The 53211-nt window shown below is 40.6% G+C and overlaps 1 protein-coding gene across 1 annotated transcript; it reads right to left on the reverse strand.

The window, feature by feature from the left end:
* Positions 1 to 2104: 2104 nt before the first annotated feature.
* sema3d (sema domain, immunoglobulin domain (Ig), short basic domain, secreted, (semaphorin) 3D) lies at positions 2105 to 31554 on the reverse strand. The gene is made up of 18 exons (XM_085914930.1): positions 31334 to 31554; positions 23237 to 23481; positions 18566 to 18726; positions 16828 to 16890; positions 16627 to 16743; positions 16348 to 16441; positions 15556 to 15684; positions 14370 to 14506; positions 12330 to 12444; positions 11156 to 11225; positions 10928 to 11072; positions 10344 to 10566; positions 9917 to 10005; positions 9701 to 9742; positions 8219 to 8376; positions 7582 to 7646; positions 7358 to 7497; positions 2105 to 4444 (listed from the first exon to the last, which is right to left on the reverse strand). The coding sequence occupies exons 1-18, from the start codon at positions 31384 to 31386 to the stop codon at positions 4025 to 4027; spliced, it is 2466 nt and encodes an 821-aa protein (XP_085771056.1). The 5' UTR covers positions 31387 to 31554; the 3' UTR covers positions 2105 to 4024.
* Positions 31555 to 53211: the final 21657 nt, after the last annotated feature.

A 53211-nucleotide genomic window follows, 5' to 3' on the forward strand; every position in this document is an offset into this window, starting at 1 on the left:
ATGTGATGCAACCGAAGCATGTCTCTTAAACTCTAAAATCTCACGTTTCAAGGAACTTAGCACTCAAAAGTAGTGAAGCTCTCCATCCATCTCTGTTATTTACTCTGCCTGTAATGAATCCCAACCATCTGCTGATAAGCATGTTGTTTTTCTTGTGTTTCCTGCGTGGAACACCGAGAAAAAAAGATTTTCCTCCATTTTATCCATGTCATTTACCATGCATACTGCTGCCAAAATCTCTTGCTGCTTTCAATATGAAATCATTCCACTGCCACCTCTCCAATTGATTGTAACACCTTTCTTCGCCGCAATGACAAAACACTGTGAACGAGCCATAATTAAGTCAGCAGATTTTTTTTTATTTTTAATTTTGCAAGGCAAAATGGAGTTGAGCAAACAGGATAGAGGTCATCTACTTAGCCTTCTGCTGCCCCCTCTATTATGGTCTTTAATTACTGCAGTAAGAACATTTGAAACAACTCCTCTTGACCTAAGTGATTTTCTTTTCCCCAGAGCTTCTTAAAAAGGCTTATTATTATTTGTATACCACCCAAAGTCAAAAGCGAAATTGCCCGCAGTCAGACCTTGGACATACCTGGTTTAGGATCTCCTATATATTCTTCCTGTCACAAATGCTGAGAAGAAGGGTGGTCGCATATGTCGGTAAATCAGGAAGAGGTGGTCGTTACTTGTCGGGAAACAACTGTTTGGAGCTCGTTCACACATACCACTAGTGCGCCGCTATCCTCGGGCTACCATCAATACCGGCCAGGCGTGACAGCTACGACGCAATTCTGACTGCCTCCACCCAAGCCAAAAGGTTCACTGTCACCACTTGACAAACACGTACATCGGCACAGCTGTAAATACTCTCTGTTGACGTCTCAATTCCGCTCTCAATCCTGCTGACATGCTGTTTGAGCGTCTGGTTACTGGTATCATTTGCAAGGATATTCAAATTGTATTTGTGCAGATCTGCTCAGCGCAGGGCCTGATCTATTCTTGTGGCCAAGTACCACCCCACAAATCGTAAACTATTTGCATTACCCTTTGAAAAAACTGTGACCAAGTAGTTTTGGTTTGCAAACAATCTTAATCTGGCCAAAGAGGGCTCAGAACTTGGTGCTTTTTATCACTCCACATAAACATCATTGGCGCCATGCTTCAGGTATTTTTGCTTATTGCCTAAAATGGCCGCCACATTCCACAATGAAATGTAAAATCTGCACTGGATTGTGGTAGGCAAGTTAAGGCTACCAGTGACCACATCTCAAGTAAACATATCCGTACCCAAAATCCTGACACTACACAATAATTTGCGAGCAAAATGTTATTTCATTATCATAAATTGTTTTTACATACAGCGTTCCAATATTTCATGACAATTTATTTTTTAACCACACAACAAATATAACAAACATAATGGTGTGATTCTGAAACAGATTTTCCATTTCTTTCAACGTGAAACATTATCTCACTTTGCAAATGTTTTAGTTTGAGAACAGGCCACGGAACAAATTCAATTTGTAACTCAAGCTTGAAACTGACCGAGAGGAATTTCGATATTTGCAACCTGCCTCCATCTTTGTGCAAGTGTTCTGCAAACACACACACACACACACACACACACACGGGCGTCTTTAGCCACTCCAACGCTCTCATTACCGCAATCACATCAAATGACCGCTTTTCATCCTTTCCTGCTGCTTCTGTCTGAGTAGCAGCTCCCTTCAAGGAAACTATAAAATAATCACTGAAGAATGAGGACATTGTTGAGTGGTTTGTGTTTTTGCTAGATGTTTGGTCTTTGCGGGCCCGTCAATAAATAAACAATGACCACAGAGAAAGTGTGTAAAATATTCATAAAGCGACGCCAAGAATCACTGTGGAGGATCGCTGTAATGTTCTTCATAGAGCCCTGGTTTTAAGATACGTTTTAGACACAAAAAGGGCCTCGAGGTGTTAATCTTACAAATAACCCCAACAATGTGACACTATTGAGGTTTGCATAAGACTAAAACACGTGAAGATGTTCATCACTTTATTCTCGGAAGCCTCCGCCTGATCACATGCTTTTACATACACAGCAACTTTTCTTTCATCTTTTTTTTTTGGTCTCGAGTAAATAAAAGAGCAGCTGGTCTTGAATCATCCTGACGTACAGCGTCCGGGGACCTCGATTGCTATATCAGGAGACCTGGATAAAGGCCAACCCACCTATTCTCAAGCCACGCTTGTTCTAGAAACTGCAAGCCTCTTACATTTATTTACAGATGACAAGGACGTTCAGGTTTTATGCACGCGAGACTTATTTATTTAAATAATTTCCACGACAACAACAAAAAAAGTGATCTGACAGTACAAAAATATAATATCGGCTGTCCTTGACATCACAGCCTACATGTTTATCATAAAAGCACTAGTTAGACTACAATGGACATTTGACATAGGTGCATCTCAATGAAGTAGAATAAAGTGTAAGCATAATTTATTCTTAATAAATTGAACAGTTCAATTCAAAACGTGGAAATCATACATAATGTAAATTAACAACACCATTATTTCATGATGATGTTTTTTTTTTTTACACCTTTGTGATTATAGCTGACAACTAAACAAAAACCCCAAATAATTGTCCTAAAAAAAGTTATTTTTAAACATGGGAATTAGGAAGGAATTGACGTTCTGAAAAGTATTTTTAATGCATCTGCATGAATTTTATTTCACTTTTTAAATTACATAACTTTTATAATATTCTAATTTACAGTGAACTCCCATAGTTGTGGTTCTCCATTCATAAATTCACCTACTACCAAATTTTAGGGGGAACCTAGCCGCTGTTATTTGTTGACTCATCTATTTATCGTTTTTGTGCTTAGGTCTTCGCCATGTCTCTTGTAAAAAAATATTGCTATCAAGCCCTTCCTGAGGGAAGGAGCTTCATTTTGTCAGGCTGAAAAGAATGCTTTACCATTTTGTGGCATCTTTTGACAATTCCACACCCTTTTGTGTGTGTGTTTTTTATTATCTCCCTTCGCGGTAAAATGGAGGTTCACTGTTTTGAGATGCGCCTCTATATTCTGTATAAGTTATACAATTATTTACAGTCATTCAACATGAATGCATTGTTATCTCCAAGAGGAAACCGTCTTTTTATGATCCACCAATTTGACAGTCGTTTAAAATCTCTCAGTGGCCAAAGAAGGGATGGGGCATAACAATCAATGGATAACTCGTTGGTTTTGGTGTTCATTTTGTGGCAAAATTGATTTGCATTAAACTCCTGAGACCAGAAGAGTTTTAGTGATTCAGTTAGAACAAGCTGACATCAGCAAATGGAATTGTGTCATTAGATTGTGAAAAGATTCGCTAAAAATATATACGTATAGGTAGGGAGCACACTTTAATTAAGGGGGTCCTCGGTTTCTTAAGGAACGACACACGACATTTCGCGGAGGTCATTTACATTTACAGTCATTCTTACTTTTTTTACTGGATTGTTTTTAAAACAAGAACAGTTATTTTCACGACTGCGTAAGCAAAGGTTAGTGACATGAGGACTAATATATGGATTTCGGTTGTGTTGCCACTCGAGGAATGGAATTTGGTTTTTGAATTTGTCCAACACATTGCGCTACTTTTTTTTTTACCGCATTCAAAGGATGCATCAAAATTCCACATCATTTTCTACAAAGTTGCCTCGCTACTGTCGGAATGTAATTCATTTGTAAACTGAGGACCTCCATTTGCTGGCTCACATGTTTGTCTATCAAATAATGCTATTTTCTACACATTTCAAACCATAAACATGTTTTGTTTTGTTCCAAGATTGCCTTGCGACTAAAAGAATAACTGTTCAAACTTGCGTACCAATTCGGGGACGTTCATATAAATTACATTTAGTCGATTAATCAATCGGTCTGCATTTTGAAACATTTTACGTCAGACCTTTTCCAAAAAAGTACAAAAAACTGCCCACTAAATATACAGTCTGTGAACAGCCCTCTCCATCGTCTACTGTTCACTACAGTTTGTCAGTCCCGCTCTCCTTTTCTCTGTGGTGCCTCCTGTTCCTACTCTTCTTCATTTCTTGCATGTGTTTCCACTTGCCGACTCCCAAGGCTCGGACACGGGTCTTTGCCGGCCTCTTCTCGAGCCAAAGGGAGTCGCAGTACTCCTCTAGGGAGCCCACGGGGGAGCCCAAGAGCCTCAGATAGTCTTTGTAACGGTGGCCATGCTGTAGCTCCATCATCGTGTCCTCAGCGGCCTTGGGCTTTCGTTCCAGTTGGCCGTGTGGGACCAGCTTCAGGGTGATCCGGTGGAGCGTGTGGGCAAAGTGAGTGTGCTCTTGAGCTTCACATTCGTACACGCCGATGTCTGATGCGTGCAAAGAGCGTATCAGGAGGCCTCGCTCTGTTTGTATGATGCGATCATCAGGCCTGACCTGTAAGGAAAAAGACCACGCAAGGGTTAAGCTTAACGATGAATCGGAATGGAAACCGCATCAAACTCTCAATGTTTGTTTACCCAAGAGAACAAAATTGTTAAGGCAGTAGTAAAATCCCAAATGAGAATGCAGCTTTTATGTGCTTGGCCCAAAAAAGACAGTTGTAGCTTAAACTTAATCAGAATTGCAGAAAGTGGGAATGAAGGCTGAAATGAAGTGCACTAAATTGGTCAGGGTGTTCCATGTCACCCATTGTTTTGTTGATGCTTTATTGGCTTCTTTCCTTTTCTGTCCATAACTCTGCCACATTGTATATGTCTCATGCTTTGTTTTGTGGTTTGACCTGAGGTGTTTCACAAGTTTTCTTTTTGTGTGTCTTGCCGCAACTGCTTCTTGATTGTCCACAAAAATCAAAACATGTCTGTTTGCAGAGCTGAAATTGCTCCACACATGGTTCTGTTTACGCCCTGCCATTTTGTCAATGTCTGAAACTGATTGTCATGCCACTGTGCTTAGGCATGACATACTTACTCAAGTGGATAAAATAGATCCCACCCACTTTTTTTCTTCCCACACCGTTTCTTTTCATTATACATTGACTGAATGACTGAAATATCGATCTTTTGATTTTATAATTATTTCTTCTGCATAAAGATCTGGTATTTGAGGCATCAATATTTCAGCTAATTTCACTTATTTATTTACAGATTAAATTGTTTTTCAGGTGCTTTGATAAGAGCTGCATATCTCAGAATAACTTTTCCAGCATTGGTGTGTTGACAATAAAATGTTTATGCATGATAATATTTTATGTCACACTATCCTACTTATCACGGTGACAAGATACTGTGTAGCAGCTCACAGTTGCAGTAATAACCCAATTTGATGGGTTTTTGGATAAGGAAGGTAGTGGATCCATGTGGCCCAACCCCCCTTGGGCCTTGGGGCATCTGCATAACTGTTTTGAAAGTATGTTAACTGGTAAAAAACTGGACTGGTAAAAAAAACATTTATGTCATAATTGTGTGTTTTTCAAGGGCAGTAAAGCAGTTTTATAGGCAGCTATTTCATATAAACTCCGCTCAAACAACCGTTAATAAGCAGATTTACAACCACAAACCAGAAAGTGTGCATTTAACATGAAGCCAACTTGAATGGAATGTCCTGAGCCAGGACACACTGTGTGGCTTCCCATCATCAAAGTCATAAATCTCCTGTTCATGTTCTGTCAGCTTTTGACAATGTTCAGCAAGGTAAAATGACAAACAGTATTTCATCAAAACTCATTAATGTCAAAGTTATGTTTTATTGCTTGTTTAAATGTTTTCCACAATTTAAAACAATTTCCAGGAGTCTTAACAAAAGGTCTCTGACATGCCTTTATCCAAATACACTAAGGTCAAAGATTTACACCTTACCTAATAGCCACATGTCACACTGTGACTCAAATCACACAATATTGGGGAGTTGGTTCTGCACTGTGGGTGGTACAGTGAGTGAGCAGCCATTCAGGTTTGCCACCTAACAACTTCTAGGACATCTCTAGCCATTTAAATAAATTGACTTAAATTAAAATAAATTAAAAATAATTAACTAAATAAATAGACAAACAAAAAAATAATAATAAAGGAACTCTGTGGACTCTTGATATGCTGCCCATTTGTTCCTATTCAAACTGCTTTCCTAGTGTTAATCATTGGATAATTCAAACAAACATTAATTTGGTATTAAGTATTCCTCAGCACATGTTCTCACTCACATTCAGTTTAAAAAAAAAAAAAGAAAAGAAAAGCATGCTCGCTTCAAGTTGTTTGTCCCTTCCATCTTACTGCGCAACTGACACATAGTAAAACAAAATACAATAAAACATTGTGTATTTAAAATGGTGTCACCATTTCCGCAATTCCTATGTTCTGTGTCACAACCACCACTCCCTTCCACATCCTTGTTTTTCTTTAACTCTTCTGACCATCACATGACATTCCTTGGGGAGGATGACCCCATGCATAAGGTCCTGGTCCTTAGTCATGTTTTGTTTGGAGCACATTAGGTAACAAATCCTCACATGGTCCCACACATAAACACTGAAAACACCCGTGTGTCCAGGCTAGCGGCAAACGTGTGTGACTGTGTGGATCACTCTGTTATGAATATGCAAATCTGTGGGTAGCTGAGCATGCATTTGAAGGGGTCCATCCAAAATCCCCCAAAATTCATTGTGTTTACAAAAAAGAGCATTCTAGAGTAGAGGTATTACACCGTAAAAAAATAAACATTCGCATACATTAAATAATGAAAAAATTGTTTTAATCATACATGACACATTTTATATTTAAACAATCCCTCTCGCCCTGAACTTTCTTTGCCTCCCTCGCTCCTCTCGCAAATATCTGAAGTTTCGAATCGATGGATAACTACTTATAGTTTGATACTGAGAAGATAATGGCCACTGAATGACAAAGCAATTCATAGGAGTAAGTTCCTATCACGGTGTGATAAACTGCAGATGTTCATCTGTCCTTGTGACTCGACACCTCCAAGCCCAAGACACTCGTGAAAATCAATGACGACTCAATTTAAGGAACTCGTTTATTCCCGATTGCCCGATTTATTCCCTTTATTACTTTTTACGATGCAGCGGCCTACTGGGAGTTGGCTGTTCGTCTGTTTGAGAAGTGATTGGTGTCCCGAGACTAAGTGCTCCTTTCATCTTCCTGTAGGATCTGCTCTAAAGTGATTTGTGTTGGCATTCACGACTTTGACCTCCAATAAGTCAGATATAAGACTTCAACTAAATTGAGATTTAACGTTTTTGGATGCTTTGAAGCGTTTATTAATTCTGTGAACTTGCGTGCTGTAATTGGAAAGCTCCGTGATAGGCGAGTAAGAAAAGTTGAATTTGAGACTGACCTGCTCTCTGTGTTCCGATCCAGCCCTGCGAACGAACCAGCCGATCTGAGCCTGTTGAGATTTGGGGATGCACTCGAGGAACGTCGAGTTGCTCTGCACACCGAAGAGAACTCGCTCCTCCACACGTCCCACGCCAAAACCTGACAGAAAATGCAATATGAAGGTATGTTGTGTTCTAATACAAAATTGAAGCGAAGAAATGCCACTTTGACTTGTCAACGTACTGTCCTCTGTATCCCAACACTGACTGGCGGGGTCTCCATGTTTGATGTCTTGTCTTCTGGCTCTCCTAGGAGAAAAAATATCTTTCAAAATAACTAATCTAAATAAATCTATAGTGGAATCTCTGAATGAGGAGGATAAACTGAGTAACCAGATATTGAAGCTATTTGTTTGTAATTATTTGTAGAGGCCACAGGACTGCTGAAAAAATATTTTTGGTTAGTCAAAACTCATGCCTGGCTTTAGCCCATGGCAAAAATTATGGAATCACCATTCTCAGCGGGTGTTCATTGAGTTGCTTAGTTTTGTAGTACAAAAGAGGATCATATACATGGCACAAAATACATTTAATTTAAGTGGCACCTTTCTCGGTTGAGGATTAACTTTAGTAGTCTGTTACATTTTTAGACCAAGCAGAGGCAAAAAATAAATAAATCACTCAACACACAAACATTCACACAAACAATCACAAAAAAATCACACTGTAATTACTCAATTCTGTACTTGCCAATTTTGGTTTGTGAAATATAAGGAGATTATTTTTTCATTGGAGTGCCCCTATCCTTTGAATATGCACCATACCATTGACTGGTAACCAGCCCAGTAATGAGGACAAATACCACCATATCAAGTACTCACCTCTTGGCTGCTGGGACATATCTGGAGCAGGTGTGCCCATCCCAGGCACAATGGGGGTCTCGGGCCAGGCAGCACTCAGCGCAGGCTTGGCCATAGAGGTGACATCTGCTTAGCGACAGTTGGGCCAGACCCTCGCTGGAGCCAGCGTACAGCTGTTGCTACAAAGCCGAGCACAACATACAGAAGGCAGAAAATTGACTACCACTGCTTTCCTGTCATACAGTTTAGTAGTTTATGTGTTTTTTTTCCTGCTAGACAGAAACTGTTATTATGAAATGAAATATGATGTTGATGATTCATGGATTCCCCCAGTTTTTAGACTGCAGTCGTTAGTTCTACACTTCTGTGACATTTTAGAGTCTGAACTGAACACTGTGAAGTTATTGAATTGTATAAATTGTATAGTATCTGCTCAAACTTGTCCAAAGGTAAGCAGATTCCTCAAGGAACCCCCACCAAACCCAGACACGTGCAGGTCAAAATGCATTGAGAGATTAATGGCATCTTTGATTAGGGTTGAAGTGTCTCGTGACACCCCTGACCTTTGAGATAATGAGGCGCGAGGCTGCCGAGAGAGCTCAAAACTCACGGAGCGACGGGAGGAAGTAGAATGAGCATGATGAAGAGCGAGGTTTTTACAGTCGAGATTAAACAGAACCAAGTCGGTTGGGGGACATAAAAAAACAAATAAAGCAACTTGTTTTGCACCCGCAGAGCAACTGCTGATGAAAAATGGGAATGCCACAAGTATGCTGACAAGAAACATGAACCACAACAGCCTTTGACCCTCAGCTCCCTATTAAGTTCTTGCTTTGGGTTTTTTTACTGAAAACATTTAAAAACGGTGACTTGACCTTTTATTCACATCCGAGTGAGATGTGAAAGACTCACTGTTTGTGTATGGTTCAATTGTTCCATTTGCAGATATTCTTGAAGAAGTGTTCGTTTTTAACATTGATTTAGGTCCGATTTGAAGGTGTAATCTATTTTAATTGAATCCTTATTGAAGGTTTGTGTAAACACTCTAAACACACAAAACCATCTTTTATCATTTTAACGTTTCCAATTGCATATGAACATAAAAATTGATCAATAGGTTTTTCCCCTTAGCTTGTATGAAAACCAATTCCCGGAAAACCTTAATATATTTATGTTTTGAATGTTGAACAATTTAACATCATATTGTACGGCTTGAGCGTCTCCAAGAGTAACATAAGTGACCTCGGCTAAAATATTTGCGGCTTGGAAGCACAAGTTCCTGATAAATTGCTTTTCCACCATATAAATGAGCCCAATTGTTGAGATGTGTATAGTACTCCACCCCCCCCCCCTTGTCCCTTAACTTGTTGTTGTGTTGTCCATTGAGATGATTGATTAGATGTGTTGTGAAGTTAGCGTAGGAGTGACATGAAGCTCCACCCCTCACGACCTCTCTATTACAATTTCTCCCCGATAACAATAAGACAGTGAATGAGGTCTAACCTGCTTGGAAGAAATCTCCAGACTGAGAATTGGAGTGGGAACCTGCAAAAAAAATAATATAATCAACATTCATTTTTCTAAAGAAAATTATTATTTGTCATAGTTTGTCGCAGCACACCAGGCATTGTAATGTCAAGTGATTTACAAAATCACTTTGTGTGTACGTATGCATGCGTGTGCATGCATGCGTGCGCGTGTGTTTCTCTTGCGTCCAACCTGGAAAACTTGAAGCTCTTCAAGCACCACTTCCTCTGTGGACCACTTGTCTCTGGTGATGCTCACCACCTTCAAAACTGTGCCAACATCTGTGAGAGAAAGACAGACAGACAGACAGACAGACAGACAGACAGACAGACAGACAGACAGACAGACAGACAGACAAAGTCAAACACTAATGTACACTTTGTTTGTGAAAGAAATTTCAATCACTTGAAAGAATTTTGTCCAAAAGTCAAACTCTTACAAATTCCAATGTTTTTTGTAAAAGTTAAGCCCCTTAAAGTAATGTAGCCAAAGTTTTTTTGCACTAAAACATGAAATCCCTTTCTTTCAAGCCCTCTAAAAAAAAACTGCTGATGTTTTCTTGATGTTGCACTCCCTCCTAGTGGGCAGTATTTGTAACAGGCACCGGTACCACACTCACCTGTCCCCAAGAAGAGAACCTCATATGGGCCGTCCTCAGCTAAAACTCTGTCCACCACAATCTGGGTGAGGCTATAGTCCACTCGGACGCGCGTGAACACGGGCCGGCCGCTCAGTGGGTAGACGGAACGGAACATAAGCGGGTGGTAACGGATGAAGCTGAGCACCTCATCAGGGAAATCTTTGGTGGTCTTGATGCGAGGGTCATATGTTTTACTGGGACACTAGAAAATAATATACAATGCAAAGATAGACAAATGGATGCAGTCACACATTGTTAGTAAAAGTACAGCAAGTATGTAAAGAAAAGAAAAAAGGTTTTTGGCGTTTGTCTCTCTCTAGTGGCTATATGAAGATTAGCAAGCTGAAAATGCCAGGTGTATTTATTATATGCAATACAATTTTAGTATTATAATATCTCATTAGAGTTTTCATAATAGAGACTGAGCAATTTCTCAGACAACTTGTAAAATAATGGCGAGGCAACTTTGTGTAGATCTTTTGTTTACAGGGATACATTTCAGGAAAATTATTTTTGTATGTTCTTTAGTACAAGCAACATAACCCCCAAATTGACATACTCACCGTTCCAGGACGTGGATACGGTATCCTTCCCTCGTACTCAACCCAGCGGTGGTCTGGTCCCTCCTTGTGAGCGTATGGCCCGTTGAACGCAGCCCTTATGCCCGCCATGCTGTACACGCACACGGCCGAGCCCCGAAAGATGGAGCTGAGGGTCGGATCACAACAAGAGTTACAAAATTAATAAGAATCAAGGAGATGGCAGGTGCCGTGGATGACGAACAAACAAACCTGGAGGTTGTAAAGACCCCATACACAGTTGGGTTCTTTGGATCCCTCGTAGGAAGCATAAAAATGTCCTCTAAAAGAAGGACACACAGTGTTAATGTACTGTAAATTCACCCAGCAAAGATTAATAGTTACAGTATTCACTTTTTAGTACCGTGGTTCTTATTTGTATTTAAGATCAGCTGCTCCCTGAAATTTACACCTTTCATAACTGTGTGATATTATAGCACCTTTTCCCACTGAGGCACTATATTTGATTTTATTGAATAGTCAGCCTCAATGCAATTTGCACTGCTTTTATTCCTCTCAGAGGAATGCAAATGGGATTTCGATGAATTAAGAGCTGCAAAGGAGTTGCACGTCTGAAATGTTTTCATAACATTTCAAAGAGTCTCTAATGGGGTGAAAAAAGTGATGCGCAACCCTAACAATCAGGATTCCTTTCACATTTTTAGCATAAGAGATGCAGAAATTGACTTCTTTCATGGGAACCTAATGTAGAAAAATAAAATAGGACTCTCTTTGCTTTGATTTGACTTTTTATAAAACTTCAGCATTCCCCAAAACTACCCTGAAATAAATGTTTAAAGTCTAGGTCCTTAAAGCACTTGCCCACTACATAACTTTTTTCTGGAAAGATTGTGAAAGAAAAAAAAAATCAGCCTCAACATTATTTTAAATAATTCACACAAACTTTGGTGGAGATGTCTCTCACAAAAGTATATATAAAAAACAAAAGTTGGCCATTTTGGTTTCAAGCAGACATTTTGGAGAAATCCACTCCAAAGAGTCACAATCAGAAGGAGCTCAACAGATTGCTACAAATAATTTATTTTTTGCTTTTGGTATCTGTACATGAAATCAAGGTTTGTTGGTCGTTTTGAGAATTCACGAGGGAAAAGGGAGTTTGACAGCATATTCATCTTAGCTTACTCCTAAAATTAGATTTCTTTCAGCGGGCTGTGAACATACCAAAAACCCAATTTTAGCAAATGTGCACATCCGAGTCCAGAACACATTCCCTTAAAACTGACCATTTGAAAGTTGAACTTTGATGTACTCTTCTATAGCCAAATTTGAATCGGAAAAGGGCAGTTTTGGTTTGAAGCATCTATTTTGGACAGCTAGATAATCATCACACAAAAAACAAATAATAAGAAGAATTTCAGGGACATACGTAGCTCATCAAAGTGCGTGTCCACGCCATCGGGTCCAGGTATGGAGCACACAAGTCTGGCCTTGAGGAAGGTGGTCCATTTGTTGGTCAGACTCCTTAGGCCACCCACGTCATTCTAAAACACAAGTGCTGTCATCACTACAACAAAAGCACAGTAAGACAGCTGGACAAACTTGGGTGCAGACTTTTTACACGCTAATTAAATGACCCGAATGCTGTGTTTGTTGTGCAGCTACTACCATTACATGCTTGTTCATTTAATAACGTCCAGGAGATAAGGATGGAACAAATAAGTGCTGTGTACATATTAGACGAAAATAAAAAATAACAGGCATATTTGCTGATTGATAATATAACTTAGATTGGCCACGAATGCCCTTCCTCAAAATAAAAGCATGTGTCATGCGTTTGATTTGTGGCTTTCAATTTCAGCGCCAACACCGACTGTAACCCAGACAAACCTCCTTCTCTTCTGCTTTGCAGCTTTATCTCAAGCCATAAATACAACGTAATCTCTCTCCACAAAAATGTAGCGATCGAATCTTGAGCGCCAAGTGCTCGGTGGCTGCTCTCATTTGGCCCAGGTCCAGCACACAACCAAGGTTTTAAATGAATGTTATCAGTTGTGAATCTGTCTGGACTCCCCATCCTAAGTCAACGTTGCTGTAAACCATCTGTTTAATAGGATGTAAAGTTAAACTGTCAAAATGTAATCCCTCTGCAGTAAAGAAATTGATGGTTTACATGGGGATGTCGGACAATTAGCATTCAGTTATCATCAGTTGAAATGTTCCAGAAATCTATAAGGCAATAGTAAGACAGCCTGAGAGTTGTGCTAGTATGGTTATGCATCACTCATCAACCAATCTTCTTCCATTCCCTTACTCAAAAACAGCCTGTGAACCTCACACCAAAAACGTCTCAAGAATCGTTTCCCAAAACTCAACTGAACTTTTAAAACCAAGGCATTTTAAAAACAAAGGAAGAAAACAAATTAGGAATGATAAACTTTTGTTTCTTAACTTGTACTCGTTCTAAATCTCTCTCGTACGTTGGACCCTTTCTTTTGTGGCAATATTGTAAACAGGTGGTGATATGTTTTAAGAAAGATTTCCTTCCTATGAAAACTAATCTAATACAATGACAATTTGATCTAAAAACATACACTAATGATGATGTGAGAAAACACAATTAATTTATTTCTTATGGACTGAACATTTTTCTCCACGCTCTCCTCACTTTAAGCAGACTCTCCATCTTCATCTTGGAAATTATTTTAATGCCCTTGGCTGGCATTAAAGAATTGATTATCTCTTCCTGCTCGAGTAATACATATCATAGAAGTACTACACTCGTACTGCTTCACTGTGTGGACTGCGCACACCTCCATTTTTTTTTCTACGATTACAAGCTTTAATTGAATGATCCGCTTCTTCTTCTCAGCACTCACTTTCTTAGGACCCATGGTTTAAAAAACAACATTTGGCAAAATGCTGGCACTGAGAAATGGAAAATATCAGCACTAAACAACAATGATCTGTATTTTCACAACTGATGTTGAGCCCATGTTTGTGAAGAACCCATTTTGTGTCGCAACACAAAACAAAAAAAATGAACAAAGCAACGCCTCGCCTACAAAAAAAAAACAATAAGTCAAGGCACCAGAGTAACACAACATTCGAAAAACGTCTCAATCAACAATTAACAAAAGTACAGTAGTCAGTTGGAGGATCTCAGTCACTGCTCCCTGTTTGCTTTTGTGAGTGCCTGAATAGTACAAGCGGGGTTAAAACATGATTTACTGCCTCTGACAGCGGCAGCAAGTCTCTCTTTCATAGGACTGCAAAACAAGACTGTCTGGAGAAAAGGCCTCCTTGTATGGGTGATAAAGCCCATCTAAAGTGGATGACACAGAGATTCTTATCCTATCAGATGACACCAGGAGGTATGGCCCCTTCACTCCTTGTGTGAGACAATTTTTCTTTCCTCATCTATGCACCTCTCTGCCCTCCCCCCCCCCCCCCCCAGACACACACACACCTTGCAAATGCGAGCCACGCGGGACAGGACGCTCTTGTCATTGCCCTCCCACGACACCTCCCGGAAGAAAAAGTAGATTTTGTCGTCGTCCGGATTGTAGGTGTCCGCGATGGGGTGTGCCGATATGAACTTGGCCTCTAGAGACACAAAGAGATGAAAACTTCTTATTCGGAATAATATGCAGTAAATAATAGTTTTCACAGAAATAAAACTGGTTAGATGAATAGTAGTGACTGATGGCTCTGCAAGATAAATGAAATAAAAATGAGTCTCCCTTGGATGGACTAGACAGTCCCTTCAACTACGGACCACCATGACGCAATGTTGTGTCCCGCGTTGGGTGAGGCAAGTTCAGTGTCGGAGTGACGTTACGTCAACATTAGCTCAACCGCTGCAAGCTGAGCCAACAATGTCGGAGTGACTCCCCAACTGGAACGACTTAACGTATGGCTGCTAATGCGTTCGACAACAGAAGGTTATTGTTAGTTATGTGATTAAAAGATATTCCGCTGGCACGCGAGGAGAGAAAGTCATCACCAGAAGATGAGCTCTCTCCATTCCTGTCAACACACTTCAATGTATACTGGTCTATTCCAGCCGGACAGAGCAGAAACCAGAGAAGCTTCAACTAATTCAGCGGTTGTAATATGTGGAGGCCATGTGCAAGGATTTTGACAAATGCTGATGCAGAACAAGTCATCAATCTGGAACACACTTGAAAGTGGAAACACAAGACAATTAAGTCATCGCTGTGTGTGGCGACGACTGATGAGAATGTAGGTGCCACTGTCAAGCGGCAAACAACTGATTTTTCCATTTTACAATTTTTCAACTGGTCCAGGTTGTACCCCAAATTCTACTTGGATAGGCTCCAACTCATCCAGGACCCTAATGAGGTATAGAAAATGGTTGGATAGCGTGAGAACAGGTCAGCACATGATTTGTATGCGGTTAACAACGTGAACTTTGTTGCAAACTGTAAATTCCTCACTAGGTGTGGCAGCCATGCTCAGCTATGGCGTTCATGTAAAAAAAAAAAAAAAAAATCACACTACATGAATAAGTGAGCTCTGTCCTCTGCACTGGAATGCCAATAACTGTTCTGCAGGCACAGAGAGGCTCTTTGTGTGAGATATTTTGGGGAGAGAAACGCAATACGTTTGCAATGGAATGTGTGTGTGTGTACCATTGATCCAGTAGTCCTCAGAGATGTCGGTGCGGATGTAGTGCTGGTCAGGTGGGGGGCCGAGTGAGCGTGTGAACGTCGTGTCTTTGCCCAAAAAGTCCGAGGCGGTGCCCGCGTACAGATATTGGTCTAGATCGAAGACAGAAAAAGCTCAAACAGAGATCTTTCAAAAAACATTAACATTCTAGAGCAGGGGTGTCAGACTCATTTTTACCATAGATGATTTTTTTTTTTTACTATTTGTTCAAATTACTGGAAAAATTACTGATACAAATTACTGGGTAACAAAAAAAAAAGCTACATCTTTATTTAACCACTTATTACACATGCAAATTTGAAATTTTGTTACAGATATAGGATCATGGAAGTTGACATGATTTGTTTTCGCAGGCCATTTAAAATGACACGGCGAGCCGGACCTGGCCCGCAAACCTTTAGTTTGAGACTCGTGTTCTAGAGCAAAGGAGGTGATGGACAAATTAGGGTTGCAAAAGTAGGGGAAGAGTCAAAGTTTCAAACTTAACATGGAATTTAACAGTAATTTATGATAACAAAGCAGGAATTTACTAAATTGAAGGTAGGCTTTTAATATGGAATATACGTACATATATTTCAGTATAATACTGACTGAAACAATCAGATTCCATGAAATTGCAGTCTTGATTCCCACTCTGATAATTCCCATGGAAAGTTTCCAATTTGGAAAATCTCTCCACTTCCTTACTTTAAATCCCTGTAGAAATTTAACTAAAGCCTTCTTTTTCACAAATTTGCAACCCCGGCTCATCATACCTGTTAGGACTGAGGTGAATGTTTGCATTGGATCAAAAGGACATTTCAATCTGCCAGACTCCACTGTAGCAGGCAGTAGACGGAACACTCCATCCTGTCAACAAAAATGTTGGAGATATCAGTTTGGTCACTTGTTTGCATGTTTTAATTTGTCTGTAAAGAATATATATTTTTGTGATGGCCAGCTCAACTGAGCAAGATGTGCCAAATTTGAGATGAGATTCTTCAGTCTTTTGAAGGTAGAACTCCATCCTCCAAGATTCCCTGCATTCCTCGTACCTGTCTTGAGCCGGAGATTTCAATGAAAGCACAGATGGGATTGAAGGCTCCTGTCCCACAGGCATAGACATGTGTCAGGTTGTAGTTGTGGAGCACCCTCACAAAGTTGGCACACTCCTGCCGTGACCAGGGAGAAAAAGACGGAATGTTTGGAAATATTCCCGCAGATCAATGCGATATTGCGAAAACTAAGTTACTTACATTCAAATTTTTGCCTGCCAGTTTGCATACTTCTACTCGGTCGCGAGGTGCAGGCCAGTGAATCTAGTGAGAGACAGCAAAGTTATTTTAGCATTTACAGTCAGACTTCAATTCACAAGTGGACCGATTTAGGGGATTTTGAAATTACGAGCAATTGCTTGGTGGTTCAGTTCATATTTCAATCCTATTTCATGCCTTTTATAAAGAAAAACAATGTTTGTAGATCGTAACTGATTTATCACTGTATAAATCTTGACATAATAAAAGAAGACATTCTCCCTCCTGTTGTGGCACAACATTAGTGGAATTTGGCGTTTTTACTGTAGCGTGGTAACTATCACCTTCATGTGCGCTTGCAGTAAATCAGACGTCGCACAACACACGCTTTCCCTTCAGTGCACCTCGCCGTGTTCACACATGTGTTATAACAGGCTTATGTGCTTAGCGTGTTGCCTCCCCCTAAAGCCTACCAAGGGGAGCTATCGCCAAACGTTTTCATCGGGCTCGTATAGGCATGCAAACATACCGCCTTCAATGTTAAAACATCTCATGAGTCAAAATGCCGGCGAGGAATTCATACAGAAAAATGTTGTAAACCCATGAAAGGACTTAATAGGAATGAAGATCGATAAGCTTGTTTTACTACATCACATGAGGACCTTATAATAACTTGAGAACAACATACATACCTTTCAAAAAGAAGGTCAAAACACCTGGAATGTTCTCTAACATCTTTTTGGTAAGTCTCTAATTACAGAAAGACCCTAAATTGTCTCGCAAAGTGGTCCCTAAAGGGTCCGAATATGTTCCGCGCGGTGCTAATCTTCCCAGCATCAGTATCAGTAACCAAAGAGGCAACACTCAGAGAGCAGCACGGAGAGTTAAAACAACCAGATAAGGATCAAATAAACACACGGCCGCTCCACCCGCAGGTCAACCAGGGCGGCATCAACACTCAAACATATGGAGAATGCATGTGTGTGTTTGTGTTGAAGTGTGTGTCAAATGGGTATTTATTGAATGTATGTGATTTTGTGTTTACGTATAATAACCCCAAAGCTGACAGCTGCTTTCAGTCAGCTATTGAAACAATACTGAGTGCATTTCAGTGTAGCCGCGTACTGTATACATTGGAACAGAAAGCAGGAATCAATCAATCCAAATGTAATTGCATGTTCCATTTTAAATGTTAGGACATGATACGTTCACTGGCTGTGCTTAACCATGCATGCTTGTCGAAGCAGATGGTGTGAAGACTCTGACAGTGACCCAAGGGGAGAGTTTGCAGGTCAGAGGATTGGGAAGATTACCGTATCAGGGTTCCAGATGGCCCCTAAATGTTCACATTTTTAAAAACTGAGACAATGCAAGGATAGACGATTCAGGTATTCATCTACTTGTGCATGTGTGGCCAGCAAAGTTGTCTCCAAAAAGCATTGGAGACAGTAAATAGGTGCCCATAGCTGTGACTGTGGAAGGTTGTCTATTTAAGATTTACTGGTGCCCAGATCAGGGTGTTTCACCCAGAGTCAGCTGGGTATATTCCATTTTACCCCTGACCTTAATAAAGACGTGTTATAGAAAATAGCTAAGTGGATGTAGGAGCTCTTACAGCTGCTCTAAACACTTATGCGTCGGCTTAAACAAACTGTCAACCTGCCAAATGGCCTGCATAGTTCTAATGCTCAAATCAAATTTGGCTTCTCATCCATATTCACATTCTCCTGCCATTGTGTACCTTTGTGGGACCTTTGGCTAGGTTGTCAGGGTCAAGCAGGTAGATGTGATCCCTGGCTCCCAGCAGAAGCCGACCCCTCTCCTCATCCAACAGCAGGGAGTGTGACAGGAGGCCATCGGAGGGTCCCAAAAACAGTGAAACACTGTTTGCTTGCAGCAGCTCTGCTCGAGATAAATGGCAAAAACACAGACGAGTGACAGATGCGTTCAAGGTCATGCGGTAAAAATGAAAAATGTGTACACAAAGTCTCAACGCAAATATTTCAGCAGGATATTACTTGGATTCTTTCTGAACGGAGCGAAATCCCTAAAACAAGCACTGGATTTCCTCTTGTCGAGAGAAACGTGTCTTGGCTTGAAGTGAAACGGTCTAATCCTCTGTGGTTCAACACCTTCACTGAGAAACCGGATCGGGAAAAAAAACCTACAAAAAAGATACAATAGCAAAAAGTCTACTACCTCTGTGGGTATGTTTATGGATATTTGCATCAGGGTATTTTCACAGCCTGTTCATTGACCCTGAAGCCATCTCTCAAGTCAAGGATTTACATTCCCACCGTGCAGATCGAGCGAAGAAAAGCAAATGCGTCATCTCAAGTACTGTAAACTGATAAGAGTCTAAAACAACTTAGACTATCTTAGCCATCTTGTGTCTCATATCATTCATTGGCCATCAAAATCTTGCTCTCATGAGCCGTGAAAGGAAGAAGTAACAAATTAGTACGTTGATGCCAAGCGATACAGTTCAGTTCATTTTATAGCGGTATATTTGACTGCATAGAGTAAACCATCTACTGTATCGTGTCAATAACAATGTAAACACTTCTAGCGTGATATTAGCAGATAGGATTGTGACATGTTTAAAAATAAAAACTGAAGGAAACAATGAAGGACCTTCAGCATTTTCCGTTCTTTCTTCTTGGAACGCAGCCATTCATTCTATTACTGACACATCATACCTTTGAGAAAAGGCAAGGTTTTATGCTATTCCGCGTTCCATTCCCATTGTTGCATCTTAGTAACAGTTCTCTGTTGAACAATTAACAGTCTAGGCTCCATCCTGTAGGTAGCACTGAAACCGCTTTGCTTGCATTCTCCTATAACAAGAAATCATTTCTAGTTTTCACAATTGGAAATAATTCGATAAAGTTCGAAGAAGTCCAGGAAGAACTGAGTCTGTAAATTGGTGACTTTGTATATGCACCGCTAAAATAGTGATGATGAATATGTACAGTGTAGCTACTTATTGAACTTTCAAACTAGCTGAAGCTAAGTCCACACATACTGACAATCAGGGCAAAATTTTCTCCCCGACTTCCAAGTCAGCAAAGGACTGTTACCAGATGTCTCTAAAAGATTATCCGGAATGTGTTTCCCGTTGTATGGGGTATGTTAATAGTTTTCACTGATCTTCTCGGAAAACAGTTGGAAAACAGGTGGATGTTTTCAACACCAAGCTGGCTTGAGTTAGACTCTGAAGATGGCACTGTTGCAAAACAAAGGAGCCACTGATTGTTTTTAGAGTTGATATAGCCTATTTCACAAGTTAATCTGCAGAATGGAAATGACTCGTGAGAAAATTGTTTGCAAGCACGATGTCGTTATCCGATATGCTAAGAGTTCCTCTAGCTTGTTCCATTTCTATTCTCCTACTCGTTAGTTTTGTTTTCTGGCAGTCTGGATGTAAATCAATATGTGCATACCCTGCTTAAAAAAATATTCCTTTCAAAATAAGTCATGTTCCATTCTTAAGGCATCCCCGAAGGGTTTTACAGACAATCTGTTCAAGAAACCACTAATAAAATGGATCAAGGGCGAGATGATGATGAGCAGCAAATGGAATGCAGCTTCATGACAGAATTTATTAAGGTTACCATGGAGATGACTGCTGACTATACTCTCAGTGCGGCGTGTCCTTGATGGAAAAAGCTTGTCTTCCAGTGCATCAGTGCAGCACCGTGCCTCGGATAAACTCTAGCTCACTGTGTGGGGAGTCCTGTGGGAGTCATTCTGAAAGGATTGACACTGTGATTACCCCCTCGGTGTGAAGGATTGAAGAGGTTACCAACCTTCAATATTTGAACTTCTCCATCTCATCCACTCCTCACAATCCCTCTTAATACCTCCTCCAGTGCATAAGCCCTCGCACACACAACGACCCATACAAGAAAGCACCCCTACTTGTTCATATCTTTCACCGTCCACACACCTCACACTCACGGCAAAAGAGGGAGATTAGGCCAGCTCGCCCCATCGGCGGACACTAATCTGTTCTGTAAACATGCAGCACAGTGAGTCCTTTTAAATCAGCCTGCTTAGCTGATATTTTTTAGCACCATGCCTCCTCACCTTTCCCCAAAGAGGAGAGCAGAGTCAGAGTCAGCAGCTCTTGATTTGGATCCTCTCGCTAAGCATTTACACACACACACACACACACACACACACACACTAAACCTGTAACACACCAGCAAATTGGCTTAGACAGTCCGGATAAACCAAACGCTTCTCGTGCACCCATCGGCTGTTTCGACTAAAGTCAGCCAACCGAGCATTTTCACTAAGCATATTATTTAAATCCCATCAACATTGTCCCAGTGTGTAACATCATCCTATTGACTCTTGCTCTGGTTTAAACGCTAACTAAGATGAGGACTCAGCGTTTAAGATACAAAACATGGTTTCCTCATTTTGGTTTCTGCTGTGGAATTTGTACATGAGTCCAATAACATTTGATAGTCAATCTCTAAGTAGCAGTAAAGTCATCCATCCATCCATTTGTTTTCAACAGCACTTATCATCATTAGGGTCGAGGGTGAGCTGGAGCTGACCACAGATGACTTTGGCTGAGAGGCGGGTTACGCCCTGAACTGGTCCCAAGCCCATCGCAGGGCTCATATGGATAACCAACCATTTACACTCACATTCACAACTATGAACAATTGAGTATTCACTGAAACCAGGCGAGAACATGCAAACTTCAAGGAACGATGGGGCCAAGAGTCAGATTCAAAATTTTGAGGCAAATTAGGAAGGCAGCTAGTTTAGTGAGCAAGGTGCATCTGCAAATAACTGAACATGTTGTTTATTATAAAGCTGGCTGACAGGGAAAGGGCAGTCGTGACCCCGCTGTCATTTGAGGATGTTTTTGACCCCTGAATAATTTACTGCTTTGATCAACTTCCCTCACTGAAGCTGACTTTTCATGGATGCTTAGCTCCAATGTGGTGTTTGAAGAATGTGCAGTGATGAAACAAAGTTGTGGTCACTTTCTGACCAAGATAACCAAACAAGGAAGTTTTATCCACTGTCACACACTCCGAGGGCTAAAAGGGTATTCCCCTGAGCACAAAAACTGCTGTGCACGTGGAAAACAGAAACAAGTGATGCCAAAAGACAGAATAGCGCGCATTCAGATTCCATCATAATGCCTGGAGAAGACGAACCTACTCCAGTTTTAAAGACTACCTTGCTGAGTAAACACAACTGAGCGTAATCACAATTCCCACAGATACTTGCCTTTTATTTATGGTAGACAGAACATAAATATGAATCTGCAGCTATGCAGACTTTTGAATGCCTATGACTAAGTGCATTGGGTAAGCCACTTTACTTTCAGGTCTCTGTGGGGATTTGGCTTTATAAGCAAGACAGACGTTCATTTGTGTGCTTTCTGTCAGTGATACATAGCACGAGCGATAAGACTTTGAAGTAGCATTTGTGCTGAAGTCTGTAATGAATAGAAAGGCAAGCCATCATGGTGTCTCAAAACTAATACCCATGGAGCACACAGGAGAGGTAACCGGCCGATAGTCACTCAACGGACTGAACCAGACTGCCTTAGACCAGGAAATTGAACTTTGTGACAAGTGGGACTAATCTACATTTTGCTCCAGAATATGCTCTCAGTACTTGCTTTCCAGGTGAGAAATTAAAAGAAAACACACAAGTATCTTGGCCACAACCCACTGAAATAACTTTTAACAAGACTGTACTGTGTTGTGGGGGTATCATAATTATTCCTTCCCTTTGTTGGAAATATTCTCCTTTTATTTTTTAAAACTACATCCTGTAATAACTAAATATAGAATCTAGTGAGGATATGCATCATATGCATTGCAAGTCAATGAAAATTAATCAGTTTGTGCCTGATGATGAATTCATTGTGATTCTGTGTGTGTGACTTGGCCACCGGGAACAGTCATTGCCGTTTGTTAGCCTGTCTATGGCATTTCACGTTGTGTGCTAGCATTAAGCCAACAGAATTGTGTGATTGGTTTGGATACCCAACGTGTAATTTTCTTGTTTAATGTGATTTTAGTTTTAGTGTTCAACTGGGAATGGCATTGAACAGCTTGACTCTTCAAGAATTCTAATGAAAAGTGCTTTAAAACTAACAATTTTACTTATGCATTAAATTTTTTTGTTAAATCGAATTCCTCATATATTCCTGTTTCTTAAAAAGATGGCCGCCATTCTGTTAATCCATACGAAAAAGCACATTTAGATTTTTTCTGCCATGCAGCATCTGTAGTAGCTTATAACCTCAGAAATGAGATAACCACACTATAAATTATTTTTAATCATAGGGAAAAAGCTAATAATACATTGTGATTGTAAAAGGTGGCCACCTAGGATAAACACTGGAAACTATCACACAAATCACGACTCTTACCTCTCTGGCTCAGTTTGACTCGAGGGACACTTTGTTTGATGCTCACTCCAAGCGGGAGGATGGCCAAGAACATCAATCCCACTAATGGGACTCCTGGATGGGATAGCACCCTAATCCTGCTGTCTTTGGTGCCATAATTGCTGCCAGACATGCAGCCCTGAGCCCCATCTTCATTTGGATTTGGATCGCGAGAGCCTCCTTTCTTCATGGCGCGTGGATGGGTCTGATTCCCCCTCTGTGCTGCCCTGGAGAGGGACCAATGCATAGGATGAAGCCAGGGAGGAGCAATCATAAGTGTGTGTGTGTGTGTGTGTGTGTGTGTGTGTGTGTGTGTGTGTGTGTGTGTGTGTGTGTGTGTGTGTGTGTGTGTGTGTGTGTGTGTGTGTGTGTGTGTGTGTGTGTGTGTGTGTGTGTCTATTCTAAGTCCAGTGCAGGATATGTACACACACTTCTGTTTGTGACCAGTGAGCGGTTTCACCATGGAGCCCTGCAGGCATGTCGCCCTTTCTCCTCGACCATCCTGCCTCTCAGCTCTTGCCTTTTGTGTTGCCTTTAAATCTGTTTGCTCAAAACAAAGGTCAACCCCCAAAATAAGTTACACTTTGCTATCTGTCACTCTCGCACTCCTCCATCTTCTAACTCATTTAATGCTTTGCCTAATTGATACTTGGCAAAAGTTCAGAGCAGTCACTGATGACGCTGTCAGCTCCTTCCTTTATGTCCGCAGACACGTCAGGTATTGGATGCAATGAGGCCTCCGGGACATTAGGTTTCATATGAGGATGAGTAAAATGTTTGAAAAGTACAAAAAAAAAACTGTGGAGCGTCTATGAAAAAAGGGACAGACCAAAGAGCAAGACAATTATGAGACAATGGAAATATAACAAACAACACGTCATAATTACTCTTTCAATATTGCCTTCATGGTTGAATCAAGTGATCTACTAAAAATGAGTGAGTAATCAATATAATTTGTAGGAGTGTGGATCAATATACGGACGGCAAGATTATGCAATGATTTATAGTTTCGACTCAGCTGTGTTTTTTGCCAACGCAAACATTTATCCGCAAATGTTGTTCCACCGATATATTCAACATTAGTGCTCAATAATTAGCTCTAATTTACTCTGTGAATTTCTTTATTGACCTCTCCAACTGCCACCCTTCATAAGCGCAATTGTTTTCCACTTCAAGGAGGAAGTGATATATTCCAGCTGCAGATTGTGTGTATCGAATGTATCGAATTAGCAAGTTTAATTACGCACCCGCCGGGTTGATCAAACCTGAGTTCCAGCTCATTTCACAGCAATCTGAGCCACTAATTAACCCGACAAACAATGAAGTGCTTCATAACGCTCAGGCACCCCTTTGTCCTCCCCCTTAGCTGCTCATCACTACATCACCCTGATTTCTTACCGCCTCCCATCTCTTGTAACATAATCGGCCTCTGAATGACTGCCTGAACAAAGTCAAGCCAGACTAATAGCGGTGATGTCGCGCTCGTATGTGTGGTGTTATAAACAAGCATGCCGCTTCCGCCTTGAGCCATTGTAAATATTATTCTTGCTATTCCTTCTCAAACTAATTACAACGGAGATGACATTCTGAGGGCATTTATTCATTCACTCCCGTAAACAAAGATCATAATGTGCAATGGGATCTTGGCAAGAGTGTTCGTTACTCCAATTGCCTTTTTATTTCTTTCTCATTTAACTGACTGCACACCGCACTGTTTGAATGTTGAGTCGCCTACACTGAGTGAGTGCTATGATATCGGGCCCACTGAAGCAATAAACCAGAGAGAATAAGACCCCGATAAACAAGCTGATGTTTATTTTAGATGACAAATTTAGACACGTTAACACCTACGGGGGTTACATACTTGATACAGAGCTGTGTCCAACAGATGGCCCATCAGCAAAGTGGTTGTCCGAGTATGATAGAGAGGGCCATGTTTTCATTGAACCTCTTTGGACTTTAAATTGTTTTTAACTCAGGGACCAAAAGAAATCTTTGTTTTATCAATATGTCTGTCCCAAATGCATCTGAAGGCTGTCAAGTGCTATTTAGCAAATCAGAAGCTTAAAAATGCAAGAGCAGCCTTTTTGGTAGCACATACTGAATGAAGTTTTCAGCACTGTTAGGATTTGTACCAAAGGACAAAAAAACATTGAACACAAGTGTATTTTGGGTAGCAGAATGCAAGTAACAAGTGACTGGCCTGAAGCAAGAACAATGAAATGATTCCAGGGGAGCCTGTGGGTGAGGAGGATCAATTGCGGGTATGCCGTAAATAGATTTACAGGGATGATTACAAGACTGCCTACAGTGGAGGCGGAGTAACCCATTCAAAAGGTACAGCCTAGGAACTAAAGATTTTATCACACAAATAAGTACAAATGTTTCTTGCAGATTGTCTGAGTAATCTATCAGAACAAAATAGCTGGCCCTCATTCTAATGTCTGGGCGTTCCATTTCTAGTTTTTACCACATCTATTTCTGATCATCATAACGATTAAAATCGCCTTTACCACTGATACTCTGCACAGTCAAGTTATTGCACTAAATAGAGGAGGGCTAAAATCATTATTCAAGCAGTATCCTGTTTTCAGTCTGCCTCAGTTAAATGACATTTAGGGTTTGTTCGCTTGAGCTTTTGCCACCCAAATAACATGTGACGCCATGGTTTAAAGGTCTAAAAAGTCATGTCGCTTCAGTGGGAATACAACAAACAAATTCTAACTTTATTCTTTAAACAACAGTGTCGCCAAAATAGGGTAGCAGCTTTATTGCAGACGCCAGCTCTCACATAAAGGTGCACAAAAAGCTCTCTGATGTCATTTGGCAGGAAAAGACAAAGGCTATCCAGTTTGAGAGTCAATAAAATAGATGAAGAGTGACAGCAGGGGTAGAGAAGCACACAGCTCTGTGCCATGCGAGTTAAACAAACCCAAGTGCTTCCTGGCAGCTCCGGCCTGGATTTCCCCCTGTTGTCTTTGGCAGAACGGACTGCACATGGGATTAGGGGGGCAACAGTAAACAAACCTGACGACATCCCTGACAGATTTAAAGCCAGACTCTGACGTGGTGCCGCCTTATAATGTAGACCTGGACAAAGTTTGACTCATCCACAGGCTCTGACTGGTCTTAGTAGAGTCTTTATGAAGGTCAATCAAACTTCTCATGGAAACTATTGCCCACCTCTGTTATTATGTGTCACATACTCTGGTTAACCGTAACATCAACAGGGAGAGGCGACTTTGCCCGGCCGTCAGTCCATGCATAGTGATCCCAAAATGTAGTCCAGCAATTAAGCGTAGGCAAACTTTTCTGAAGGACGTTTTCCCCGTGCAGGTTGTCAGACAGCAGATGGTGGCAAAGCGGTGTGGCCATGGGAATTCTCACACACAGACCACCTCTAATGAGGCAGTTAGCAACAACCCAGGTGCCCTGTGGAGGACGCCATTATCAAATCCCGCCATCTCGCCATGACAAGGTGCATTAGCCGGGCTATTTGTCGAGTCCCGGCCACCAAGCAAACGTAACAACATGGATAATTGTTCCTAACTCTTGAGACATTCTTTGTTTTTCTTGGCAATGGTCAGTCACCCGTTTTTTTGTTTTCTTTTTGGTAATCTTGCATTTAAGCAAGCATGCAACTCCCCTGTGAGTCGTCGGTCTGAGTTCACGTCTCAGTGAAAACACGAGGCTGCCACCAGGCCACACAACTGGTGTTTTTATTATAAAACGAGATATGAGAGGCCTTAGGCTTTTTAGTAGCTTTTATTCCCTTGCTGTAAATTTAAAGTCTGTCTGTCAGGTACACTAAAAAAAAGCACAGCCAACCAGCAAGTGCCCATAACCATGTTTATAGCAGCCACATCTACAATTAAATATCACCAATGTAAAAGGACTGGGCCCATCTTACAGCACTGTTGCACAACATGCCTTTGCGGGCATAACTTTTTCAACTGCCAAAGTACCATGCATGCCATAGTAACATTCCATGGGCATGTATATTTTTTGCGTGTTCTGTAATGTACAGATTGAAGGGGATTTTCTGTATATCGCCATAAACGCGCAACTCACATTCTATCTGATCATCGCATAAGAGAATGAACGATAAAAGGTTAGATCATCAATAATAATCCATTCATCTGAGAAAAAAATGTGCCAAGACAGGTCAATAATGATTTAACGCCATGCGAATGAAAACTAACAAAATGCCAAAATGCTTGCATAAAGTTTGTATGCAATATAGCATTCTGAGTACACAACGTGCCAAGGCAGACTGGTAAGGATTTGTTTTTATGATTTGCAGTCAGGTTGTCTCTATAATGAAAGTGGACTCACTGCTACGATACAAAAACAAAACTGTAGTTAACTTTATGCTTGTAAATATGAAGCATGTGAGAGCGGCTACGGAACGCTCATTATACACAATCACGCAAAAATATACTGGAAACATGTGCAACAACATTTTCTCTGTGTCCAACATCAAGGCAGTACACACAATGTCATTTATTTGAGATGCTAACCTCAAACACGACTTGCATGCGTGCATATCTTTGCAATTGCATGGCATCCATCTGGTTTTTGCTAATAAGTGTGAATGAAAAACTATGTCGCCAAAATAATTGCAAAGTGTCGACATCTCATTGTCACGGGATCTTTGAAGTCACCAGCTATAATGGAAGTGTAGTGAAACATTGAAGTAGATAAGTTTTCCATGGAAACTTCAACAAGGCTCACTGCCATTCGGGAAGTTTGAATTTCCCACAGCCGTTTACCTTCTATTAAAAACTACACCCCAAAAAATCCACAGACTCTTTTGATCATGGAATAATCTTTTTGTGGTGTGGATTTATGAAGTGCAGTCACGGTGTTGCATGTTTTGCATCACTGATTTCATTACATCACTTTGAAATAAACGACCTCACCGGACAATCTGTGTCCAAAATCAAATTATGCCCCCATGAGAGGACGTTCCAGTAGAATTCATTCTCTTTTGGAAGGGAAAACAAAGTCTTTAGGCAGCACCAAGGAATACAGACTGAATTCCAAATCTCCAAGTTACGGCCAGTCTGCATATCATGTCCCGCACAGATCTTTAAGTCATTTTTAATTCGGGAGAGACCCAGACTACACTACGCTGACCAGACAAAGAAGGATTTTAACAGGTTTAACATTCATGATTTTTGTATCTGTCAATTTTCTGAGCAGGTTTGGGAGGTAACGTCACTCTTACCACTCAGGATAATCACACAGCATAATCTTTCGGAGGTATTTACTGACTTTGATCACCATATTTAAAGGGAAAATGCCCAAATTTGGCCCAATTGTCAGTATGTGTGTATCTCGCACAAGAATTTGCAACTGGGAATATTCAACAGGTTAATAATTATGATTGTTGTCCTCTACTGTTTTCATAGCAGAATGGGGAGGAGAATATCACTGTTAACACAGAACAATTGCTCAAGCTAGTCTTTAGAAACATCTGACAATCCGGCCTTTGCTGATTTATATAGCAAGAAAGAACTAAAATACTCAAAATTGGTGGAATTAAATCAACAAAGAATAGTTCAGGCAAATCTCAAGTCTTGAACAATCTCATTGGGTATCATGTGGCAGTTTAATCCATAACTCTTTGTCCATGCCAGGCGGGCTTTATATGAAAGTGATACAGTGTCGGGTCAGTGACTGCGGGCTCGAATAGAAATATGGAAGGTTACTGGATCTGGTGTTTATCAGTGGAGACGGAACCAACCCAAAGTGGAAACAAAGTTATATTGAAAACACAGACGCGCTCGCGTAATCGAGACGCAGATGTAAATGCCAAAAGGCTTTGACGATGCGGGACAACAAAGCAAGTAACTCGACACACACCGGTTAGGCCGTAACCCCGGCTGCGCCGCGTTGAGTTTGTATGAGTGCGCATGTACGAGCATATGTGCGTAACCTAATCCTGTCCTAAGGTGAGCAGATGGGAGCAGTGGGGTGTGAAAGTGCTATGTGACAACTCTAAGTGCTCTCACTTGTCCGTCTGTAGAGTAACACCAGCCGAAGCTAAACAACCACTGCCCGCTTCTTTTGTCCTTTCGATCCAAGGCCACACCCACAATATATATTTTTGTATGTGGTTTGCGCACTGCATTTTTAGGGTTGGGATTTTTTCAAAAGTGAAATTATATCTTTTTGAGAGGGGTCGTTTCGGGTGTTCACTGGTCTTCAAGCCTAGATATGAAAATGTATGAAACTAGGCCATACTAATATAATAAGGGACCATTTTACAGATTTCTTTTTACATCTTCTCGTCTATACTGTAAATACTGTAAACTGGTATTGATAGAGACATAACAAGTAGAATTTGCCAATCATTACAGTGCAGCGCATCCTGTGAACATGTTTTCACCAGGTCAGACTTGTTTTGACCCCAGTTGAGTGAAGAGATTTCTGTTCAAGTGGCCCCAGAAAGGTGCATCCTGCGCTATATTTCCACAGGCTAGTCCAGGCCAGACAGAATGTCTGCCAGTGAGCAATTGGCACCTCATCACTGTGGACTGTGCAAACTTCACAACTGCCGTACATGTGCCCTCTCTGTACAACGAGGCTGGACTCTTGGGGATACTGCGCTTACGTAGAACCCGACCAAGGGAGAGAAAAAAATGCACCACTGCTGTGGGCCAGACTGGAGAAAACTTCATATATTATGACTAGAGCCAGCTCCTCTTTCCCATTCCAGAACTTTAATAGAAAGTGGATTAGGACAGAGCAAGATGTTACCTGTCAGCACGTCCTCATTTTAGACTACGCAGGCGCCATGCGGGGACGACCCGGCAATGATGTCATTTTTGGGGTCGCCTTTCTTTTCGCAACTTGTCAAAGCCCTCGAACGTGTCTTAAGAAATTCACGTTCTGTACTCCTTTGACAATCCCCAACCTTCACCTCGCCCCCATCATCCTCAAGCTCCTTGTAAGGGAGTTGCAGAAAAACCTTGAAGCAAGTGGAGAGCAGAGTCTACAGACAAAAGCCATAGAACTGTGTCTCATTTGCTTTTGTGCGCCACTGCACAGTGAATATTCAACACTTGCTCCTCGCAAAGTGGAATGTTTGACACAGGGTGACTGTGTGCAGTATTTTGGAGCGGATATGCAAGCTAAAAAAATGTGAAAACAGAAGCCCTGCACTGCACACTCGTAAAAATAAACCTATCGTAAATGTGCTGTCACTTGAAGATATAAGGTTAATATTGTCAAGTGCATAGTAAAAAAGAAAAAAAAAAAAAACAGGGGCCACTGGTCACCATAAGCAATTATTTTGCAGACAGACATTGCTCTAATGCAGAATATTTACGTAATGTGTAAATTAGGCGGTGTTTACGCTGAAATTGCAATGGCAGACAGATGTCCAGTACATTTTGGGCTTTTATCTAATTTAGAAGAGACTTGATACCAATCTCAAGATATCCGATCCCATGTGCCCCCCCCCATATCTTAATCCTGCCACCGTGTGTGTGTTTTGCTCTCACAGCATACTCCAAAACATGTGGAATAATTTACATTACTTAAGCTCCAAAGTGAATATATTGAGAGCAATAGAAAACTTGATTTAAAATGGCAACAGCTAAAGGATTAACTGCTTAATTGTAATGCAGTGGACAAAGTAAACTTGCATGTTGATGAGCCAAAAAGAAAACTTTTAAACAACTTTTTTTCCCCAAAACAAACAAAAAAAGTTGTTATTATGGAGTTTGGGATAAGAGACAAAACAAATTAATTAGAAACACACAAACAATGTATTTGTTTTCTTTGAGTGATGGATAACAAACTTTGTAACACTTATCAGAAATGCCAAGAAAAATACCAAAAACTGAAACTTGCACAATTTGCTCTAAAACAACTGAAAGATGACAGCAATGACAATAAAGAGTTGATATTTGACCCTTTAAAAATTGATTGAAAAGTTTCTAAAAGTGATCTTAAAACAATCAGGTTGGTATTGTGATGTAATAAAATAAAAATTCTAATAAGATGCAGTAAAAAGTGATTTCAAAACTACACATACATTAGAATGACATCATCAATCTTGCATCTTACCTGCGCTCAACTTTGCCTCTCTCACACGCGACACATGCCCGTCTGTGCTGCATCTAAACACACCGCCACTATGCTTGCTCCCCTCACGCACAAGCTCAAAAGTCAAAATTGAAAAAAAATAATAAAAAAAAGAGAGAAACAGCAGCACCAACAGTTGACTCTCCTTCCTTCCGACTCCAAAACACACAAGTGATTCCTTTCTGATACGTTAGAGCACAAAATGTGTCCACTCCCCCTGAATCCAGCGCTCTTGAACTCCTATTGCACTTAGATTGCGTGTGTGTGCATGTGTTTGTGTGTGTTGCGCTGCAGGCTCGCCCCTAGAGGGACAGACCACTCACTTCTAATTGGGGCCCTCAGCTCAGTGGGAAGGGCCCCTCAGCATCTGTGCGTTTGTAGAAAGATCGATGCCTAGATATGTGTGATGCCTCTTCAAGCCTCATAAAAAACACGAACGACATTTCATGTCAAATTTTAATAAGAAAAAAAGTCTCTCTAAGCATCACAAAAAAAATTACTGTTGTCTCAGAATTTACAGATTTTTTTATAGATTAAATAAATTCTTGCAGCATTCTTTGACGTTTTATGAGACTGAAGAATCAGTGGACATATTCTCTCATGAGATTTATTGGAGTCATGAGGGATTTTTGTGACAACACAATTACAGTACAGCCAATGATTTGTACCTTTTGAGGTCGTTATTTTCTGAAAAACTTATTTTGTATGAATGCACTTTGTCTTCTAAGGCAGTGCCATGAAGAGCTGAATGGGTTAATAGCGATTAAAAAAAAAAAAAAACCTCCCTGAGGCGGCTGTCTCCAAACTGCCAATAAAGACACAACCTGGGTTAAGACGCAATTCCCATCTCCAGTTTCCTACATCAAAAGCGAAAGGAATGCATCAATATTATGGATATGATTTTTGTGGAACGGATTTTCCGAATTAGTCACTGAATGAGCACAGCCCCATTTGAGGATGAAGCAGATGTGGCAGTCCAGCTGTTTTTTTTAACTTTGTTTTTTTGCTAGTCCATCCGTTCACTTATCCACACGTGAACTGAAGTCTACCTGTGAAGAGAATGCACAAATCTGCAATCTTTTATGTTAAATAAGTCACTCCCAAATTCAGAAATATGTTAAACTGTATTTCTCCATCCAAATTTAAGTTATTAGCAGATAATCTTTTCATTTCATAAATTCCTGATTGATTTCAGTTTACTCCAATAGATTGCTATGTACGTTCTCCGACTTTGAAACATCTTGCAATCATAATGATGCCTCACTATCTCTTTCGGAAACCGTCATTTTCCTTCTGCAGGGTGGGACGACTTGGCCTCACGTCTGGCAGACAGGAGTGTGCGGCCTTTGTCCCTAGGCTGATTTCTAAATAAACATTGATGCCTTTGGCGTGCCTGCCCACATGTACACACCCAGAGTTGGAATAGACACATTTTTTTTCATTTTGGCACCAGTTGGGGACGTTTCAAAGCGCAAGGTTCACACAGGGGTGCTGTTAATAGGTTGAGAGTTCATTGCTTTTGGGATGCCTGACAATGCACTTTGAAGTGGGAAGAAGCCATTGTAGTTGTGGTCATTTTAAGGTTTTGCTACTTTAGAGGAAAGGGGTTATGGGTTAATGGGTTAAAACGGAGCCCTCCCTCCCCGCTGCGGGATTTAGCCGGGGTGCGGACTTCCCCTGAAATAACACACACACATACTCACACACACAATAAATCTGCAAGTTATGAACAGCATGGATGACACATATATGGGCAGGGAAATAGATGTCGCTTTGTTCAACGTTCTCTTTTGGTCTGGATTTGTGCCACAATGCACAAATAAATCCCTGAAACACCCTAGTGGTGACATTAATACATTATTATTTCTGTGGGTTAAAAAATACATTTTTTTCTTTTGAATTTGAGTGCTGTTTACGGCCACCAAGGTCATCAAATAAGTTTGTGCCTCTGTGTTTGAATTATAAGTACAGCGTTTGAGAACAAGACAAAATGGCTCTCTTCGTTTTGTTCATTATGAAGGAAAGAATGGAATGTGTAATGTCGTATTTGTCACGTCTGACACTCACTTATGTCGTCCTCCTGTGTCGACAGCGCTTGTCTCGAAAAGTATTTTCACTGACGTGCTGATCTCATCTATCTGATCACAGGACGCTGTGTTAGTATGCACACACTGTTTGTTCTCCTATCCCGGGTTGTGTGTAAAAAGCAAACGTAAATGAATAGCAGATGTTCCTGCAGATACTGTCCTTTGTATTTTGCAGGATCTCTGTGTAAAATGAAAATAAGGCTCTTGCATTGGATCTCATTACCTCGTTCGTGTGTAGTAATGTTATGGTTACTGTTGTAAATTAATTGAGAGATGTTTGTGGATCTCTGGGAGACTCGTTCCCAGACCAGCTGTCAAGTTGTTTAAAAATCCCAAGTGAAAGCTCTGTGACAGCCCAGCGAGGAGTTCTTTCATCCAATTAGGCTTCGGAGGGGTTCGTGCAAAGCAAGAAAGTGAGGGACAAAAACTGCTGACTGTACAAGCCATAATGAAGACATTATGCTTTGTTTTAAATATATTTCAAAATAGCTCTCAAGTGTTTCTCATAGCATGTTTGTATGTTTTGCTCAAAATTCCCCAAAACAAAAAGTATAGCTCGTTTTACCCTCTTGCTCTAGTCTAAACAAGGCCTCTAAACAATTAATCGAGTAATGAGTATCGAAAATAATTTTTGATAAATTTGCTATTCTGTTCATTGTTGATCAATCGTTCCACCTCTACAAGTATCCCACTCAGTGGATATGCAATAACTGGAATAAAAGTGATCATTCTTGCGGAAATTGTTCCGATTACTACATGGAGAGCACAATAACCACCTCAGGAGGACGGCTTCGTTATCTGCTCAGCAAAGGAGTCGGTGGCCGGCCAAATAATTTCCCTGTTGGCGGGATTAACGCATATTATATTGGCAAAAATTGCACTTCTTTTGAATGTGTTTGGATTGTGTAAGTGGCTCATATCTCATTCTTCTCCAAGCAGTCGGTAGTTGATACAATGCAGAAGGTTAATTTATAGTCTCCCCTTGGCCGAGACACTTTGCAAAATGAGGAGCGAGTGCACAAATAACTTTGTTTTATTAGAAGCCTGGACGTCTCTCGGTTGTTTAGAGAAAGGTTTTTCATACAAATCCGCACGCAGCAGCAGGAGGTCATCATGTGTGCGTGCATATGTGTGAGAGCAGGCAGTACAATCTGTGAGTCATTTCATGCTGTAATCAGGAAAATCTCTAACGTAAGGCTACGCTTGCTCACCCAGGCAGCTCCCACACATGAACATTCGGACATTTTAAATAGCAGTGTAGCTTAGCACTCATTTGTTTATCTTGATTACATACAGTGCCACCTATCAAACACAAGCTGGAGCAACTATTTATCAAGGTCAGGCGTCCAATCATGCACCTTATCTCAAGCAGACTCAAGGAGTAAAAGTAAGTGGCTACTTTTTACAAGCTCACTTACACCAGTAGGCCAAATAATGCAAAGGAATGTTGTGCACAGTTCATAAATGGTTGTCGTTTGGAATGTTACAAAAAATATGTAGTCGGCTTTTTCTTTATCATTTACATTGCAATATGAGAATAAAGAAAAAAAATCAAGAAAAAAACTGTATTTTGCCAGTAAACTAATAACAAAATAGTAAACACATAAAACACCCAAATAAATGCTGAGTGAAAAAACAAAGTACAAAATGTTATTTTAAAACAAGCGTAAACAAATAAAAAAAAAAACACTCCTTATTTCTACACTTCTAACTGCATCCAATCCTGCAAAGTCACACAAACTGCCCTACATCTACAAAACAAACCAGATTCAGTACAGAAGACCATATCGGGCATAACAATCTGACCATGGCACAACGACGACTACTTCAACACACAACATCAGCACACACTGCAGCCAACGCAAAAGCCACGGCATCCAATTAAATACACATAAACAAAAAGGGCCTTCTCGGAGTAAACACATCCAAGCACGGAGCAGAAGCCTTACATGTTGTTTATTTATCACATCTTTGGCTTTGTTAGTGATGGCCGTGTGTCTGTGCAAGCGTGTGATCATTTATTTATTTACAACTCGGCTCACACTCGCATACTGCTGCTTTATAATATTAATGTACACCCCAATACACACTCAATCCATGTTGGAAGGTAACTAAATACAAATACAGTGCTGTCTTGAGGTAGGAGATTAAATGTTTTGGGACCACGCTTATGATTGAAAGCCATCTTAACAAATGGAAGTAGAAATGGAATAATGAGTTGTTGAGTTCGCTGCCACGATAACTTGCTTGTATCTCAAATTTGAGCTCACAAGTCAAAGCAAAAAAATAGCTGAACAACTGCTCCTATCTGAAAAATATTCATAAATCGGCTCTCTTGTATCTCAAGGAAGCATTGTACAGTTCCCCTCTGGAAGTACGGATATGGACTAAATTTTAACACTTCAAAGCAAAATAGCTGACTTGCTGTCTTTTCAGATGTGGGTTCTTGAGACATGTTTGTAGGTATCCTCCTGCCCGCTAAACTTCATGTTTGTACCAAAAATTAACAGCACCCAAAAAAAAGAGTCCCAAATGTTGAGAATGTCATTAAAATGTTCTTAAATCGTCAGGTAATCCCAAAAGAGAAGACGGAACACTTTCCCTAATCTCCTGCTTGCAGGAGCAAGGAGGAAAGAACCAATCAAGGTCTGCCTGAGGAAACGGACTGCTCTCTTATCTTGTCCTCACTTGTAAAAATAAATGTTATTTTAAGGAAAATGTCCCGCTCCCTCCTATCTTAGAAAAACTCCTGAGTCGCTTCATCCACATAAAAGTTGAGCAAACGAAAGAATTTGATTTTCACAGCCAAAAAACACGCCTCAGTCGTAAAGATACTTTCCTGCAGCTCCAGTCTGAGGCGTTCATTTCTTTTGGCAGGGCGTGCAGACTAAATAGTTGTGCTGACATCTATCTGCGGCTCTAACGGACCCTCACATTCCTCTCTGCTGAAATAAACACGACGTGGGTCTCATCTTGATAACATCGGCTGCGCTTCTGAAGGAGGACCGAGGAAGACGACGTATTAATTGGACCCGAGGGACAACTTTGAACACATTTAACAGCCTCCTTACATGTCCAGTTGGATTTGTGTGTGTCTGTCCGAGAGTTGATGAAGGGCAGCTGTGTGGTTTTATCACGGTAACCTGTCCCGCCTCCACCAGCTGTTCTCGCTGCGTAAATATATACAATCCTACAGTAACAATCTCGATTTCCACGAATATTCCACTATTGAAACTTTCAGCGGGCACAGTGGTGCACTGGTTAGCACGTCTGCCTCACATTTAGGAGGGTGTGGGTTCGATTCCACCTCCGGTCCGCTTTGTGTGGAGTTTGCATGTTCTCCCCGTGCCTGTGTGGGTTTTCTCCGGGCACTCCGGTTTACTCCCACATCCCAAAAACATGTCTGGTAGGCTGATTGAGCACTCCAAATTGCCCGGGGGTTGCGGATGGTTGTTCGTCTCTGTGTGCCCTGCGATTGGCTGGCAACCAGTTCAGGGTGTCCCCCGCCTACTGCCCGATAACTGCTGGGATAGACTCCAGCACGCCCACGACTCCCGTGGCAAAGAAATATTAGGATGCTAAGAGCAAAAGATTTGGCTACTTTTACATAACATGACTTGGTGAGGCAGGTACAGCAACAGATGGAGATCTCCACCACGTAAATCAAAGATGCCAAGGTTCGGTCAACTGAATGTCCCAACCAGCCTCTGGTCCCGCACATTTAAAAATCAACAGGAGATCATAGAACACATTGTTTGAAACAGAACTAAAAATTAACACTGAAGATCAAAACCACTGATGAAGCAGACTAGTACATTAGACTAGAATTTTAAGACCATGTAGGATTATGATCCTGGTCCATGAGTGGAAGAGACAAGAAGAATGTGCAGTTTGCATTTATTCTGCAGTAGGCTTTAAAATGAAGAAAAAAACAGCCCTAGATAAAATATTAGCCCACCCAACAGGGATGTGACACAGATTTGCTGTGAAATGATATGTTCATATATTAGATTTAAACCATATGGAGATAGACTCAAAGACCATAGTTTGATGCCTTGGAGATTTGGACACTTTATATAAATCATTGCTGCATGGTATATTTCTCAACTCAACTTTATCTATAGAGCTCATAGTAACAAAGTGCAGGACAAAAGCAAACGTACACCACAAATAGCATGACAATAATGATATATAATGAATAAATAATCAATATACTCATAAATATGAGCTCCCTCCTTCTTGGAATTGAACATTTAACTAACATTGAAGCTGTTAAAATCAGGTGGTCAAGGATGGCAGAAACAAATTCTCACTTTGGGGGTTTCCTCCTTGACTCGGAAGGTTTTCAAAAGTCATATTGGAGGTCCTCAAGCGCTGTAAAGTCAGAGGGTGCCCAACTAAGGTCGCCTGACTTCCCCCTAACATTGAGACAGGTCTCTTGGGAAGATAGAATCAGTATTTGACTGGTTTGAATAAATTGCGGTTGGCCTTGTTTCCTGTGAGAGAGAGAGAGAGTGTGGTCAGCCGAGAAAGTAAAAACAAGATTTAAAGAGAGTTTAAGCAGACGGGACAGGCGACATTGTAAAGGGCACGTGTCCACTCAACCGACATGTTTTCTTTACATGATTCATGCATGTCGACGTTAACCTGAGCGGAAGGGATACAGCAAGAGTATGTGTTTCGGTGCGCCGGCTCTCTGCGCTCGCTAAACGAATCGCTGTGAATTGCGGCCGCGTCCTGTGTATTGGCCTCAGCCCGTAAGTGTGCTCGCTGGAGCAGAAAGAGCACGAGAGAATGCGAGACGAGAAAGGAGACAAGATGGATTTCTTGATAAACTACTGCTTGTGAGATCAAAACTCACAAAATAGTTTATTTTTTTATTTTTTTAATTGTTAAAAACTAACAACCATGCTCGTCATTCCTAATTTTTTTTCCATCCACTCTTTGTTCTAAATTTCTTTACTGCACTACTCAAAACTGTATTCTGCTAATGGTGGATCTGAAAACGGTGGTCATCAAAATACTTCGAGAATCTCTGTGGGGACTGTGCGAGACATTAAATCTGTCAGTTTTCGTCACGCATAAAGCCTGACTGCCATTTCCAAATCTTCAACCTCAGGTGTGTTTTGAAGTCAGGTTTTCTGCTTCTGCTTATTCACGGATATCATGACTCACTTAAATGCTTGAAAACAAATTGTGCTGAATTGGCAACGTGTACTGTTATTGTAGAACTTTAGCATCAACTCAAGTAGAGTAGTGTCGTTGTCATTTTCCAAGCTTGATGTGATTCAGTGAAATCCAAGACTGGAAGGAGGAATTTCATCTAATTGGAAACACCTCGCCGCAGTAGAGCGTTTGAATTAAAATTGAGCCTTTTTCAAAAGTGCTTTTGTTGGGGACCAGCATGGTAGACGGCAAGGTGGGTGAGTTGAATGTGTACGCATTTGTGGTACCTGGTCCAGACTCGAGCCATAAAAACACCTTCACCTCCATTAGTTTCTAACGAGGCTGTGGAAAACGGCACACAACTCGCTGTGCTTCAGCCTAGCAGGAAATTGGGAGCGATTGGTACAATGAGTCACTGTGGAGTGCAAGTGGCGCTAGGCAATAGCGTAGGCTCGCAGTGTAAGCGTCAGTGTCAGTCAAGTGTGATGCTTATTAACCTCCAGGGACCACATGGCGGGGAAGCAGGAAGCACTTATTCGCATTACTTGATGTTTTGTGGACTGCGTATGGCTCTTTTAAATGTAGTGGGTCATTGTGTTAACTATATGGAAGAGTGTTTCACATTACTCTTGCTCTTCCACACGGACTGGTAAAAAATAATTATCACAGCCTCATAGGACTGATTCAATACCTGCCTGTAGAGAACAGACTCAACATCTCCAGTGGCAGGCCATGCTTCCAAAGTTGCCTTTTGGAGATTTGAAATATGTTGAATAAAATGAACAAAGAACAGTAATGTAAACAAAATTCAGCAACTGCTGGTCAGCCAGTCATCTTCAATGTAGTTCACTTTCGCTAACGCAAGCAATTTGGGTCGACAGAAAACCACTGCTTATTTGTGGTCTGCGGTCACAAATTCGCCAATTCACAAATACCATCAGAAGGTTTGTCTTTGTTACAATAGCGACAAGCGTCGACATTATTTGTAGAGAGTAAACCACAAAGAGCATGCAAGCCCCCAAAAAGACAGAAAGGGTATTTGTGGAGGCGCCAAATTGTCGACTTTAGTGGGACCCCCGCATACTTTTGGTTCGGCAACCGCAGATGCTCATAGTCACACATTTTCTATATTTTGTAATGTTTTTCTTCACATGTCCCCCTCTCAGCTGCCATTTATACTTGCATTGTTTCCATTCAGAACATTTGTTTGGAACTGAGCAAATGTGGAATTACAACCAGGTGCAATCAGATTGTCTTCAACCTTAGTATGACCTCCAGATAAGATTTCTTCAGGTTTTAGGAATGCCTGTGAAAACGTGCCCCGAACAAAGGATGGCTTAAATCATTAATTAATTGAGGACTAGTTTTCAGTCCAAAAATTAAGTCATTAGTCAGGTGAGTCATCAATGCAGAACTTAGCTGTAGCTCAAAACAACACTATTGAGTTATAAAAAATTATTCATAATTTTCTCCATGGTTGGTAAAGGATCTATTGTCTTTAATACAAAACATAATTAATAAATACTTAAGATGTGTGTTCAGTCAAAAGTATTTAATAATAACAGGAAAACTGTGGAAATTATACTTGTATGAACATTTAGCCAAGCTCCTTAAAAGAATGTGCTCGTCAATATAAAGGAGGTCTAACTCGAATGGATCGAAAGACAACATAGCGATGTAAATCCAGATAAAGAAACCCTCGTATCTGCTTTTCATCTGTACTAATAGTCCTTGGTGGAGTTTGCGCTCGTCTACGTGTTTAACCTTTCGGAATCCCAGGTCACTACTGACAAGTTGGATCTGCTTGTAAACCCAAAGAGTTTTATATGTTTCTTCCACCTGGGAGTGCTCATTAGATCGGAGCAACGCAACTGAAATTAAGACCATATGCTTGTCAAAGTACAAAACTCAATTAGCACGCAAACAGGCTCCATATGATGTAGCATTAAGTTTCAGGAGGACGGCACAAAAAGAGGCACAATTTCCATAAGTGATTCCCAGAATACTCATGAAAGTATTTTTATAATTGCATGCGAGTTTCTCTCTGAGGAGGCATAAACACGGGCCTCTTGTTATGAACTGATAGACTTTAACCTTTGCTGCTTTGAAAACCTCCTAGGCAACCTTCGCGTGTCTGGAATTGAGCTTGAGCACGTTCTAACCCTGAAAGTTCAAACGGGAACATTCCCAGCTGGTCCAATAGCGATGCTTTCTCAGGGCCTGATGATAGCGTTACATCTGATCCGCCCCTTCAAAGGTGTGCTGTGATATTCAGCGTAAGATCATCAAATCCCTGTCTAACGGTGGCGTCTCAAAAGTCAACCACCTTCCCTGATCAATTGAGATGAGTTTTATTCCTTGTGATTAATTCATAACAACGCCCGACAAGACCTGAAAATTTGGTGACAATAACTCATTTTAATTTCTCCTGGGCCAATGCATCAGTAACCCCATCTCCCTAACCAAGCATGCCAGACAACCGGGGACTCTGCTTTAACCTCTCTTACCTGTGCGAAGACCCCAGAGTGCATTGTGACCTCATCTGGGCGACTTAATCACATCGCTAAACACTAAAATGACCCACGCAGGAAACGGGATTTAAAACCAGGAAGTTCAGACAGAGGGGCAGCCTGAGGCCAGTCATCAATCATCAACTGTGTGTGTTTTTGTGCATATGTGTGCATGTCCTCGTGTGTTTTAATTCTTTCCACCATCATAAAAGATAAACCAATTTATGAGTCATCACTGCAACAATCATGCAGATGTAAAAATAACAATCCTTTAACATAAAACACAAAACATTTTATTTTTAATTTTTTTGGTGAGGCTCGCTGGTGTATTTCTCTGTTGTTGCATTTTTGTAATCGCGCCCCACTTCCTGTTTCCTAGGTTACATGTGTCACAGATGAGACGAGTGCATGATATTTTCCGAGCTTCGCAACCTTTTGTCCCACATAACAACAGGGAACCGACACTCAAGTTTTTGTGGTTGCTTTATTTAAGGGCATTATGAGCAAACAAGCTGAGCTGCTAGTTCTTACATTTCAGTCGTGGCAATGAATGGTGTAGACTTCTTTTTAATATATCTCAAATTTGAAAATATACCAGAATATTGTAGAGGAGAGATGGGCAACTGGTGACCCCTTGATTGAGGAAAAACTGAGTGGAAATGGATGAATGTTTTTTCCTTCTTGCTTTGGATTGACATATCTGGTGGTGCACTTCCAAACACATGCTTTGGTCATTGTTTTCAGTTCAGGTCCATTGAAAAACATCATGAATACCCCTATTTCTGTTCTTTCATATATCAAATGTCTCTGCATCACGCCTCCCTGCGCCGCCGTTACAAAAACAACGAGCTGACGATGGCGTTCGCATTCATCATTCACGTTTTAAACTTGAGGAGTCTTCCTCGCAATCCCACTGTCCCGTGGGGTGCGAGTAAACAACGCCGGCTGTCAGCAAAGAGGAAACCCGACACATCTTGGGGCCTGTGCCGTGTGGCATTTGCTGGATTTCAGTTGATTGGCTTCCTGCTCTTGCGCTTATATCCACACACATTTGCATACTTTCAAGGCCCTGAAAATAATTTGTCACATGCGTGTGTTCTTTTGACACCTGAATGAATCCAGTGATCCTAATGTCTTCAACTGACCCGGTTGACCTCCTTTGTTGACGTTCTCTTGTAATGGTTCATGTAGCACATCATTCCATGTGACACCTGCTTTCATCTCGCCACTCGAACCCGCCTGCGAATGGTTATGTGTGCGTGTTATGTGTTTTTGTGTGCTTAATCCAAGGCTCTGTTTTCATCTTTTCATTTTCTGTAACGCTTATCTTCATTATAAAGTCACCCCGCGTGGGAGTGGAAGAATTTCCAACAACAGCCTGTCACAGAATCTGCTTGTCTGCCTGGAGATGGTGGCGCACTCTAGATATTCTGAAAATGGTGTACCGCCCTCCTGTCTGCCACAGATGGCAGGCTGTCCAACTCTTTGCCCATGACAGAGCTGCCAAGCAAACCAGAAGAAGCCCCCCACCACCACCACCATGTTTTTATCGCCAGTAGACTTGATTACTGCAATAGTCATCGGACTGGACTCCCTCAAAAGAGCATCAGACATCTGCAGCTTATTCAGAAAACTAATGCTCAAATTCTGACCAGGACAGAGATAGGACTGCATGACTTTGATCCTGATGGCTTTTCATTGAATCCCAATCAGCTCTTGAATTGATTTTTTTAAATAGATTTTCATTCTGATTTGAAAAACAACCAACGCAGCACAAGACGAAGATGCATGTGTTTTTGTCATTTGCAATGATGATCATATAAGTTGGAGCAGAGGGGCTCAAAATGGTGTCAAGTGCTTGACGTTGACGGATGGGGGACACGCTGATCCTCCCTGAGGCCCGCATGCCACTTTCGACCCCCGCTGACATCGCTGGCCCTTTGTAATGTAAAGCTCTATACACATTTTTAGTGTATCACTCTTTGCTCACACAAACTACATACAGCCTGGAGGCCATTTCTCACCCGCCGTCCATTTATTCAGCCATCCCTTGAGATATTGGTGACCTGGCTTGTTGGAATAAGAACTTATATTACTGCTACTTATTGAAAGAGGGGAGAAAGAGATTATTGGCATTTCCATTCATTTTATCGGTTAAGATGATTTGAGATTTGAGTTTTTGTGTGTGTTTTGAGGGCTTCAGCCTAAAATGGGTGCATGACAAAACACTGTGATACACAATACATCCAGCACAAGAGCTTCAGTTTTTTCAGTACTTTTAACCAAATATGGTGTCACGGGTCTGAAGCGGTTTGACTTTGTTGTTTCCATTTCCAGATGTCGACTTTGTTAAAAAGATTTTGTGCTCTCTGAAGCCAATTGATGTTGCTTTTAAGAGCTTACTAAGTGTGCTTGAGAGGGCGAAGCATCATAAAAAGAAGTCACTTTTGTCATTAAAGTGTCTTATGAACTTCTTTGAGGGGGGAGCAGTGTGATTCACATGCATCCACTGAAGCACACAGCCCCTCTGTTCATTACATTATTTGTGTCATTTATTTAGCTGTATTTTAATTTAAAAAAAAGTCCCAAAAATTGTGAATGATTTAGTAACCTATTCATAGTTTCATCGATTAAGTTATTGTAAATAAGAAAAGAAAACTATATGATTAAAGGGCAGAACGGTGATCCACTGGTTAGCACGTCCGCCTCACAGTGCATGGGTCTGCATAAAAAATGTTGCCTTGGCATTGAGGATATGCTCACGCAGACCTCCAGATTCAAACAGTCCCCTGTTGATGTGCCACTTAAGCGCTGCCACATGGAAGTTATTGAGTGTGAAATTGAAAACAGGAACGGCAGCACATTAACGCTGTCGTTGCTCCACGCTCGCACCAATCGACCGGTTCATTCACCTCACATAACAAATCAACATTATCAAGGTGAGCCACTTGAGTTTGAAGATTAGTTTTGCAAAAGCTTGTAAATGGCTCCACGGGGTCCATATTTGCCAATTGTCTGTAAAACCGCCCAAACAATATTGAGGTGAATTATCCTAACAGCTGTGCCTGAGTTGAAGTTTGAACCAGTAATTTGCCACCAACTTTTTTTCCACATGAGAAGGTCGCACTGACTTAATTACTCTTGTAATTTTTAGCTGAGGACAATTAAGTCATATGGTCACTATCAGAGCGGGGTTACAAGCAAGGCCACATACAAAATAATGTGGCGGGCTGGATATGGCCCCCCGGGCCTTGGGTTTTAAACCCATGCATTAAACAGTTGTTGTTCGACGTTATCAAGTTAAAAGGGTTTTAACACTTTAATGCAGTTCCAGCGAGATGTCATCGAAAACTATACAACAATCACTTACTGTAATTCCAGTCTTAAACACGCAAGCCATGTCAGTCTTACGTTAACTTGAAGTTCTGTCGCCATCAATGAAAATACATTTTTCTGGGAGCTTTCCTGAGCTTTGCAATTTGCACTTCCTTTTTAAACTCGAGGATCAACATGTAGTCAACTCCCTTGTTGACATTTTAATCACATCTGTACTCAGCATTGGCTCTGCAGTAGACGGGATGGGGTGAGCCATGTCTCAATTGCATGAGAAAATCAGTGCATAACACGGCACCATTAACGTTTCCTATTTTTGGTTTACAACCGCCGCATTTAAACCTTCACCTCTTTGGTCTCCAAGGTCCGAGCTACTCCCGCCTACATGCGGTTTAATCTTGAAACAGTCATAATCATAGCCAATAAATCCACTCTTTCATCCTTTATTTCCCTTTCTGCTGCTCTCCTACTGTTTAGCTGTAAATTTAAATCGTTTTCTTTTGGCTTTCAGATAGTTTTTTCTGTCCTCAGTCTTGATGTTGGCAAAACAGAGCGGACACATTTCCCTCTTGAATGCTCCTCCTTCTCTTCGCTGCCGCTTTAACGTCATCAACCAGATTGTGAGGTGTCACAATAGGGCAAATTGGTTTCTGGGGTTGCTTGGTTTCCCTGGGTTAATGGTCTTCAAAGGCGGGTTAACTACTGGTAGGCCACTTTTATCATCCAGGGTGTCGTTTATCAGTAAGTGACAGCTGATTGTGATCCTTGTGGCCATTTTGCACATATTTCCCTTTTGTCAAAATATTTGCAAGCAATAGAGGCAAAGTGAACCTAATAATGAAAATCCCCGAATACGCCTACCCAAAAAGGTTTGTAGTTGCCTACATATACCACATGATGGCACCAAAGCACTACCGTGGTATCTGAAACTAACAAGTTTTTCAAGCACCGTCACTCTGATAATTGTTTTGCCTTGAGTTCAAACATCACATAATTTTGTCCGACAAATGTCCACTGTTAAATGTTGAAACACCATGAACGGGCTTACAAAACTAACATTGGTGTTTTGGTGCTAATGTATTAGCACAAATCGCACAGCAACATTTCTAGACATATAATGTTACAAACATCTGCAAAGAAAATAAGTATTTACCTTCTATATAACTGTTTTTACCTTGTATTTTTTGGTCATGCATTTGACTACAGTAGAGCACTATTTCTCTGATTAATTTCACAAAATATTTTGTTCTTTTATTTGGGACTGCAACAAATCAATGACATATTTCAAAGGAAAAAGATGAATTGAAACATAAGTCAAGGCATTGCAAGATAACTGCTCAGGGTCAGCTGTCAGACACATCCAACAATTTTGCTGGATTTCTTTGCAAACGCTTACATTTTTCTATGTGTATCCCCCGCTTTTTTGAGGGAGGATGGCATGACCTGCAATCTTTTTCTTGTCATCTTGAATTCAATCTGTTTCCACACCGCAAGGCTTGCATTTAACTCTTCACTTGCGGTTTGATGATCACAGAAGGTTCTGCAAAAATGTCTGTGTATCTAATCACCAGTGAAAATGTGGTTTTTTGGTATGCAGGTTTATTGTTTATTTCTCCAGTGAATGCTTAATATCCCCAAAATATTTTCTGAAATGAATGCTGATGATTATTATTGTTATAAAAATAATAATATTGTACTGTACCCAGTCTTTTTTGTTCTTTTTTTTAGGGGGGGGACAAATCAAGTTGCCCATTGGCAAATTTAAAAACATTGAAGTGGAAATCAAGTCAAATGATTTCTTTACAATGATATATTCTATTCATCCCACACTAGTCTGAACATAGCATTTTGATGAATATTACCTTTGTGGAATATGATTCAATGAGCAAAATCCACTTCATTTTGGCCATTTCAGTAAGTCACTTTCGATTGATTGTAAAATGACCTCACAGAAACTAATCAAAGCTCACGGTTTTTCTAGGTTTGGTCATGTGATGTTGTCAAACTGTGCCCTTACTTGATGAGAACAGATGGATTCTCAAGTTTAATTTAGATTCCACAAACACAAGAAAAGTTTTGACTTGATGTTTAACTTATAATATACTGTAAGCAAAATAAAACAAGACACCATATAGTCATATAGGGTCAGAAAATGGGTTGGCTGGATGGTGGTAGGAGTAATAATCCTTCACAAGCCCCACATAACTCGTGAATATCCACTGGGTGTCACTAGTTTGCCTGTGTGCAATCTTTTTGCCAGCAGGCCCTGATGACATGTGGCTTGACATTTGTCTTTCCTCAAAAAGAATCAGTTTGCACAGATTTGGTAAATTGTATCAAGGATCTCACACTAAAGCTCCAATTGTTTGACTCACAATGGCTGCTGCTGTTCATTTATGTCCAACTTCAATACAAAAGGAGGAAAAAGTAAGGATGTATCAACTTAAAACAATAAATATGCAAATGAGCAACAAGTAATCAAAGTTCAGGCAGAATTGTTCAGGTCATTGAACTGGAATCAAAAATGAAGAACAAAACGAGCGAGGAAATGACTTGAGTTTGCGGTAAATTAGGCACGGCCTGATAAAATGGATTAGTGCGCATGTTCAGAGCGTGTACCCAACACACATATCCAACACGCGCACTCGTTAGGATTGGTGGGAAGGTGAAGTCCTTGTGAAATTCAATGTATTGTAAATTTGACATACTGCCAAATTTGAATAATTAAAACAATACTGGATAACAGCAGATTTGAATGAAGTTATTTTACAGCGGCGGAGGGGAAACTCGTACCAGACGCACGCAAGCGCTACTGAGCACTGTTTTACCCACATCCCCAAAAGTCATAAAAAGTATAATCACAAATAAATAAAAATAAATAAATAAATGATCGGACGGACAGATACCAAAACACCATGTGTCACAATACAGTACCATATAGTCATTCCACATGTGTTAGCAATTACCTTTACACATGTATGATATATTTTGAAACAAGGGCCATGCTTTATTCTCTAGTATTCATTTGTGTAGGGTCCAGGAAATGGTCCAAGTCAGCTGGGATAGGTTCTAGCACACCCTTTGTGAAGATAAACGGGATGGATAGATGGACGGACGGACAGATTATGGGAAAAAAAACTCTTTCAAATAAGTCAGGTATTTTTTTTCTCTTAGTATATATTTTTTTACTTTTGTCAGTTCACAATGTTGGCAACACTTTGGGAACATGCTCATTTGATAACATAAAAGCCTGAGCCAATGCTAACCAGCTTTTTTTTTCCTTTTCAATACAAGCACTATGAAAAGAAGAAAAGCATATTTACTCTGGTGCTGATAGAAATGTTTGAGTCTTTACTTTTAGCTTATACTCAAAGGAGTTAACTTAATACTTTTATCAAATTCCACATTTCCGTCAGTACATTACATCTGTCATCTACTTGTTATCATTATCTGTAATTCTAATTTAAAATTGAATGTCAGTACTTTTGTAGCATTTTTGCATATTACAGGATGAATAAGCAGCATACCTTTTCCCACTTTCAAATGGATGGCATGTGTCCTACTCTGTTGTCATGGCGATGTGTCATTTCTCTGCACTTGCTTTATTTTTCTTTAAAGCCTATGCAAGCTCACTAACAGTTGTGACAGTGAAGGTTGTTTCCAACCCTACCCTCTCCTGCATGTAAAGAGTTAAAAAAAAAAAAAATTTGGAATAATAATGAGTACATTGACTTGTTTCCCTATTTGGTTCTCTCGGCCTTGCCTTACATTGCTTCTATATGCATAGAAGTGCAACGTTCTTCCCATAGAGATAGAGGAAGCTTTGAAAACAAAGATTTCCCCTGAAATTGAAATAAAGTCTTCGAATTTCTGTTCATAATTTTATATCAACTCCATGTCAGTCACCAGTCATGACACTCACGGCACAGCATTACCTCTGTTTGATACTATGCTTTTTGTGTGTGTGTGTGTGTGTGTGTGTGTGTGTGTGTGTGTGTGTGTGTGTGTGTGTGTGTGTGTGTGTGTGTGTGTGTGTGTGTGTGTGTGTGTGTGTTTGGGGCAGAGGGGTTGAAAGCACTTAAAATCTTTCACTGTGATTAAGGAGCTGCAAGCCCGGTTATCGCTGCTGGCAGCATTATTATTAATGTTTTTATCAAAACCTGCAAACTTTGAAAATGCCGTTTTACTTTAAGCACCAACCTGCTTAGTGTACATTTCTTTTTTTTTTTTTTTTTTTAATCAAAGCCCCACTCTTTAATTGCAGCTCCGGCAACAAGGCTAGGCATTAATAATCGATTTGTGAGGAGAACATGTCACTTGTTTTATTTGGACTTTGTGGAGGAGAGGTATGAATTGAATGTCTCATCATCATAATTTCATACATATTACACACACAGTCATAGTAGAAATTAGAACTGTCAGCCGGTGATTAATTATTGTATGTATTAGATAGTGCTGAGTTAATGCAGTGACAAAGGGATCTTATGTAACCTACTGAAATGATGAAGTTGCATTTTAAAGCTGACAGAAGATAACAGTGGTGTATAATGAAGTTGGAGAGCCACAAAAGTTGAACACATTTATGAAGTCATTCATCAAACCTCACTACATGAATTGAGTAAAGTGAACTTTTCACCTGTGGAAGCAGCCCTTCATCACAAATGCCACCAAATTAGACTTCATGGAAATGTGCAGATCAGCAGATTTGTCACAAGCAAACCGACACATTGTCAAATACAAACACACCTTGTCAACAACTTTGCTGAACATTTTAGTATGTCTCGATGATCAGAAGCGAAGCTGATGTTAACATGTGCGAACACTTGAGCTCTATTTAGCCGTTGGTGTTGTCATGGGCAGAGAAACTTAATGAGCGAGCAGTACGGTGTATATTAGCCTCACTGTTATATCACAATCCAGCAATATTCAAAACAGCGAGCTCAGTCTCATTTTGGGAAATAGGTTTCACACATTGCCTGTACAAGGTTCATATTGAGGTTTCCTAAATGCAACGGTTGGATAGTCGTCATTATGCATGTTGAGTTTTCGCTCACACCTGTAACCACTCCTCTGCATGAACACAAGCTTTTGTTCATCACAAAAACACAAGGCCACATCCCCAGAAAAATATTCCGGGGGGGGGTCATTATTATCAAGGCAGGCAGACAAAACAAAGTATTGTTCCGTATGAGTGTTTTCCTATTACATTTGAACAGGGAGCAAATTAGAACAAGTAGCGTCTGGATGCCAGGTGCAGTGAAGTGGTCGCTTTGCATATCAGAGAGGCTCTGTTACAGTTCGTATTTGTTAGTCGATGCCATCGCCGAATGAGAGCTCGGCATCAACGCACACCTATACAGGTGCTGGTGTGCGAGACTGAGCAGTGATATGGTAGACAATCAGGCAGAAGGAAGCCATTTCCATTATAGCCGCTGGCCTTGCCATACATATTCAGACACTGGGGTCGTTAGCAGATGAAAAGTAGTTTTGCATGACAATGAGCGCGCCAGGTCACCGGAGGAGAGGGAAGGCATTTCAGCCACGGCGTAATTGGTGTAAGACCGTAGGGAGGCAACAATTTACAGTGCCATTGCTTGAATTTGTCTCTCTCTCTCTCTGTCTGAACAGAACATCTGCTTGCATAATGGAGCCATTGTTATTAGCCTGCACTGTCTGATATTTAAATCACACATACTGGCACTGGGTTAGATGCAAATAGCTGTCTGGTGAGCTAGCAAACTAGTTATCATCTAATTCAGGGTCACCAACATGGTGCCCGCAGGCACCAGGTAACCCCCAAGGACCACATGAGGAGCCCTCTGGCCTTTTCCAAGAATAGTTTGCCAGTGATGGGGCTTTTGATTTTCCATGTATTTTGTGTGTGATCATTTGAAAATCCAAACACTGGCAAAGATTCATAGAAATAAAGTGTTGCATTTTGTGTTTAGAAATTTGCTAAATTATTGTGAAAAATCTTCAAATCAGTATCTTTCCCTCTGGCAGTCTGCATTGGCTTTAAAATGTCCACACACTTGTTTAAATGGCAAGATGTCATAATGTCAAAAATAATGAGACCAAGATAAAGCTCGAAAACAAAACTCTCAGTTTTCTGCTAAAAAGAAAACCACAGTTTCCTGGTTTGTTTTTACTTTTTAATTGATTAGTGGAAGATGTAATAGAAATTAAAGTTGAAATTATTTATCTTGGGCTATTTCTTTTTTTTTTACACAAAATCCTGGTATTTGAACAGGGGTGTGTAGACTTTATAGCCTCTGTGTGTCTGTGTGGTCAATATTGCTTTTGGCTTCTATGTTTCATGGGAACAGACGGTTATACTGCTTGGAAACACCAACCTGTGAACACAAACTCAATTTACATGGTTCCTTTGTGTTACTTTTGAACCCTACTGATGCAATGGCAACGTGTTAGCAAACATGACATGGACTGCAGATGTTGTGAGTTCATTGCAGGCCGAGACCACTGATCAGTAATCAAGATCAACAGCACGTGCGCCAATTCACACTCAATTTGACAAAGCGAACATGCTTTACCGCGTCTCTTTTCCCTGACTTCTGTTTTTATTTGGTCCTTTCTTCTCCCCCCTACACTCTTTTCTTTTTATATGCTGTCGTATATTTGTAAGCTCTTTGGCCCGAGTTGTCCAAGGAGCAGAAAGTCATTAAGTGACTGAGGGGGTGACAGCTTGCTGATGGTTCGGCCTGAGAGAACACAAGCTCCCCGAACGCGGACCCCGCTGCGGCTACACAGATTAGCTCATTACAACTGTGTGTGTGTTAGTGTGACCGTAGACAGAAAGCAAAGGACAGCAGGTGATGAAGGACCTCAAATGTACTTTGATTCCTTGAACCCTATTTTGGTAGACAGGTGCCCTTGCTCAAATTCATTTTCGTGCCAGTGCGCTGACTCGCCTTCGTCGCACCTGATATTTATGTGACGGAAATGCACGTTTGTAAATTTGGTACACGCTAAGCCTCACTGGGCGTTTCTGCAAAGGCTGCCGTTATGCCAATTTCTGCCACTGCAACATCTATAAAAATACCAAAAGAAAGAAAACTCTACTCATGTGCGTGGATAGACTGTACAGTGTGTACATATGTGCGAGATTCTATCCAGCCAAAAATGTCTGATACTAAAATCTAGAAGAATTTGCATGCCTGCAGCTGGCACATGCATGTGTGTGTGTGTAAACCTCATTAAGCAGTCTACACAAGACAGGCCAATTACACTGTATTCTCCTTTTCTTCTCCTCCTCCTCAGTGTCTTCTTGCTCCCATCCCTCCTTCAAAACAAACACAGCCTCGTGCAAATTGCTTAATGGATTGCAAATCACTCTGACCTGGCAAAATGAGCTTAATTGAGGCCATGCATCACGCTGATGTCGGCTGATTTAAAACGGGTAATTGTTTTGGGTGGAAGTAACAAACATTCCCTTGCGTCACTTTTGCGACTTATGATGTACCTCCCTGAAATGTTGCTATAATTGAAGTGTCCAATTAAGATATACAATATGAGGGCATCGATGCTGATTTATCATATCTCTCGACCGCAAACGTTAACCTTGCCCAATTGTTTCTTTTCGACCTAGGACAAACCCTGTTCACTTTAAAAGCCAAAATATGTAGAGTGGTGCCTTGGGATATGAGTAATCCAACTAACGTGTTTTTTGAGATAGAAGCCAATGAAACTTCAGACACGAGTGCTGGCTGTATGGTAGCAGTGAACACACCTCTGCTCACTTCACAACGAGAAGCAGTTTGGCAGATAGTGAAGAGTTCTTGAAAAAAAATAGGCTTCAAGCAGTTTTATGACTCTCCCAGATGACGTTTACTGTCAAACTAAGCAAAAAACAGAATTACTCGCGCTATTAAAGTAACCGCATAGAATTGCCTAAAGTTTGCTACCTTAATGCTAAATGCATCAAACACAAATGATGGGGCAACACATGTAAACAGACAATCAAATATTACTCTCAGAGACTAAATATGAAAATATAAATATGACAGCGGCTTGCTTAGTCTATTTTTTTAATGCTTCGTGTGTCTCACACTGCCCCCAGGTGGCCAGGACATACAGAAGGAGCAGCATAATGTACTGACTTTTACAGAAGTGAATGTGAATAGTAGCTAAAATAGTCAACAATGTTGAGGCACTATTTTTGTGTTAATACATTTATAAATATAAGCATAGCTTTCTTTTCTTTATTTTTTATTTTTTTGCTTCTTGTATGCTCTTGCTGCTGAAGGAGATTCCTATTGATTTTAAAAATGTGTTTTAAATAATAATTGATGGAAGATAAGCGTTTTTCACTTATCCTAACTTACCTTAAAACATACACAAATGCATGGTCTCTTCATACCTAAGTAAGAGCCCTAAGTAATATTTTTACATCTGACGTCAAGTGAAAAAAACCCTAGCAATTATTTTATCACACACACAATTTATTTGCCCTAGTTAATGATGGTGCTAAGTCTTCATTAATTTGGCTTTTAAAGTCTGTAAAAACTATACAATATAATGTAACAGCAATACAGATAACACACTAACAAGACATTAAGAAGCATACATAAGTAAATTGGGCTTGTTAAAGTGTCACCCGTGCTCTTCGAAATGTGACCTACACGTAATAAATTATTTGAATTGTGGAAGTGTATGGTAATTTTTTTCTGCAACAGCACCTTAAAAAAACGCATGAAAAAGTTAACTTCAGCTTCCTGTTGCCATTAGTTAGGAATTTTGTTGGAGT

Source organism: Syngnathus leptorhynchus, chromosome 6, assembly GCF_054491065.1.
Source record: "Syngnathus leptorhynchus isolate UIUO chromosome 6, UIUO_Slep, whole genome shotgun sequence".
Classification (NCBI taxonomy): domain Eukaryota; kingdom Metazoa; phylum Chordata; class Actinopteri; order Syngnathiformes; family Syngnathidae; genus Syngnathus; species Syngnathus leptorhynchus.

What these genes read in the sequence shown, in the direction of transcription:
- sema3d (XM_085914930.1), bottom strand. Translation starts at nt 31,386, where the DNA reads ATGCAGCACAGACGGGCATGTGTCGCGTGTGAGAGAGGCAAAGTTGAG. An exon ending in AAATCTCCGGCTCAAGACAG is followed by an intron (nt 16,442 to 16,626) that starts GTACGAGGAATG and finishes TTTTGTTGACAG; the next exon opens with GATGGAGTGTTCCGTCTACT. An exon ending in AAGAGCTTCAAGTTTTCCAG is followed by an intron (nt 9,743 to 9,916) that starts GTTGGACGCAAG and finishes TTTTTTTTGCAG; the next exon opens with GTTCCCACTCCAATTCTCAG.